The sequence below is a fragment of the Enhydra lutris genome, unplaced genomic scaffold (assembly GCF_002288905.1).
Source record: "Enhydra lutris kenyoni isolate GAN:26980312 unplaced genomic scaffold, ASM228890v2 scaffoldscaffold78, whole genome shotgun sequence".
Classification (NCBI taxonomy): domain Eukaryota; kingdom Metazoa; phylum Chordata; class Mammalia; order Carnivora; family Mustelidae; genus Enhydra; species Enhydra lutris.
In genome coordinates, this window is record NW_019154162.1 from 3,110,817 (window position 1) to 3,182,905 (window position 72,089).

At 45.1% G+C, this 72,089-nt stretch overlaps 1 protein-coding gene and 1 pseudogene across 2 annotated transcripts; one reads left to right on the forward strand and one right to left on the reverse strand.

Annotated features, from left to right (window-relative positions):
- Positions 1 to 9,712: 9,712 nt before the first annotated feature.
- LOC111160847 (glycophorin C (Gerbich blood group)) lies at positions 9,713 to 53,160 on the forward strand. Of its 2 annotated transcripts, XM_022524234.1 has the most exons (4): positions 9,713 to 9,808; positions 47,692 to 47,778; positions 51,476 to 51,532; positions 52,458 to 53,160. In XM_022524234.1, exons 1-4 carry the CDS (start codon positions 9,772 to 9,774, stop codon positions 52,652 to 52,654), a joined length of 378 nt encoding a protein of 125 aa, XP_022379942.1. In that variant the 5' UTR covers positions 9,713 to 9,771; the 3' UTR covers positions 52,655 to 53,160. The 2 variants fall into 2 exon arrangements, with proteins under 2 accessions (XP_022379942.1, XP_022379943.1); XM_022524235.1 differs by lacking the exon at positions 47,692 to 47,778.
- LOC111160851 lies at positions 26,389 to 26,828 on the reverse strand (annotated as a pseudogene).
- Positions 53,161 to 72,089: the final 18,929 nt, after the last annotated feature.

Consider the following 72,089-nt stretch of genomic DNA (forward strand, 5'->3'; position numbering starts at 1 on the left):
CAGATTTCCAGCTTACTAATTTTGTTGCAAGTCTGTCCAATCTGTTGTGAAACTCCTTTACTGAGTTCTTAATTAATATAGGTTATTATTGTATTTTTATTTCTAGAGCATTCACATAAACTTTCTATAGTTTCCTTGTAAAATTTTTCATATCAGTTTCCTGATAAAATTTTGTCAGCTTACTCCTTGAACATATTATTATAGAGTTCATGTCTAATAAATGCAATATCTGAATTTTCTGTAGGTCTGTTTATATTGGTTGATTTCCTATTTTTAAAAGAGTTTCACTCTATTATAACTAACATACAGTAAAGTGCACTAATCTTAAATGTACATTCTACTGATGCTAACATATGTATATCTTCAGCAACCCCCATCAGATGAGATTCAATAGTTATTAACAATATATAAAGAGTTCTAACAAATCAGTAAGATTAAAGAGAATCACCACAAAGAAAAACTGGACAAAAGTTCTAAACAGGCAATTCACAAAGAGAACACAAATAAGCTATACAAGAATAAATCTAATAATGTGCAGATTCACTTTTAATCAAAAAATTAAAATTAAAATAGCAATAAGAGGTATTTTTCACACATTACATTAAAAGTTACAAATTAATACACCATTGATCCATGGTGGTAAAGCTGGGACTTTCATAAGTTAGGGAAGTAGAAATGAAAATACTTAGCTGTCAGGTATCTCTGTGTTTCAAATTTATTTACTCTTTGATTCAGCAATTCAACTGTTAAGGCTCTGTCATTCAGAAATTTCCATAGAAGCACACAAAGATATATTAGCTAATAATAATATTAATAATAATATCAATACATTTTTTGAGAGCTCACAATTTGCTAGATATAGTTCTTAGTGTTTTATGTGTATTAACTCACATAATTGTCAAGATGACATAGAGGCAATAGATATTTCCCAGTCTAAATGGTAGTTGCAATAGAACACTAAAGCTAAAAAGGGAATATAGTGCTTGTTTTTGCCTCAAACACTAAGTAGAAGAGACAAGCATTTTAAAAGGAATGGCTGAATGGAAAATATCAGGCACACATCAGAGTGTTACCCAGGTAGGTATAGGGCAATGACATGGAACCAAGTGGTTTATTATATCCCACAGGGGAGGACGAAGCCACAGGGGTAGACTAGCCAGACCCCTAAAATTTGGTAACTGTGGGAGAAGGTTTTACTACCTTCATACCACGTAACTTCAATCATCTGCCATCTCTGTGTGCTCCACGGTGCCAACTGCTTCAGGACTTATGAAAGAATGACAAGACTTAGTTTCTGAAAGTCTGGACATGATGTGGGAACACTGTGCACTCTGCTCCAGCCTGCCAGAGAAAGAGTCCTACCCAGATATCTAGTAGCATCTATAGCACTCTGTTAAGAGTTTTCTGTCAAGTGTCCCTGTCCAATGCTTGTCTCTGCTTTTCTTAATGGCAGCCCTATGTCTGACTCCTCTCTGTATGCTGTATATCTAGCATAGTGTCTGGCACACAGTGGAAAATTAGCTCAATAAATGAATGATTGGATCCATGGAGGGTAGATGAATAGTTGAGTGGATGGGTGGGTGGGAGGATAAGTGATTCCTCATACCAAGTATCAACCTTTCTCATGACAAATAGATAAGAGGGTCACACTAGATCTAATGTCTAATATCTACTGCTCTGAAAACGATCCTGTTCTGAAAATGGTCCTCTATTCTGATCTTTTTTCCATGCTTCAAGATTCTTTGTGGAATTTATTTCCACCCTGTAACTTTCATTAGCACAGAGAAAACTATAAATAAATTAGTGCCGCTTCCTTTAGATTTTTTTTCCTCTTTTCAAAGCAGGAAGATCCTTGTATTTATTGTTCATGTTTCTGAGAAAACAAGCACTAACAGCTTCAGGGATGAATATTAGAGTATCTGTCCACTGTCATATTAATTCCTGTCTGCAAAGAAAATCTATTTCATGTTTATTATTTTTTATTGTTGCCATATACAATGAAATTGTGATATGATTCAGACTGTCACCATTGTCAGCAATTCTCAACACAATCACTCACAGATGAATCAAGACGTCACAATGGCATAGTAAGAGCCAGTGGGGCTTCCAAAGTGTGACTCATGCTGAAGAAGCAGCAGCTACCAGGCACATACTCTTCCCATGGTAGAGGACCAGAGGACAAGAAGTCAAGCCAAACCATGCAAACACATTCCAAGCCTCCACTGGGATATGGCTTAGGTCATGTCCACTCACATTCCATTGGCCAAAATAAATCTTGTGACCAAACCCAATATCCATAGGGTGGGGCACTATATAGGGCTTTTTCCGGGGAAGTGAAAAGTAAATATTTACTGGATAATAATACAAACTATCACAGGGAGTCATTCAAAAGTTAACTCTTGGTACACCTGGGTGGCTCAGCCGGTTGAGCATCAGACTCTTGGTTTCAGCTCAGGTCAAGATCTCTCAGGGTTGTGGGATCAAGCCCCACATTGAGCTCCATGCTCAGCCCACAGTGTGCTTGTCCCACTCCTTCTGTTCCTCCCCTGTTCATCCTTTCTCTCTCAAATAAATAAATTGAATCTTAAAAAAAAAAAAAAAAAAGTTAAGTCTCAAGGCCCCTGCTGCTTCCTCACAATTTCCTGGAACTCTGTCTGCTTTTTATGCTTTGGTGGCTTTTAACACCCAATGAGAAAGATAATGAGAAAAAGAGTAACTATTTATGGAGTACCACGACACTTCAGTCACTGTATATGTATCATTTGTAATTCTCACCACACATATACAAAGAAAGAGTTGTTATACATATGTTATACATATCACATACAAGAAAGCTACAGATCAAAGAGATCTCGTGCAGTGTTATTAAGTATCTCGTGCAGTGTTACTAAGTGCATGCCAAAGATAGATATCAAGACCATTCTAGAAGCCCACACACTGCCCATGGGCTCTTTCCAATTTCTTGTGGCGTTCAACTTCACTGATCATTTTATTTGATGTATTTATTTGTGCCAGTTAAGACCACAGTGAAATACTCCTACATATCAAACTAAGTAAATTTAAGGCTCAAAATACCAAGTGTTTGACAGCTCCTTACACTGCTGGTGGCAATTGAAAAAAGGAGTACAAAATATGCTAAGTCTATTGTCGTTGAGCTATACAGTTGAAGGAACTTATAATGAGATCAATAGATATACAGTCCCCTGTGTCCCTGTGGCCTTGGCATGACTGTTTCCATCTGTGAGTGAGCATAGTTATATCTATGTCTCTCTGTGTATTACACATGATATTTTGACTTTTTTCTTTAGTGCTGTGAAGTCTCTGTCTTTATCCTCTTGATAAATGTGTGAGCCTCCAAGAAGAACCCTTCAGAGCACATCAGATGTGTCATTAACCCCATTGTGACATGAGAAAATTTGGAGGCAAAGTCACTTAGCAAAGTTGCAAGTGCTGAGAAAAAAATGAGAAGCCATGTCTGCCACATTTCAAATCCTGTTTTTTGGTGTCTTTTTTAAAGATTTTATTTATTTATTTGACAGAGAGAGACACAGCAAGAGAGGGAAAGCAAGCAGGGGCATTAAGAGAGAAGCAGGCTTCCTGTTGAGCAGGGAACCTGATGTGGGGCTTGATCCCAGGACCCTGGGATCATGACCTGAACCAAAGGCAGATGCTTAATGACTGAGCCACCCAGGTGTCCCCAAATCCTGTTCTTTCTTTGCTCATGAAATTGTTCTGGGAATTAAATGAGATGAAATATGTAGCATTCATAGCAAAAGTCTGGCAAATATAATTACCATTCTGGTTCTCCCTTCTTCGTTATAGCAACATACCCCAAATTTCTCCCTTCTCTTAGTCAAAGAGAATAAAAGCCACAACAAAGGGTCTAAGGAAGAAACTGGCTCTTCTCTTAGAGGGCCCCAGGCCTCAGCTGGGAGTAGCTGGAGATGCAAATGTTTTAGTTCAGGTTCACACCAACAACTTACACATGAAGGGAAAGGGCTATGACCCCAACAGGGCTCTCTGAATATTAGTAATTCACTCTCTACTTGCTGGGAGATACTAATTTCCTGATGTTCTGATGGGAATTGTTGGAAACTCATTTAGGAATTCCATGTCTCCTTTCCTTGTGTCTCAGGGCCTCTGGCAAGAGCCACATCAAGCTGAGCAGTAACACCAGACACTGGGGTCTTCTAGGGACACTGGATTACAAAGGGGGGGTGCCAAGGGGACTGAACTAGTAGCATCTCCCTCACAGCAGAGATTGAGGGCCAGACAGTCCTCATTCAACTTCTAGCTGTCCCTGAGTACCTGTGTGAACTTGAGTAGTTACCTCACCTCTCTGGTCCTCAGTTTCCATTTCTGTAAAATGAAGAAGAAGGAAAAGGTGAAAAAAAGACTAAAACAGGGCACCTGGGTGGCTCAGTGTGTTAAGCCTCTGCCTTTGGCTCAGGTCATGATCTCAGGGTCCTGGGATCGAGTCCCGCATCGGGCTCTCTGCTCAGCAGGGAGCCTGTTTCCTCCTCTCTCTCTCTCTCTCTCTCTCTCTGCCTGCCTCTCTGCCTACTTGTGATCTCTCTGTGTCAAATAAATAAATAAATTCTTTAAAAAAAAAAAAAGACTAAAACAAGGTACCATCCACCCTGTAAGGGTGCTGTGACATAGCAATACCCTCATATGGGAGGACCCAACATAGCACCAGTTCTGGCCCATTCTAGGTGCTCAGAGGATTGTTACTGCCTGTACATTCCTATGTCTGCTGGGATGTGTTTCTCTGGGAAGTCATTAAATCTACAAAAGTGTCAGAACCACCCAGGCTAACTTACATGTTGTGTCCTTTTTACTGACTTTTCTCTGCTCAAGATTCAAGCCAACCCCATCCTGACATCTCTGGGTTTTCTTTTTTTTTTTTTTTTTTTTTTTTTTTAAATATTTTATCTATTTATTTGACAGAGATCACAAATAGGCAGAGAGGCAGGCAGAGAGAGAGAAGGAAGCAGGCTCCCCATGGAGCAGAGAGCCCGATGTGGGGCCCGATCCCAGGACCCTGGGATCATGACCTGAGCCGAAGGCAGAGGCTTCAACCCACTGAGCCACCCAGGCGCCCATCTCTGGGTTTTCTATTCATTCTCTCTCTCTCTCTTCTTTCCTTCCTCCCCTGCCCCAACCCTTACTTTGAAGCTTTCTCACTTTCTTAACCATAGTCCATACAGCTGGACTTTCAGACCTGTCACCAACACATGAGATTTTGCTTATGGTCACTTCAAACGATCCCAGACCATCTGGTGTTCCTGCTGGGTTTCTCTGCTGTCCCTCTTCTTTTAAAGATACTGTTAGAAAGCATCCAGAGGCAGGTTATTCTGGATCCTTAAGATCTACCCCCAAGAAGAGGTACCACTTTAAGTTAGGGGCCTAGGCTGCAGTTCTGGGTCTGACCTGAGTCCACAACCTCACTGACCCTGGGTGCTGTTTTCTACCTGGCATGTCGAGAGCCAGCCTTTAGCAAAGTCTAGACAGAAGAGGTCCTAGCACCTCAGTCCTAGCAGAAAGCATTGAGTCTCCTCTCTCTCAGCTTTCAAACCTCCTCATTTATGGATTCTTCTCAAGATCTCTGTGTCCCTCGGAAAGGGGAGAGGCTCCTGGCCATGGCTGCACAGTTTGTTTTCTCTGATCTCTCAGGACCCCACCCTCCCCATTCCTACCCCATGCTCCTCATTACTCACAGCTTGCAGGAGCCTTAACCAACCAAACCCCCACTTCCTCTATCCTCTCCACTTAAAATATGCAGAGCCACAGTTTGGTTTTCTTAAAAGCTTCCAACTTGCCAATCAGTTAAGTTAAGCCATGTTTCTGTGCTAATGAGAAAGAACCAGAAAAAGGCCCAAGGAGAAAATATTTGCAATACACATGAAAAAGTGTTGTTGTCTACTGTGTATAAAGAGTTCAAATAAATCAATAAGAAAAACATTAACCACCCTTCTGAATGAGAAACAGCATGAACAAAATATTCACCCAAAAGAACATGCAATTTCTAAATAAGCGTATGACAGTACATTGAATCCCACTAGTAATCAAGAAAATGCAAAGTCAAATAATTACATATTTCCCATATACAGAATTATCAATATTTAAAATCTAAAGCTTGATTCTGGCAAGAGGCTCTGAGATGAACACTTGGTTGGGGAGAATATAAATTGTTACAGCCATAACTCATGAATGTATCAGAAGCTTGAAACATAGTCTCATAACCTTTGATCCAGTTGTTCCATTACTGGAATACAAACTAAGGTAAAAATATGAACGGCATATATTTATGTTCATATGGTTTATCATAGCAAAGAAAAGGAAGCAACTTAGTAATTAAAACAAATTAAAGAGCTTTTGTACTTTTATATGGAAAAATGGTCATGGTATAATGTTTGGTAGTGAAAACTCGGTGCTTAAAATCACATATTCAGTAACATCTCAGAGTTATAAAGCAAATGTCCGTAAGTGTGTAAGAGACTAGAAAAAAATGTACCTGAATGTGCTAGATATTATGAGCAGTTGATAGAGTTTGGGATTTTTTTTTTTTCACATTTCCATTACTTAAAAAAAAAAAAAGAACATCTATCATTTTGATACAGGGCAAAACTTTTAATTAGAGATTTTATAGGATCCAAGGAAAATCTGCCTGCCTCTATGTGTAAGAGCTCACAGACAGGGATTACAGTAGGGCCCCTTCAAGAAGGAACAAGCACTGAGTATGTGTTTGTTTAGGTGTGGATAAAGTGGGCAGGGATGCCCCTCTCATGGGCAACCCTTGCTGGATGTAGTTCTGGGAAGGAAGTAGAAATTCCCTTCTGGGACTCCATCACACCCTGTCACTCTGTGGGGAGCTCAGTAGCTTACACCAGCCATATCCTGCACACATTACTGAGGCTGCTGGAACTGAGTCCCAGCCCTGGCTGCACTTCCTCAGACAAATTCTTGTCACTGCTCCCAACCTCCATTTTCTGTTTTAAAATGCGCCTTTGGCAATATCCTCTTTGATGGTATTTATGGGAATTAAATGAGATAACAGTTTTATTGTTATAAGATATAGCTGAGTTCTTGCTACTCCATTAATAAGTATCCAGACACACTGCATTTCTGTGACTTAACATCAGACTTTTACCATATAACCTAATTTTTCATATACTTATTTTGCCTTCTCAAAATGTGCCTCATTTCTTTAAAATTAAACACTTCCATGGTTAAATCCTCTAAAATATCAAATGTTTCCCTACAAGCTAAACAACCACTCACCATTAAACCCTATTTATCTTCTTTTCAGAATGGCTTTGGATCCTTACTATAAGCGTGCCCATCAAGGGAAGGGGACCAATCTCTCCAATAACTTAAACTTAATATCTTTAAGCTATTTGCTAAGATGTTGTATTATCACATTATTTTTTTAAAGGTTTTATTTATTTATGACAGAGAGAGATAGCAAGAGAGGGAACACAAGCAAGGGGGGACCAGGAGAGGAAGCAGACTCCTCACTGAGCAGGGAGCCCGATATGGGGCTCGATTCCAGGACCCTGGGATCATGACCTGACCTGAAGGCAGACACTTAACCCACTGAGCCACCCAGGTACCCCTCACATTATTATCTAAAGTATTAGTCACAACAACCTAACTTTGCAGGTTGTTCCAGTTTCACAGATGAAAAAACTGAGGCTCAGAGAAGTTAAATAAAATGCCAACAGTCAGCCCCATGGAAGGCAGTGGAGACTCAAACCGAGATGGAGTCCTAAAGCCCTGGTTCCTTGCCAGTCCATGATCCAGCACATCCTCCATTTATGGCTGAATCCATAATTGGATTAATATCCAATTAATAATATATAATTATTAATGGATAATTAATAATGGATTAATAATATTATACAATATTAATTGTATAATAAATGCTACTTTGTTTTTGTATCTGACCTTATTGTTTATGGAATTTTCTACCTTTCTTTAGTTAGTTCTTTGGCTTCCTCCTTGTAAGGAATTCTTGTTATATTCTGGTGTTTTTAACCCACTCTACCATGAGAAATGACATAAGCAGACATCTTATGATTATGTCTAAAGGCCACTTGCCTATCAGTGAGCCTTGAGAAGTCTTCCCATAACTGAGGTACAATAACCCGCAGACATGTCCTTTGGTTACCTATTGGCTCTTTGGCTTCCTTCCAGTTCCCCAGTTGCATTTCAGATAATTGAAGTTGTTTAATTTATGAATTCTGAAACAGGAGATACTATTAGCCAACACGGATCTATAAGTACTACAAAACAAAATGTTGAACTGTTGCAAGTTTCTAGTAAATGTCTACTCTGTCCCACTGTTATCTTATAGACATTGCTTCTGCAAAACTCTGGAATTCAAGTGTTCTTGTCCCCATTTTCTAAGTGAAGAAATGGAGACTCAAAAGTTTCCACACCTGGTCAAGAGTGTTCTGTGAATAGTTTCCTTCACATCAACATGTATATGTCCATCCTGGAAGTTTCACTAAATATTGACTAGCAGTGTCAATTCTTCATTAACTAACTAAAGAGAATTATGAACACTTGCCCACTGTGTCAAACAGGCAGTCCTGATAATAATGCCTGGAGTTGGTCCAGCTCACATAGAATTGGGAAAGTAGTCTGTGCTGCACACCTCCAGGGGGCAACCTTACATTGCCTTCAACCTGGATGGTACTCCCAAGGGCACCACATTGTACAGACATCTGGAATGCAGCCCTGGGACTGCAGCAGAACAACCTTAATGGGAGAAGCCAGGAAGGTGTCAGCAGTGCACTGCAGGACTGTCAAGTAAACAATGAAAAGCCCCACAGGAAGGAGCAGCCATCAGACATGAGAAGTGCAGGGTGTCTCTTGGGTCTGAGAGTTCAACAGGGGTGCCATGGTCTCAAATTCCCTGCCCTTCTCTCTGGCATGGAGACGGAAGAGATAAAATGCTACATATAACATAGCATTCTTTCTGGGTGATGTAGGTAGACTCCATTTAACTAACCAGAGTGTCAAAATCCGCTTCAAGTTTTTAATTGCCTAAGTGAAGACTTTACAAACTCTACTATGTCTGGAAGCCTCAGACAGAAGTGATCCAAATAAATCACATGGTCTTTGTCCAAGCAATCCCTTTTTCTAAGAATCTTTTCCAAACACTAGCCCACGGACTGGGACAGTGCCCTTGAGGGGCCAGCCATGCAGGGATTTCCCAGGCCACTAAGACCCTCAGCGTCGAGAGGCCATGCTGCTCTGGAGTGGCCAAGCAGCCAGCCAAGATTCAAATAGGTCTGCCCCTATTTGGTCACCGGCCCTGACAGTGCTGGGACAGGCCCTCTTGTCACATCTGGGAGTTTTTCAGTCCACACACAGGGGAATTCACCACAACCTCTGAGTCTGGTAGCTGCAGACGGAAACAGAAACGTGGTTAGAAAAATGTGATTCTTGCGCAGAAAAGTTGGAACAGAGAAGAGTTCGGACGTGGGCGGGATTGTGTGTTTAAAAAAAAAGAAAGAAAGAAAGAAAGAAACTAAGAAAGAAAAGGGTGGAAACCCCACCAGCCAAGTCTGCAGAAAAAAAATAAATGAAGTCTGCCTATCTCGGGCCGGAGCCCCTCCCCTCGGCCCGCGCCAGAGGAGCGTGACACAGGTGCCGCTTCCTCCCCGCCGCTGAGGGTCAGGAGCCGGCCGGCGCGACCCTCGCCACCGCTCCGCTGTCCCTTCGGCCCCTGGTCCCGCCGGCGCCCCGCACCCGTCGGCGATGAACAGCGTCAATGGCACGTCGCGGCCCAGCCTTGGTGAGTACCCGCCGCCCGTGGGGGTCCGTTGCTCCGCGGGGTCCCCGGGACCCCACTCCTGGCCGGGCCCACGGGGGCCAGGAGCTCGGGCTCAGAGGCGGGACTGCAGCCCGGCCCCGGGCATCGCCGGGTCGCGCCCGGAGCCCCCGAGCCCGGCCCGGCTCTGCGCCCCGGGGCCTGGAGAGGCCGCCCGGCCAACGCCGCCCGGCGCGCCGCCGGCTCTCTACGTCTTTGTGCGGTGGCCGCCGAGTCTGTGCCGCAGGAACCGGCCCCTAGACTAGTAAGTGAAGGACCTACTGGGAGGGAGAGGACGTCGTACACTCTTTGCTCGGCGGCCCTGGACGCGGGGGCGGATTCGGAGTAAACTTCAGTAAACTCTGCCGATGCCCTGACTCACTCTCTGGGCGCAGGGAGGGACACACACATGGCGGAGGCATCGGCTCGCCTTGACCTTTTGGGGCGTTGTAATTCCTCTTTCTTTTTAAGACGGCACATGCTTTCCTGCTGACGGGAAATCCTATACCCTGAGCTTCTTTGTGAGGATGTTGGGAAACTTTGCCAGGCCTCCCCTACGCCCTCCTCGGCCAGTGGGCTTCTGCAATAAAAAAAAACTAAAATTTCCTTTTTAAAACAGTGAATGTTTATCCCTTCTATCCCCACCCTGGCTAGATCTGGTCCTTAGAAACTGTCAGAGGGGAGACATTCGGAGGCTATAGTGTAATCACGTTAGGTAATTAATATGATAATAATATGGGTACTAGAGACACTCGTTTACAAGTCTTTTAAATCCAGGTGGTTGTGTGGCCTCACCACCGAACCTTGAGCATAGTGGATTGTGGCTAGATGCCTGTGTTTGCATGCCCATGCTTGTGCTGGTGAGGGTACTCAGCGAGTCTGGGTGCTGCAGGAGGATGACAGTCCTGGAGTGAGGGCCCCACTGCCTGCTGTGGGATCAGATATGCCACCCATTAGCCAGGTGCCTGTGGCAAGCTAGTCTCTCTTAGCTCCAACTTCATCATCTGCAAAATGGGAATAATAGGGTATTCTTCCTTGTGTTGTGAGAATTAAGAGCTTGTAAATGGTTCAGCACAGAGATTGACACATAAATGTCAGGCATTTTTGTTTTCATTTTACACTAGACTGGGTCCGGAAGCTCATGTGCATTGGTGTGTGCATGTGTGTTTCTGTGAGTGTGTGGGAGTCAGACACTAGTGAACTTAGTATGTGTGTGTCTGGGCCAGGTTGAAAGGCAAAGCCACTGTAATCATTCTGGTAGAGGCGCTGAGGAAGTGCAGGCCTGCGGCCATTACCCTGGCTGGAGAAGACAGGCTTATTCACCAGGAACCCTACCCCTGCCCTCTCTCTAGCAGTTCTCTAGGAGTCAAGTTTCAGACCTTGACCAAGGGCTGCAGACACTTCCCTTCCGGAGCTCACAGGGATGCAGCCCTTACTTGCATACCATTCTAGATTACCCTTAGGATTTGATTTACAGCAGGCTCTTTGCTATAAGAGAACCCTGGAGCCCTCTTTCTTGCTGCTAATTCAGGCAGGATGTGTCTATATCCGGTCTCAGTTTACATCACTGCTTCTCAGAAGCAGAGGTTGGAATGGAGAAGACCCTCTGCTCCTGCCCAATCAGTCCTGCCCTACCCCTCTGGTCTCAGCCAACTCCCGTAAGTCTGAATGCCCCAGGTACTGCAAATGAGTCATGTGCAGAAATCCACTGCCTTGCCCTTGGATGGAAGGGGTCAACACTCAGTGAGGAGATAGTCAGGTTTGTCAACTTTATATAGATTTCACTGCTTCTGGCAGAAGCTGAAAGGATTACATTAAGTGCCAAATGAAATTCCATCTCAACTATTGCTCAACCCCTCCAGATATCCACAGCAGTAGGAGTCACATGGCATTGGCACTATCAGCAGCTGGACCTTCCCAAGGGTGCCCATGGTTGGGCAACAGTTTCTGGGGACTTGCAGTGCACCTTGGGAAACAGAGGGGTATAGGATAAGAGGCATTCTGTGTTTGCAGTGGAAGCACATCAGCCCATCTACAATGAGAAGGAAGAGGCAGCAGAGGGAGGTGGCAAGCTATATCAGTTTTCCTCTTTTGGATGGCAGATATAGGTACATATTTCAAATGGCCTTTTGCAGCCACATCCAAAACGCCTTCCAGAGACTGTGTGAGTACAATGGACCCAACAAGTACAAGCTAAAAACAAATCTGAACAATGAATCAAGAGTTAATAATAGGAAAGAAAATGATACCATCCCACTTCGAGAGCAATTTATTGATTTATGAGAAGCCTTCTAGAACTATTGTATGTATGTACAATTACTTTCTGTTTTACAAAATGAAGCTTCTTTTATATATTCTACTTCATCTTGCTTTTTTCATAAGAATATATGCTGAAGATCAGAAGTTTTCATCATATATAGACTAACTCATTCTTCTCAGGGCTGTATGCATATGAATTGCATGAATAAATAAATGAATTATTTTATTTAAGCAGTTCTTTCACCAATGGACATTTAGATTGTGGACAGTCATTTTTTTTTTTTTTAACCAGACACAGTGCTGTCATTACAACCCTTTAAGTAGGGTTTATGTATTTACACATATATGTGTAAATATATGTGTTTTTATATGATTAGGATAAATATACACACACAGATTTAATTTCTGGGACAAAGAGTGTGAACATTTAAAATGTTGGAAGATACTAAAAAATTGCCCTCTAAAAGGTCACATGAATCTCTAACACCCACCAGTAGCCAATGGAAGTCATTCTTTCCTCACACCCTCATTCACACTGTGCAGTTTACATCTTAGCAAATCTGGTAAGTAAAACATGTTGTCACTTCTGAATGTGCCTCTGTAATTATAAGTGAGGTTGTGCATGGTTTTTGCTTGTTTGTTTGTTTTTAAAAGATTTTATTTATCTGTTTGAGAGAGAAAGCACAAGCAGGAGGAGGAGTAGAGGGAGGGAGACAAACAGGCTCCACAATGGGGCCTGCGGTTCCATCTTAGGATCCTGAGATCATGACCTGAGCTGAAATCAAGCTCAGGTCATGAGCCTGACTTGGCTCATGGCTCATGACTGAGCCACCCAAGTGCTTCCCCACCTTTTTTAAGATTTTATTTATTTATCTGAGAGAGGAGGTTGAGCATGTTTTCCTACCTCCACAACATATTTTATTTCTTCTTCTGAGAAGTACCTGTTCTTGGCCTTTCCTCCAAGACCCCGCCACCGCCAGGGAAGAAGTTTATGAGGTGTCCTCTCTCTTATAGTGACCTGGAGGCAGAGCAGGGCTTGAGCCCCACAGTCAGAGCTGTGGAGTCAGACCTGAGTTTGGACTCACCTCCAACACTTACAGGCTTTGAGGAGGCACACAATATGTCAGAGCCTCAGTTTTCTCATCTGAAACTGGGAATAGTAACAGCTACTTCCCAGGAGTCATGTGACGAACAAGAGAATAAGGGCTTGGCATCCTGCCCAGGAATAGTGGTATCTTTGGCTGTTGTTGTTAACAGAATTTATCAAAGCAAACCTGGCCTGTGGGTGTTCCTAATCTCTAGAGTCTCCCTTACAGACAGCTGCTGTTTTTGCTTTTGATAATATAATAAGAATATCAATACCTAGATGCCAAACACTTTACTAAGGCCTTGCGTGGGTCACCTCTCCTCAGCCTGGTCCCATGGGCATTTTCTTAACTATTTTGCATAGGAAACACTGGAGGCTCAGAGGATGGCTTACCCCAGGGTTCCCAGGCACTGAGGGCACAGGGCTGTGGACATAGGCTGTCAGACCCCAGAGCCAGCAGAGGCCAGCGGAGGGGTACTTAGGGTGCATGTGGACAGGACGTTTTGCCACCCAGCACCATGGGGGCTGTGCCTGGGAAACTGCACTGTAGCTTTGCACACAAAGGACCTGTGTGTGGCACAGATCCTCAGAACCTACCAACCATCCCACGGCTCTTCAGCCAGACCTGTGTTCTAACCTCAGTGTACCACTGTCCACGGTTTTGTAGTTGGGCCTGACCCACACCAGGTCAGCGGCTGCCCTTCATCATGCCTTCCACAGCCTGCTAGGGCGGTCCTCTAGAACCCTCTCTTATGGCCTTTCCTGATGCCCAGGATGGCTCTGCTTCTCCAGCTTCACCTCCAGTGCTCTCTGGGTGCTCCTGCACACACATATGCAAGCACAAGTACACACACATGTTCACACCCACACACACTGCCTGCTGCCTCACTCCTGCTCATCCCCTAAAACCTGGGTTATTCCCCCAAAGCTCCCTGGGCCCTCCCTGAACACCAGAAAACCACTCACCATGGCCCTAAGGACACTGCAGTACCAACAAATTCCTGGAGTTGTCCCTTTCCTGGAAATTCTGACCTCCCAAGGGACTCCATCACCCCACATGCCCCCTCCTTGGGGTCTGGCACAGAGAGGTGAATTCTCCCAGGCCTGTGTCCATTCCACACGCTGGAAACCCCTTTTAAAAATCACACACTCAGTAGCTGTGTCCAGAACTTGGCACATACATGGAGGTCAGTGAATAATAAGCTAAAATGGACAGAAAGTCAAAACAAAACAAACTCTGAAATCAGGGCTGCTGGCCCTAGCACTCACTACCTCGCTCTCTCCCACTCCCATACTGATTCTTATTTCATATTCTCCCCTAGAGATCACCATGTAATCTTAACTTGTGAGGGAGTGCTGGCTCCTGCCCTTCATTATTAGGCATTTTCGTTTTTGTACATTCTTCCAGTATAAATAATGTGCAAAATCATAGCATGGCACATGCTGATGAGAGCAGGTTTCCTCTTGTGCCGGCAGGAGCCGAGTCCAAGACATGGGGTTCTATCACAGGCTGGTGGGCTCAGCAGGGCCCTTGCATGACTCCCAATGAACGTGCAGGGTTGTCACACCCCACATCTTGTTGCTCAGGCTACAACAACAGAGTAGGACTTATGACCCCCCTGCCTAGCACTGTGCCCTGCCCTTTCTCCTGACCTGACATCTTCACCACCTCTCATTAGTGACTCTGAGATTGACCGAATTGCTGGAGGCTCAGTGTGGACAACTCTGAGAGTTAGAAATTCCAAGGGGACTGGGTCATAGCAGATCCCCCTGACACTGTGAGATTCATCTCCTAGAGCTCAACCTGGTTCCCACAGTATTTATCAGAGGAAAATCCCCTCAAACTTCCAGCAGGAGAAGGAAAATGGATGCATCTTGAAATAGACCAGAGCACCTGTTCTGAACCAGGCCTGCCTCAGTAGAAGCTACAGTTGACCCTTGGACAACTGTGAACCCTGTGGGTCCACTTATATGTGGCTTTTTTTAAATAAATACAGCACAGTGCTGTAATTGTATTTTCTCTTACTTACGATTTTCTTAATAACATTTTCTTTGCTCCAGCATACTTCATTGTAAGGAAACAGCATATAATATATATAACATACAAAATATGTTGATAGACTATTTATATCGCTGGTAAGTCTTCTGGTCCACAGCAGGCTATTAGTTAAGTTTTGGGAATAGTCACAAGTTACACATGGATTTTCAGCTGTTGGGGAGGAAGGGGGCTAGCACCTCTAACCCCCTACATTGTTCAAAGTCAATTGAGTTAACCAGAGCCTAATCTGTTCGTGTATAATCAGAACCTGTCTCACCTGGAAGAAGGGGTTTACCCAACTCCAGCCCATCCTGTCCCACCTAAGGGGTGAAAAAAAAAAGAATAGAAACCCTCATGAATTCATTGCCCAGAAGCACAGGTTCACAGAAAGACAGACCTGCTCATAGGGTTATGGGATGCCTCCCCTCCCCGCCATCCCTCCCCGCCATCCCACCCCGCCACCCCACCACCACATCACTGCAGTTCCTTTTACCCATTACATCATGTCTAGCTGTCAACAAAATTATGAGGCACACTACAAGTCAAAAAATACAATTTGAAGAGACAGAGCAAGCATCAGAACCAGCCATGGCAGGGAATTCCCAGGCTGGAAATTTTAAACAACTACGATTAATAGCTCTTTAAGATACTATATTATATTCTCTCTTGTTTCTGTTCTCTAGCAAAGTCCTTCTGTAGTTAAATCCACACCTTCTTTTTATTATTGTCAAAACATTGTGGGTGACATACTATTTGGGGCTAAGTGGACATACTCCAGACCCTTTCCATGTCCCTAAGGGGGAAGCCGGCCCTTCAGGGTACTCATGGGGGCAGACCATAGGCAAGGCTACCAAGTCATCTTACTGCACCCTTCATAGATGGAGGCCTTCTACTTCCACTTCGAATGTGAAGCTCTGGCTAGCACAACACTTGTAGAGAGCACAGACAGCCAGAGCCCCTTGCTCCTCCTTCTCCTACGACAGTGCACATTTTTAAGAGGGGTTCAAGTGTGTAGCTGCCACCCAATTCCAGGCCCCAGCACTGTCATTTCTCCCCCTTGGGAAAATTCTCCCCTAGAATGGAGAAACTTCACATCTTAGCTGTGGGCATATATAATCTTACCAGAGTCTTAAGGTGAAGGACATTATGGTTAGCTAAATCAAAACCAGATAATGTAGTCATGTCTGCCTGCCTTTTCTTTTGGGCCCCAAGCTGTGATTTCTGTATTCACCTGGCAGCAAAGTCCACTGGCTATGAAATTGTACTTTTTCTTTAGAGGCTCACCAAATGCTAAAACCATGCCCACCACCTTCAACAACCACAGGCTTCATATTCAGGTTCCCCTTTCTACTTTTTAAAAACCATTAAGCTGGGGGCGCCTGGGTGGCTCAGTGGGTTAAAGCCTCTGCCTTCAGCTCTGGTCATGATCTCAGGGTCCTGGGATCGAGCCCCACATCCAGCCCCACATCGGGCTCTCTGCTCAGCAGGGACCCTGCTTCCTTCTCTCTCTGCCTGCCTCTCTGCCTACTTGTGATCTCTCTCTGTCAAATAAATAAAATCTTTAAAAAAAAAAAAAAAACAAAACATTAATCTGGGGCACCTGGGTGGCTCAGTGGTTTAAAGCCTCTGCCTTCGGCTCAGGTCATGATCTCAGGGTCTTGGGATCGAGCCCCACATCTAGCTCTCTGCTCAGCAGGGAGCCTGCTTCCCCCTCTCTCTCTGCCTGCCTCTCTGCCTACTTGTGATCTCTGTCTGTCAAATAAATAAATAAAACTTTTTAAAAATTAAGCAAAAAAAAAAAAAAAAGCAACCATTTAGCTCAAATTCACTTTGCACCAATTTGCTAGTGATGAAGACATCAGATGAAGAGATTTACAATTCAAAGATTTGGGTGTGAGTCTGAACCCATTCTGACCTGCCTATGGCCTTGAGCATGGTTCCAGGCCTCCTGCATCTCAGCTCATTATCCAGGACAGGGCTGACTTTGTCCCATGCAGTAACGCAGGACCCCACTCTCGGAGGACCCCACATGTGCTCTGTTAATGCTCTGCAATCACTGTCCTGAAATTCTTAATTTTGTAAAGGAGCCCCTGTTTTAATTTTGTACTGGGTCCCATAAATTCTACAGCTAGTCTTGATCCACTAAATGGGGATAATAATCATTTCCACCTCAGGGGTTTGTTCTGAGGATTAAATGTATTATTCTAGATAAAATTCCTAGTATAGTGCCTGGTACATGTTCATCTCTGCCACTTACTGAGTACTAAGTGAACGCTGGCTCACTCCCGCTGCCAAGTCCCTGTCCCTATTTGCTGAGCATAGCACCCAAGGATGGGATGGCACAGTCTGCCCAGATCTGGAGAGCTAGGGCAAGGCAAGCTGCTCCCTTCTGAGCGGTGAGCACCGCCCCTAATACATGGGCTTCTTCATGCTTCTAGGGTACAGTGAGGGGGCAAGGAGGCAGCCCAGAGAACACACAAAGGCCACTGTGACTTCTCACACCAGCTGTGGCTCCAGCAAACTTTTTACCCTCTGCAGTCAGTTTCCTTACATGGTACTTGGGGGAACATCCTTGTTCCCCTAGACTTATCTGAACACCAGCCTCATCTGAACACTGGGGGCTCAGCTGTCTTATTCTCCATGGGGAAGCACAGGCTCTTTAAAAACAATGAATGAGTGAGTGAAGGAATGCATGAAAGAATGAGTGAATGTGGAGGTCCAACTAATGCAAGCCAAGCCTGTCTGCACAGAGTACTATGGGTCTCCATATTCATATCCCCTACCTAACCCCCACCCCACCCAGTGGCCTCAGAGCCCCTCTTGGCTCATCGCACTGGCCTGTCCCCATCCTTCCCTGCACTCCTTGTTCATGCTGACCTGTGTGCACGTGGAGCCCCCTACCTGGTTCACCCAGCACCTTTCAGTGCCTTCCCTCCTGGGTCAGTTCTTTCCTTTCCTCATGTTGCTGTTCATCCAGGTTGACAGCAAGGACTCTGCCAGGTGCTTCTTAAAGCTTGGAGTCCCCTCTCTCCTGGGAGGACTCCCTCCACCCCTCTTTTCCAGCCTACACCCCATGCCTGAACTCCTGCTGGAAACCTGGACTTTGCTTCCTCTGGTCACACCCTGAGATTGACTTGTCATGTGAATTGCTCTCCTTCAGCTTCCACCAAAATTCTCATTTTAGTGAATTAATTTCATCTATGGCTGAAAATCCTGAGTAATCTTCTTTTTTTTTTTTTAATTTCATAATCTCTTTTCTTTTCCTTTTGTACAAATTCTGCAAATTATCCTGACCCACTCTCCCTTGTGGTGACTATCTCCCTGACTCAAAGGGTAGAAAGTAGGCTTCATGTCCCATAAGTTATCTCATTTTACCCTCTAGCTGCCCTATGGGAGGTATTTTTATCTCTGTTTTGCATATGATGATACCAAAACCCTAGAGGCAACCAACGTGACTTGCAGAGAGCCACAGCCGACCCCTCACATGCATGCTCATGGGTACTGGGTTTTTCTAGGAAGGGCTCAGCCAGGGCTAACCTGCATGGTAGGCAAGTAGTTAGGACCCATGGTGCTCTTAGAGATACCAAAAAATGTGTGTGTCTTTTAAAATCAAAAGGAACAACAACAACAACAAAACACAAACTTTTAATACTAAACATTACATTTGTCTTTAGACCAATACCGCTATAAAATAAGACTTTTAATATTTTGGGGGAGAAGGGATCCATGAAGCACCCAGGCCCAGGAAGGTCACCCAGCATCCCTGCCTGGCTCAGTGCACCAGAGGCCAAGGGGCTGGTACCTGCTGGTCCCTGCACGGCCATTCTCCCTACTGGACTCTGTTCTGCTGCCAGCACAGTGACCACTTTTCATGGCTGCCCTACCTGGAATCCTCACACTCCCCCAGCAGTCCTGCATAATCCTGCCGAGCCCCCTGGGGTGGCCAGCTGCCTGGGCTGTTTTTGAGCCTGCCCTTTACCTCTGGCCTCAGGAGATTCCATCAAAGTAAATGCTTGTGGGGAGCCAGGACTCACTCACTCACGCGCGCGCTCTCTCTCTCTCTCCCTCTCTCTCTCTTTCTTTTACTCTCTTGGCTTTTTTTAAGCCATGTAATTAAGTTGATCTTCACTTAAAATTTAAAAAAATAAAGGGGCGCCTGGGTGGCTCAGTGGGTTAAAGCCTCTGCTTTCAGCTCGGGTCATGATCCCGGGGTGCTGGGATCGAGCCCCACATTGGGCTCTGTGCTCGGCGGGGAGCCTGCTTCCCTTCCTCTCTCTCTCTGCCTGCCTCTCTGCCTACTTGTGATCTCTGTCTGTCAAATAGATAAATGAAATCTATAAAAAAAAAAAATTTAAAAAAACTGGTTTTCTTTGTCCTGTTTCATTATTATAGAAACAATTTGTGTTCACTATCAAATTATATGTACAAGACCAAGAGGAAAGGGGTAGGAAGATTCTCTCTAGAGCAGAGGCGACTTTGAGATACTCGTGGGGCATCCAGGTGACAGCTGGAATGCAGTTTGGTAGAGAGAGCTGGGCAAAGAGAAGGACAAGGGAAGGGGGGCTGCCAGGGGCTGAGGGTGGGGCCGTGAAGAGTCTCCTGGGGCTGCATGGATCTCTCCGGATGGTGTGGATCTTCACACAGGCACAAGGGATGGTGGCGAAGAGCAGTTGTGAGTGCCCATTCTGTCCTACTCCATACCCACTGAGGATATACGTGGTACCTGGTTTTCATCCTGAAGACATTGCACCAATGCAGGTACTATTAATTCCAGTTTAGAAATATGGAAAATGAGGTTCAAGAGATGGTGTCCCCAGGCCCTCACTGTATACCACTGGCACGGTCCTGCTTTGAGTTAGGTGTGTTTCCCTCCACCTGTGGGATGTGGCACCCCCCATGCTGGGAGGAGGTTGTCCATGACCCCGTGCCCTTCTGCTCGGCCCTATGCTGCCCTGAGGTTACTCTCCTGCCTCGGAAGAAAAGGCCTTTCTTTATCCACCCACCCCAGGCCACTTGTGCTCAGCTCTACTCTCCTCTGCCAGCCCACAACTGCCGGCCCAGCAGCTGCTAATGAAATGCCCATAGTGGCACATAAGGGCAGGGTTGTGCCTGTGAGAGCCCTGCCTGCCAAGGCTCACCCACACACAGGTCTCACTTTCCCTTGGGGAAGCAGTGGGCAGCTGCCTCTCAGGTTCACTGCAAGGACACTGGAGACAATAAAGACCCCACCAATTCCCAGACAATTGCTGGAATGCCTCCACCACACAACCACCCCTGGGCTAGCAGCTTTGTCTTTTGTTCAGAGATTTCAAGCCACAGGACCATTACTGCATTTCCCATCTTCATTCAAGAGAGACTACTCTTCCTCTTTGAGAGAAAATAAAGTAAAGCTCAGAGAAGCTAAGTGACTTATAAGAATTCGAGCAGCCAGGGGTAGTAGGTAGAGCAAGATTGGGACACAGGTCTCTGATTCTTCTGGAAGTGCACTCTTTGTCCCACAGAAACTCATTCTTCTGGTTCTTAAGTCGGGGACAGGATGAGGGTGATGCTGAGATGCTGATGCTGGGCCTGTAGGGTCACCAAAAGGAAGAAACTGACACTGGCGCTACATTCTCCTGTACCTTCCCATACACGTGCACACATACACACACACACACACACACACACACACGCACGCACGCACATATTCATGCACAGGTGCACACAGCATGCATGCACAAATGCCCTTTACCACTTGCTCTCAGTCCTCAGCAACAGACTGGTGTCACCGCCAGGTTCAAGGCAAGGAGGAGCTCTCTTGGGTCCTAGTTTGGCCTGGGGCAGGGTGAACAGACATTTAGTCTTTGGGCCCTACCGACCTCACAGAGAGAGCTGAAAACAAATGTGAGACGTGCTGCCTACAGCATCTCTGGCCTCGGGCATACTTTTGAAACTTTTTCCTATGCTACCAGTTTTCAGACACAGCTCGCATCTCTTTGCCTTAGTCTGGTATCTCTGCAGAACACCTGACTATCTATCGGCAGCTTTGCTTCTCAAAGCCTCCTCTGTCTGTGATCTCATCTGAAGTCAAGGAAATGTTCCGGCCAGAACCCCTTAACCACCCTCTTCATGGGACACACAGGTCTAAAGAAGTCCACAAAATTGTTTTGGTGATTTGGGGTTTGGGCTCAGCCTTGCCTCTTTCATGCCTTTCCCTGTTGAGCCCACCCAGAGTCTATGAACAAAGACAACAACCTATTAGTCAGTCTATTAATAAAATCCACCTTCCTTCTGGCAGGTTATTGATGCAGCACCTGCATGTACCGGATTCAGGGCTGGTTTCCAGATTTGAGCCCTATACATGCCCCTCTTCACTCCCAGCCTATCACATCATTTGGGGTCCCTTTGTGACACAAGTCATGGGCCCTTGGCCTTCTTTCCACTTCTGGTGAATCCAGTCCAGAGCACCCCTCCAGATTCCATAATTCAATCTGATGTACTTTGATTTTGATCCAATGAGCACCACCTGTGTACAAGGGACCACACAGGAGATACAGGGGACACAGAACCTCTCACAGCCTAGTTGGGAAGCAAGACCCAAGAATAGCAGAGGGCAAAGGAATTCAAAATACCCTTCAGGCCACTGGCCACGCCAGGTTCAGCTGCATGCAGCTCTGCAGGTCCCCTCTGGAATAAAGGTCATGTATCCCTGAAACTCCAAAAGAAGTGGCTTTTCATCTAGGGTCTCCCTCGAAACACACACAAACACACACAAACACACACACACACACACACAGTGGTGTCATAGCTACAAATCTCCATTGCAATTATTTTCAGCAGAAATGACATTTCCACAAAATAAATTCTTAGATGAAGTTTGGAAATATAAAAGTGATAAAAGCCTACCTGATGTAGTCAAGTTGAGGATGAGAGGCAGGTGACCACACTCCAGGGGCTCCTTGTGATGGTTCAATCTTAAGTTATCGCTGGACACCAAGGGCTTCGTGTAACCCAGTCTGCGAACTCCTTCCTGCCTGGTGCTTGGTGCTTAAGACAGAATGGTTCATTGATAACCAGTCACTGTTGGTTATCAATGATACCTGGGAGCCTGGATTTCAGGATCCTTCAATTGTAGACATTTCCATTCCATGAAGCCATAAAATGTTCTCACTGTGGCTAAATGTTTGCCTACAGCCAAACTGTAATGTATGCCCAGGTGTCAATCACTCTACCAGTTAGTTCCCTGAGGATATCTTATCACATGTCAGAACCCAACGCTCAGACTGCATGAAGAAAATCTGAGAAGTAGGAAAGGAAACTAGACAGAAGAGTTGATTATGAAAGCAATTTATACACAAATTTTTACTCAATACCATATACATTCCTGATTCATCAACAGAAATATTCATCTTCCTCATCTGTCCTAGGGTTTAAGGAAGAGACAAAGTATAAGATAAGATCCATGCCCTCAAACCATTGTTGGGCTTCTTGGAGCAGCAAGACATACTACATAACAGGAAAAAAAAAAAAAAAAAAGCAACCAACCCTCCTAGGGAGACATTTCTTATCACACGAATTCAGGTTGCAGATCAAATTGCCTATGTCTTGTGATCATTCACTGAACAAGCTAAATAGATATCTATCTATCTAAAGAATAACTTGAAGTAATATAATTCCCCAAATGTAAATTATGACCTAATATTACCTAATATTGGTAGGTAATATTAAATTATGGTAAATTTCTACTTAGCTAGATATAATTTTATCTTGGATTAAGATTTTATGCTTGAAGAAATAAGCTGTCAGTGATCAATGTTGATTGTTGAGAATGCTCTAACTTTGGGGAATGACTTCAGTAAAGACAAATTGAAAGAGGTAAAAAGGAAAAATACCGTGTAAATGTACAGGGTACCCACGTTATGCAGGGTGATCTGGTCTGTCTGAAGAGCTGAGCCAATGTTTGCTGATCATACTTATCAGTAGCCAGGGTCCCTCATTGTGAGAGGGTTGCTGTGGGTGGCACCTCCATCTTCAGGACACAGGACATTGCTGTGAGTGGCAGGGCTGTGATTTGAGCTGGGGGTGTGCAACCCTGGGCTGTCTTTTAACCCCTGCACACCACCACTATTCATAGGTGCAGAATATAAGGAGTTTCCAAGGAGAACAAAGTTTTCTTTCACAGGAGGAGGGAAAGATGTTGGTTCAAATGGGCTTTTTAAGTACATTTCCTTGTATCAGGCTCTGGTAATTACCCCTAGGACATTTCCTATTTAAGAATTATGTAGCTTCCAGGGCTCCTCAGTGTCTCAGTCATTAACCGTCTGCCTTTGGCTCAGGTCATGGTCCCGGGATCCTGGGAACGTGCCCCAGGCAGGTCCCTGCTCTGCGGGAAGCCTGCTTCTCCCTCTCCAGCTCCCCTCTGTTTGTGTTCCCTCTCTCACTATCTCTTTGTCATAAATAAATGAAATCTTTAAAAAAAAAAAAAAAAAGAATCATGGAGCTTCCAAAAAGACCTTTTGGAACATGCTGCTTTTAAAGGACTTATTTGAGTGAAATGATATTTGTCACTCACTGAGAAAACAAACAATGCTGGAAAAAGTCAAAATCCATTTTGGAGGACAGTCCAAGGAGGACAGAATCCACAGTTTTCCTTCAAAGTTCAGACACCCTGAGGCTGTGTTTCCCATTCAAGAGCACTTCTGGGCCATTTATTTCCTGAGGCTTTGGTCTCCGCCTGCCTATTTTCACTGTTCTTTCTTCCCTCTGTTTCCAGGGTGGTGCTTTGGGGATAAGCCAATGCTGAAGTTGCACCGCCTTGGAGGCACAATTATCTGAGTTCCTGGCCTTATCTTGCCCTCCTTGTCCAGGGGCTGTGGGAACAGAAGTCTGACTGTCTGGGCAGATAAAAGGCTGACCTCTCACTGCCCTGCCTCCTGCCTCCAGGGTCCCCATGCTTCTCCTTTGAGCTCCCGTGAGAGGGCCCTCCCCAAGGGGGAATGAGTGCAGGGTGGCATTCTCCTCCACCTCAAATCGTGGTATCTCCTTCTGAGCCACTAGTGCCTCCCTCGGGGATGCTTAGACTGCAGCAGCATATTTCCCAGACCTCCTCTGGCCTCCCTGCACCAAGCCCTTACAAGGTAGCCAGCTGTGGCCATTTATCCTATTCTGGGACCCAAGGCCCCAAGGGCTCAGGATTCCCCAGGAAGTCCCTCTGTGACAGGGCCTTGGACAATCAGTGTAATTGGCCAGAGAAGGTACACAGAGCCAAGACAGAGAGGCCCAGCCCACTGCCCTCACTGGCACAGATGGATTTGACCCTATGCAAGGTTTAACTCAGAGGCAGGACCCCACCCCTCCTTGCCACCTCACCAGCTACTGTTTGCTCCACTGCTAAGCTGTGAGGACAACCTCAGGATAGTCATCTCACCCTTTTGGGCCTCTGTGCCCCTGATGCTTGTGTACTCACCACCCCACAGTATGTCCAGGATCCAATGAGCCCCACGTGTAACCAGACTCGTAATATGTAGAAAGTGACCAGAGCAGTGGACAGCGTGCCTGCATTCCAACAGTTGTGCATTGCACAGGTAAAATTTCAGGCCTCCAGTGTGACAGACCTGGGTTCAAGGTGTAGCTCGGCCATTCAGTGGCTTCCTCCCTGTGGGAGAAAATGAGAAGATATAGGAAAAGGCCCAGGCTTAGCATGGGGAAAATATTCAGTAAATATTAGTCTGAGCAGGAAGAGAGAGACTCAGTGGTATAGAGACTTAAACCAGGTGTCTGCAAACTAAGGCCCACACCTCAAATCCAGTCTGCCACCTGTTTTTATAAATAAAGTTTTATTGGAACACAGCTGCACTCATTCATTTGTCTATGACTGGTTTTTTGTAACAGAGACCATATGGCCCTCAAAGCCTACACTATTTACCATGTGGCCCTTTATCAAAAAAGTTTCTTGACTCCTGACTTAAACCAACAGGAGAATCTCTAATGGCTCAACTTATAGGCCTAGAGCCCATGTGGGGCCCATAGCCTCTCTCTGGGGATACCACCACCCCTGATGAATAAGAAGCCATGGAGGAAAGACCTGCAGTCAAGATTAAGAACCAGACATCAACCAGGGAGGCCCACGTGGGCCAGACTATGGATACACAAAGTGCCTTTGTTTCCATCACTAGATCTGCTAGTGTCCAGGCCACCAAGGAGAGGGCTCCTCTTGTAGTCTTCACTGTCTCTTATCTTCTAGTCACTCTCTGTCAGTACAGGCCCTAGGGGCTCTGCTACTACCCTGCAGAAAATCCTCATCTCAACGTGACAGGGGTGGGAGGAAAGGCAACACACAGGCTCCCCCTGGGATTACAGCTACGGGGCCTGCCAGCTTACCTCCCAAGTTCAGAAAACAGTGCTTCTCACCCACTGCCCAGGTAAGGAAGAGAGGTAACTTTCCACATGACAGGTGTTGGGCCAGGTGCATTGCCCAGACCTTACTGAAACCTCTTACCCCTCAGGAGGTTATCACCTCTCTTTTCAGATTTGGAGCTGGATACTCAGAAGTATGTCTGCATTTGACCAGTTATAAAATGGTGGATCCGAATTCAGCCTTAGGGTCCCTGAGTATACACCCATGTTCTTTGCCTATGTCACCACCACCAGTTGGCTGGTAGGCCATGAATCACATTCCATGGCCATAAATTGAGGACCAACTGTGTGAGGTTTTGGGGCTATGACAATGAACAAACTAGCAGTGATCACAAAAAGGAACTTATATTCTATGGGGTTTGGACAGATAGATACTAGACGTATGGGGATAATGCTCAATACATCAGATAGTGCCAAGTGCTAGAGAAGACAATCAAGTCAAGAAAGGAGATAAGGAAGGCCAGGGATGAGGGAGGTACCGTTTTATTTAATTTTGTTTTGTTTTGTTACATAAACTAACTCCTTTATTATAGGCCAGCAGTGTTTCAAATGGTGGAACTTCTACTGGTCTTTCAACTCCTTCATCTTCTTTTTTTGTTTTGTTTTGTTTTTAAGATATTATTTATTTATTTGAGAGAGAGTGAGAAGGGGAGAGCACAAGCAGGCAAGAGAGAGAGAGAGAAACAGGCTCCCCACTGAGCAGGGAACTTGATGTGGGGCTTGATCCCAGGACCCCAGGATCACAACCCAAACTGAAGACTTAACCAACTGAGCTACCCAGGCACCCTACTTCTTCAGTCTTCTGATGGCAGACTTTACTGTGACAGCAGAAGTGGGATAGTAGGTCCAGGCACCACCAGCTGTGGATTCCATGCAGGAGCCACAATGCCAGATCCCACAGCTTGCCTTTTCATCAAGGTGACACCTTGCCACAGAAAGAGCAAGTGTACATGGCATACCAGCTCATTTCAGTCTTCTTTTTCCTGAGGGAAGCTCCATAAAGGGTCCTATGTTTACCCACGATTCTGACATTCTTGGAAGGTTTAGCCATGTTGCAGCAAACTAGATCTGAGCCCAGAGAGGTGAGGGAGAATCGGGAGATATCATTTTAGAGAGCATGGCCAAAGAAGTCTTCATTGGGAGAGATAATGTTTGAGAAAGACCTAAAGGAAGCCAGGGAGTCAAAAAGGAATATCTGAGAGAGTACAAAATAAGCAGAGAGCATAGCAGGTACGAAGGCCCTGAGGTAGGAGGAGACCTGACCTGATCAAGGAACACTGAGGAGGCAGTATGACTAGAAGAGAATGGTGGAAAGAAGTAAGAAAGAGACAAAGACCAACAGGGGAGGTAGCAGAAAGACAATGGGACTATCCCAGCGCCTGTTGTAGCAGCTGGAATTCCACAATCATCCTAAGTTTTGGGACCTCCAAACCTCCTGGTAGAACGCTCCTGCCCCTGAGAGAGGAACCCTTAAGCATTCAGCTAATGCTTCAGCAAAAGACTAAGAGTGAAGACCTGGAGCCATGGCATGCAGTGAGAAGGAATGGGAGGGGAGAAGAAGCTAGGGAATTCCGGAGGAGTGCCTGAAATGCAGGGGAATGGGAGACAGGGGGTACTGTAATACCAAGACCCCCCATTTGTCCTCAGCTGTCCTGAGAGATGCTTTAGTTGAGTGCACAGGTGTGTGTACACACAGAGGCCAGCTTCCAGAAGCCTTTCTGATATTGCTAGTTGCATCTTCTGGGTCTGAAGGTTTTCTGCAAGGACTGTGTGAGTGCAGGGCCCAGAGCCCCATGTACCTGCAGTTCACAGGGAAGCTGGGAGCAAAAGGATGTGGATCAGCCCCTCACCTGCAGCTCTGGGTACATGGAAGCTCTGTGGGTACTGGCCCGGCAGAGAGCACAGAGCAGCAACCTTCTCCCCTGCAGTGGAGGGTCTGGCCTAGAAGGGAGTGAAGAGAGAACCATAAAAGAGTGTGGACAAAGGAGGTCCATCCTGCTGTTCCCAATGTTCAAGCTGCCACCTTGCTGGGGAAGGAGGTCCTCATACCATATTCAGCCTCACCTAGTTTTCGCTGGCAGAATGAAAGCACAGACCGGAAATGCAGGCTCCTTCTCCTGGAAATCAGAGAACTGGAGAGACCAGCTCAGGCTCAGACAGCTTAGGTTAGAGCCCAGGATTCCATCACCTCAGGCTCTCCCCCCACCACCCCACCACCCATATGCAAGATAGAAATTGATGCAATTCTCCCCGCAGGCCAGCCACACTAATAGTCAGGGTCATAAGCATGGGAAAGATGTTAAGAGGTTATTTGCACCTGCTTTATATTTGCACACTTTTCTGCTTAGTCTGATAAGCAGTCCAAACAGCAATTCAGTTAAGTGACCAAAGCCACTTAAACACATACACACAAATTCATCCTGTGTGCCTCCTCCCCTCAGAGAATATGATCCCAGCACGAGAATCCAGCTTCTACGGGAGTGACTGGCTTCTCATCTCCACCTGAGGACCCTGTTGGAAATCAGGCCCCCTGAGCAACTGTTTGTGCTTGGAATCACTGGCACATAGCAAAGCCATTCACACTTCCTATCTCACTCTGTCCTCACCCAGCCTGGTACAGCGGAGGAGGGAGGGGTGGACAGGACATTAGCATTTATTGAACTCTCTCTGTGCCTGGGTGCCAGGGCAGGCTGTTCATGGGCCCACCGGGAAGGACGGCACTGTTACACACCTGCCTAGTTGAGGAACTTAGGGTTCTCACACAGCTCAGTATCCTGAGTGTTCCTGGGGTAGATGTAAAGTCTGTCTCAAGGGCACACCCATAGCACATGGTGGAGCCTGCACTAGGATTCAGGTGTAACTTGATCACACAACCTCTGCAACTCGCCAGGCTCATGTAGGCAGGCAGTGCACCCCTGTCTATGACACTATGTGCTTTATGTGCCACAGTTCTAAGGGGGAAAATGCTTCAAGCTTAAATACTTCCTGCTCCCCTCAATACACATGCACATACACACAGACACCCAAGTCAGGAGAGCTGCAAGGCAGCACGTACCCTCACTGGGCTCAGGTCTTTGTAAGCTTCAGACCCAGTGGGCATAAGGTTCCCACTCACTCTTGCATAGGGAAGCCTGGGGTTTGTTGTCCTGAGCCCCTCTCCATTTGTACCAGTAGGGCCCAGATTCACAGGCAGGTAGCCGGCTTGACTGTGTCTGAGTGTGAGGACATTATATTTCTTCCCGGGCCTTTTTCCCTCCCCTTTATTCACACTGAAGGAAATGGAACCTTCACCCAGGCCTGCCTCTGATAAGACTCTAGGCACTGAGCTGAGCCTCTTATCAAGGAGTTGCAGGGAGATCTGGTGCCTGCCTGGTGGGCCTGGGGCTGATAAAGTGGGTCTGGGCCCAGCCACTCACCACCTGTTTTCTCAGACCCATCCGCAGGGCCCAACCCCTCAGAAACAGGAACAGTGAGACCCAGGAAGCTTCTCTCCATTCTTAAGCACCAGATAGACTCTTGGTGGCCACAGGCAGCAGGACCAACGAGGAGCAACTGGGGGTAAATGTTTGGCAAGGAGGGTTGATGGAGAAGGGGATGGTAGAGAGTTTTGGGGGACGTGGACATGGCAATGGACCTGGTGCCTCCCATGGAGATATCAGGACTACATCTATGGTCTGAGTCAACTCCGAGTCCTCTGGGAGGCCTGAGGCCTGAGCCTTCAGACGACCTGCCAGGATGGCTCCATCAAAGCAGACTCATGGGCAAGTTGCAGCTCCTAACAGATACCCAAACTGGGACTGTGCTGGTGGTGTGCCCTGACCTGGAGACTGAGCTCAAGGAGATTATCACTAGAATATCAAGATATGAGCAACTCTCAGACACCAAGGCTGACAAAGTCTGAAGAGCTAGAGATCAAGGGTAAGGGCAGTAGGGTAGCCAGGGTTGGGGGGACACAAAGGAGGCCTCCTCCGATCTCTTCCCTGGAACCAACCAAACCATCACTGTAATCATTCTCTAATGATTAGCCAAAGGATTAGTGTATATAAAATTTCTGTGCAATGTGGAGAGATAAATGCAAAAGATGGTTTTACACCTGCACCTAGTAGGTGCTTGGCAATTGTTTTAGCAATCACTGTACACCCCTGCTTTCAGAAGCTCTCTTTTGGATGATTTTTTCCTGCTACATTTCAATCCGGTCTGCTGAGAAGACCTCTCACTCAGTAAGCTTTTGATGACCACTGACTTACTATGTGTAAGCCACCTTGCAAAATGCCAGGATACCGAGACAAAGATGCCGTGGCCCTCCCTACACCCCCAGGGTAGTTTTCACATACTTGGTGAATCTGTCCATAGTAACAGGAGGTCACTTCCACTGGGAGGTCAGGACAGACATCCTCCTTGATGTGTAGACATTCATTCACAAGGTAGGCCCCGGGTGGACTGAACTGCAGGCAGAGGGAACAGCATGAGCCCAAAGCCAGGAGGTATGAAGTAGAATTAGAATCCATGTGACATACAGTGGGCCCACATACAGTGGGCTCTGCTACTACCCTGCATGAAATGAACTATCCTGCATGAAATGAACACATGAAATAATAATGTGAAAATTCAGGCTGGCTTGTGTCTGTGGCTCTGAGCTCTGAGCTCTCCCTCGGGTGCATTCCCCTGCCAGTCTATCGTGAGCTGACAAAGAACCAAATAGTCTCTGGAGCCGTCTTGCAATATGTAGGACATACTTGTACCAAGAAATTTGTTGTTGTTTATCTAACATTCAAATTTAACTGGTGTTCTGCATTTTATCTGGCAACCCTAGGAGGATGGGACCTGGGCATGGGTGTTTTTTAAAGAGTCCCATGTGATTCTGATGTGCAGCCAGAGTTGAGAACCACAAACAAGAAGCTCTTGCTTTGAGGGAAGAACCCACATACTCAGTGCCTCAACTCCCAGGCCAGGTGCCTGGGTGCAAAGCCCTCTGGGTAAATGGAGCACTCCTAGTCTTAAAAACCATCCTTATTTCAAACATTTTCAAGATCCCCTTCTTACTCATTCATCCCAGCCACACATGGATGCTTCCCACAATGGTCAAACACCTATTTTTTTATGTAAATTTGAAGATCTGAAACACATCCTGATATTTAATACTTTAAGAGATTTATGTATTTTGTAATCATTTATTTTACATAATTATAATATTATTATATAATTATGGAAGCTATTCATTAACTGTATATATTTTAATACAAAATAATAAATCACTGTTCATAATCCTCCTACCTCTTCTATCACACCATCTTCTTCACTTAACTTCTAATCACACTCCTGTCAGAACCTCAAATTCTTTAACCCTCAAGATGCCTAGCCTTGTCAAATGTTACTTGCTGGACCTCCCCCACACACACGCACCTCACACCTCTCTGCTCATGTCCACTACTCTCAGCCTTGCTAGCCTCTCATTGTGTCATGCTGATCCTTTCTTGGTGGCTTCTAAGTGCTCTTCTAAACTTGGAAGAGAAAAGGCTCTTCTCTCCCTCCACGTACTACTTCAGAATTTCTAGAGAATCTCCTTTTTCATAATATCTCACTTCCTCATGGCCTACAATAGAAGGTGTAGTTTCTTTAACCTGACCTTTAAGATTATCTACTTCCTGGGGCCCCAGAGTGGCTCAGACTGTTAAACATCCAACTCTTGATATCAGCTCAGGTTATGATCTCAGGGTCCTGAGATCGAGCCCAGCATCAGGCTCCATCATTGTCTCTCTTTCCCTCTCCCTCTACCCCTCCACCCCCACTCATGCTCTCTGCTCTCTATCTCAAAAAGGGGGAAAAAAAAGGACTCTTTTCTTCCTATAATGAGATGAATAATGAAGTTTATTAATGATATTGAATCCGGTAGTGATTGTGGAAGAAGTAATAAGACACGGAAAAGGAAGAGAGGAAAATAAACCCAAGATATGTACCGGATTTAGCCATTCATCTCTCCTTCCTTCTCCTAAAAACATAGCTTCTATATTTCCCCCCAAAATAGGTATTTGAAAGGTGTAGAATTAAAAATTGCATTTTTAAAAGTATGAAACCATCTCTTCTAAAAAAGACAAAATTATTTGAAATCTGCTCTTAGACTATCTGACATATCTGGGAGCCCTAATCCTAACTAGTTAAACAGATCCAACTCTATAACAGGCTGATGTCTCTTTTGGTAACTCTGTTTTCATTCTGTCACTTGGTCTGATAGAATAATATATTTTGTCCGTATTTACCCTTTTCCCCTAAGATTATGTGTTAGATTTCAACCCTGCAATTAATAAGCTAAGATCCCTAATGAGGAAAGATGCACAATGTCTCCTGTCCATACAGCTGTATTAAAACATCCAATTCACCACTCCTGTTGGTTATGAGATATAACCAGTTATTGGACTTTAGCCATACTACCTGCAAAATTCCAAAGTGAAACAAAATCTAAGTTTGTTGGCTTTCTTGATTGGTCTCCAGGGCATTTATCACTTTCTATGAAAGAAACATTTAATTTAGATGGCAGTTGATTTGTGTCATGGGATTTCAACTGACAGGAGGAAGAATTATGTATGTGTTTATAGCTTCTTTGCTTTTAAAAGATTAATGTTGGGGAAATATAAATCACAAGACCTGAACAGGGGGCTGGAAAGACAGAACAGGAGAGTGCCAGGGTGATGGATTGAGACGTATTATAGAGTGTCTTCATCAGCCAGAAATACAGTGGGAGGATGGGGTGGAGGGGTGGTGGGTCACGTGTGGTGAAGAGAAATTGCTTTTCCTCCCCGAGTACAAACACAGCACAGGGGCTTGACTGGGGGCAGCCAGCTTCCTAGCTGTAGTGCTGGGTACAAAATCAGGTGAACTGGTGACTTCCTGAAGCCCCTTTTCCGCTCTAATACCCAGAGGACAAAGGAGGGCTAACAGCAGAGTGGGAAGCATCTGGAAGCCCAGCTATCCCAGGAGATAAATAAGGACTCCTTACTCCTCAAGTCACAAGCACTGTACCCCTCTGCTTACCCCACAGGGGCTCTGCATCCAGGGGCCATATGTGTAAACACACACATGTGCAGGAGCTATACTCAAATAAATGGGAATGATAAGAAGAGCTTGCTTGTGTTGGGCAGTGCCTCTCTTGGTATCATGAAGGTACATCCTTCTGTATTGTTGAGTTAGCTGAGCATTAGATTATGAGACTGACGCGCTGCCTACTGCCCTAAGGAGGCACCTTCACTGAGCATTAGAGACAGTCATATTGCACCTGGGACTCAGGAGCCAGGATCTATAGCCGTACCTTTCTGGTGCCACAATCCACACTCCCTGTGCTGTGCATCACAACGCCCCCTTCAATCACTTTAAGATAACTTCTGTAGAGCAGTGTGTTGATATACGTTTGCCCTTCTTTTCATCACTGCCCCCAAGCAATATACTCCCAATATCTAGGTCAAAATGTACCCTCCCTTTCAAACTCTAGTCCAGCTTAAAAAAACGAACCACCACAGTATCATTCACAATACTAGCTAACAGGTATTGCATATTAAATCATACTGTGCCATCTATGTGCATCATCTCATGTCATTCTCACAACTTTCCTCTGGGGTAAGTTCTCTCATGATCCATTGCATATAGAACAGTGAGCCTCAGCACACCTCAGCCCAGGATGGGGAGAAAGCTGCATCCTTTGGTGTAGATGCCCTCACTGACTTAAGAGGAGGAGAACTATTCCAGGGAATGGAAGAGGAGCCATGCATGCCTCCTACTCCTGTGGCTTTCCTTCCTTCTAGAATCCCCACCACAGCTCTACCCTTCTGGTCTGGAATCTGGAGGTTCCACTGTCTCAGGGCCACTTTGGCCTCCCATGGCAGTTCTTGGGGGCAAGTGGTCTTGTCTGTCTTTTGAATGTGGGCACTCATGCCCTCATCCGACAGAATTTCCCTGAGGCTTTGAACCAAGATCCCCAAGCAGTAGGAGTCCCCTCCACCTCCTATTCTCCTCGCCACCCAGCTCCTCTCCTAATAGGAAAGAGCTCTGCAGCTCCTGTCGGTCAAACCCGGTGAAGGAAGGAGAAAAACATTTTCTCCATCCTGTTCGCCAACTGATGAGCCTTCTGGAAAGCCAATAACAAAGCATGGCTAACTAAATCATCATTATTTACACATGCAGCCTGATCGAGGACATTTAGTCATGTAATTAGGTACCTAATTATGCTGAAAATGCAATTATATGATTTTTTTAAGTGAATTAAGTCCTCCAGAGAAGTGGTAAGGATTAGTGCACGTGATCCAGCTAGAGAGCAGGGACAGTAGAGGGCACGTCAGTGTGACCCTGGGCTGTGCAGAGACTGAGTGACCCGTACCTGAGTCACTTGTGTGAGCACACACACACTCACACACACACAGTCTGTTGGCTTCACTTCTGTGTTCCAGGACTCTACACTGGCCTGCTGCATACCAGCTTAATAAATGACATCCATTAATATCATTGAAAGCTTAGTGTGCATCTGTGGAGGGATTGTTTAATGACTGACTTGGAGACTCTTAAGGAGGTTATTTATTTAACATGTGAGAGGCAGGTGTGCAGAAAAATGATAAAAGAGTCAGCTGGGACATGTCAGAGGTTATTTTATGCAACATCACTTACTCGTTCACGTAGCACTGTGTCAGACGTTGAGGTATATAAAATACAGTCCTTGCCCTCTAGTAGTTAAAAATCAGTGTGGAGACAGACAACTGCAAAGCAGGTTAATGGTGATTTGAACAAGTTGTTCAGCAAACTGCAGCCTTCAGGCTAAACCCAGCCTCTGGCCTGTTTTGATAGAGTCATGGTTTTTACATTTTTAAAATATTGTAAAAAAGCAGACAAACAAACCAATGAATAGAACAAAGAAGAATATATGTGGTCTATGTATAACCTAAAATATTTATGAGAAAGTTTGCTACCTTCTGCAGGGATAGAGGAAGGAGCACATGGCCCTTTGCAGAAGTCAGAGAAGGCTTCCCAGAGGAGGTGACATGATCTAAACCTGTTTGCAGAACAGAAGTTTGGAAAGGCCCTGAGACTCGGCGTAGCACTCAGGCCTCCCAGGAGCTTCCTTCCAGCCTGGCCGCTGGAATATGAAAAACAAAAATTAAGGACAAATTGATAGGATTTCTACCTGGAAATAAGGGCTGTAGGCATCCAGAAGTTCTGAAATGTCAGGCAGTGGAACTTGGACTGGATCTTCAGCAGAAGAACCAACAGGCATTTGCCCAGACACACTAACATGCCCCAACATCAGTCAGAGGGAAGGGACAGATGACTCAGCTTCTCAGGCCCCTTCTAGAGGCCATAGACTTAGCTCTGAATCATCACAGGGTCCCTCTGGGGACTGAATGACCGGGGAAAGAAGAGCAGCTGGATGGAAGAGAGAGGCACACACAGACACAAAGACAGCTCTACGAGGGCCCCTGACCTCCCACACACAGATGCCAAGGACACGAAGTTCCCTAGCCCTCTGCTCTGTGGCTCAGGGCTTTCCCCCTGACCAGGCCCTCAGCACTGCCTGGCATCTCTGTCCCTAAGCCTCCAGACTGCATCACCAAGCCCCCTTCCCTCAGCTTCTTCTCCCTTGGGGGAAGATCAGCCTGGCTCCTGGAGGACACTGTGTTTCTCTCCTATGTTCTTGTGCCACTGGGCACAGTGCAGAAACAGAGGCTACTTCCAAGGCTCTGTTACTTCCTTGCTTCTAAAAAGCACACATCCTGTTCTCTGAAGCTGTTGCCTCTGCTGCCTCTCTCACACACATGGCCACTGTCATTCTTAATGCCGTTCACCCTCAAAGGTGACTTACCTCAACTGCAACTGGCATCAGCCACTAGCTCCTACAGTCACTCACTGACAGGGGATACTAAGAATGACCCCAGTATCCATTTCAGTCACCCTGCCCTCCAAAGGCCCCGGCACTCCTAGCTCCTGCCCATGTCCATTCCATATCTCCACTCAGGTAATTCCTCAGTCCAGAGGCTCCCCGGGCCCTGCAGCCTGGCTACCTCTCTTCCTTTCTCACCTCCCTTCCGCAGCTCAGATTCTGTGGCCCATTTCTGTGGCCTTTGTTGTATGTCCTCAACTCCAGCCAGTAATTGCTAGGAAGTATGTTCAAGCCCACTACTTCTCACCTCTTCCACTAGAGTCCGAGCCACCATTCTCTCCACTCTGGGTTTTACCACAGCCTGCCATGGTCCCCTTCCCCTGCACAGTGTAATCCTGTCAACGTCTCAGTTAATGTCACTCCTTTTCTCAGAATCCTCCCATGGCTCCCATCTACCTCAGGGTGAGACCTGGTGGCCATCCAGGGATCTCAAGGCCCTACGTGGCCCCAATTTATGCTTCAACCCTGTCTTCTACAGCTCATTTCACCACGGCCACACTGGCCATCTGGGTGTTCCTGAAATATGCAGAGCTGCTCCCTCTGTGTACAGCACTGTTCCCCAGATACCCTCATCCTCCCCTCATTGCCTGGGTCAGACCTCAGCCACACGCCACCTGTTTCCTGATGCCCTCCCAGCTGCACTGTTTAAATTTGCCTCCCACCCCTCCCCCAGAGCCCCACCCTTTCTTCTGCTTCATCGTTTCTCTTAGCACCTTCTAGCACACTATAGAGCTTATTAATTTCTCCTTTGCATCATCTGCATTTCTTCCCTAGAATGTGAACTCCAGGAGGACCAGATCTCTGAGTTGTTTGTCCACTGCTGTCACCCAGCTGGTTCGGGCTGAATGCTCTCCTCATCTTTTTCATTCTCTCCTGTTGGCTCAGTCTAGATGATCCAACTCCTTCATGCTGCATGCCTGCACCCAAACATGCCCATGGCTGCAAGCACACCCCACTAACTCACACACAAACACATGCTTACACACTTTCACACTCACACACACTCACACTGACCAGCCCCACCTCAGCGCTTCAACCAGAGCCCCAGCGTGCTGCCCAGCAAACCATCCCCTTTCCCTGCCTCCCCACTCTCTCCAAGCTTCTCACATTCTGTAGAAGGTTCTGTTTCAGTTTACCTCACTGGGAAAAAAAAAAAAGAAAAAAACACTTCAAATACCAAAAGCATGTATAGGAATGTTTTAGCAGAGCTTTGCCATGAAGGGCACAGAGAAAGGGGCCAGGAGCAAGAGGGAGACAGGGTATCAGGGGAGGTTTTCCTTTTCTTAAATTTGGGATGGTCATGCTGCCAGAAGTGATCTGGTGGAGAGACTGATTCAGTGATTCAGGGGAGAAGGGAGGATCTCAGCAGAGTCCAGTAAGAGACAGGTCTAGTACACACACAAAGGTGCAGTGGTAGGGAGCCCAGACAGCCCTGGACAGCATCAGAGGGAAAGCTGAGATGTTCCTGATATGGTGCTCCCTGCTTTCCTCCTAGTCCTCTCCTGCTCCCTCCCAGGATGCCCTGTAGAAATCCCCTGGCTCAGCTCTTCTCCTCTTCTTCCTGCCCTTGGCTGTTAATGCCATTGAGGCCCTGGAAGCCCCAGCTGGGGCTCCAGCCCTTACCTTTCCCGTGAACCCCAGGCCTTGTGCACAGTGGCCTACCTTGTGCCTATGCTGCAACCTGAAGGTTCTCTGGGCATAGCAACACCCCCCAACCCCAGTGATCCCCCACTCACCCCCCCCCCATAGTGAATGCAGCCCAGCCTTCCTGCTGAGGCCAAACCCTTGACTCTTCCTCCTCTCTGTTTGATTCTTTCCTCTTTCTTTCTTTCTTTTTCTTTCTTTCTTTCTTTCTCTCTCTCTCCTTCCTTCCTTCCTTCCTTCCTTCTTTAATTTGTTCACCTTATATCTAATCCAGCAGCAGCTCCTATTAACTCCAATTCCAGACGTGTCCAAAATACCTCCGTTCTTTCTCACCAGCACCACCACTGTGCAGTCCTAAGCACTTCCCTGGACCACAACTGTAGCAGTCCCATCCTCACCCCAACATTTCTCCTCAGCACGGCAGCCATGGTGACACTGCTCAGATAGAAACTTCCCAAATAGTCCTGCGGGAGACCCTCCCTGGCCTCCCACCCCTCTCAGATGGAAGCCATACTTCTTTCTACAGTAGTGTGCCACACCTTCTAGGCCCACAGTCTCTGGCTCACCCCAGAGCTCACCAAGCCAGCCTGCCCCCAGCCTTCACACTGGCCAATGTCCAGCTGGAACACTCCTCTTTCAGACTCAGAATGAGCAAGGCTCATTCTCTCCCTGCTTCACACTGTATTAATGGGATCGAGCTGCTACCACAGAGCACTGTGCTGTGGCCTGGAAGACTTCAACAGCAGACATTTACTCAGGGTTCTGGAGACTGGGAACCCAAGATCAAGTCACTGACAGATCCTGTATCTGGTGAGAGCCTGCCTGCTTCCCAGTTCATAGATGACCATCTTCTCTCTGGGTCGTCACATGGCAGGAGGGGTGAGGGAGCTTTCAGAGTCTTTTTATTAAGGCACTAACCCCATTTATGTTGGCTCCACCTCCCAAAGGCCCGACCTCCTAATGCCATCCAAGTGAGGGCTTTCAACATATGAATTTGGTGAGGATGCAAACATTCAGTCTCTAGCACAGCCCAAAAGCACTTCCTCTGAAAGGCCTCCCAGATCACTCTCTCTCTCTTCTCCCTTCTTTATGTCTCATAGCATCTATCACCACCAGGCCTTGTAGCATGGATCCACATCTTTCATGAGCTATTGGTTGCTCCCTCCTCTAGAATGGAAGACGCTGAGGACAGGGTTTGTGCTGTGTACTGTGAAATCCTCAGGCTCTAGAACAGGAATACAGTAGCCATTCAGAGAATTTCGTTGGATGAATTATTCTGGAATGAGCTTTGGAATTAGACCTGGATTCCAATCCCAGAACTTACCCATTGTGTAAACTCGGGCAAGTTACCCAACCACTGTGAGCCTCAGTTTCCTCAACTGTAAAGTGATAGGCATTATAACATCCGTCTCAGTGATTCTTCTGAGAAAAAGGAACAACACATGCAATTATAAAATGAGCCCCCAAATGGTGGCAATGGCATCATTATCCACATCAGGAAAGGAGAGTTTCAAATAGGAAAAGAGAGCCTTGGGCAATCAGGATCCCCGGGGAAGTAGGGGATGTGGAGGCAAGACGGGAAACCCAGGCCTCAGGGTGTGAAGGAGAGAGCACACAAAGGCCATGCAGACCCATGAAGGTTTGGGGAAGTCTGGGAAGGTGACCTTGTCTTCAGAAAAGCTTCAGAGGCAGCCAGATGCCCAGGGTGACTGTAGAGAAAGGCTTTATAATACCAGCCTCTGTTCTTTCCTAAGCTGAAAAGATCAGGTCCTCCCTAGGTCCCTGTGCCTGAAATCAGGATTGGGAAGACTTATCACTGGCTCACGTCCTGGGTGCACTGTCATTCTGAGCCTCATGCCTCACTGAGAGCTCCTTACAGAATTATTTTCCCCATTATGGATCTTGCTTACCATCCATGTGCTTGACCTTGGGCTAGAACAGACATAGCTGGGAAGCTCACAACCCACCATCAGTGGTAGGGCCCATGCCTTAGAGAAGCAGCTGCATCAGCTCGAAGAGGGGCCCTACAGGACTGCACGTCCTGAAGGGCTGTGTGTGTGTCTGTGCACTTGTGTGTAATATAATACAGGAATTTTGGGTGCCTGGGTGGCTCAGTCGATTAAGTGTCTGTCCTCAGCTCAGATCAAGATCCCAGGGCCCTGGGATCGAGCCCCATGTTGGGCTTCCTGCTCAGCAGGGAATCTGCTTCTCCCTCTCCCTGCTCATCTGTGTGCTCTCTCTCTCTCTCTCTCCCCCTCTCAAATAAATAAATAAAATATTTAATAAAAATAATACAGGAATTTCCATAAAGAGTCAAAGCTGAGGAAAGGGAACAGTAGAACACTTACCTTCTAAACAGACACTAGACATATCCTAAGTGGAGTCCACACTGGGACAAGCATAGTCACCCATAAGTTGTGGTCTCAGAGAAGCTAGATAGCCACCCAGAGCATCCCTGAGGGCAGTTGTGGGAGAATACAACATTGCATTGTCCTTGACTCTCTAAGTGGCCTTCAGCATCTCTCTACCTCTGGCCAAGTGAAGAGAACCTGAGAGAGTCCCCAGAGTATGCAGGGCTGATGCCACAGAGAAGCTGGCTCTGCGTCCATCTGTGCAATAGGGGCAGTGGCAGCACATCCTAAATCTCCCCTGCTCTGCAGGATGAGGCCCAGAGGAGGTGGGTGTGAACCATCCTCAAAGCAGCCCACTCACAAGAGCTCCATCCAGTCTGGACAGGGGCCTGCTGAAGGGTCCATCAGCTCAAGGCTCACCAGGGTCAGGGGTGGACACACCTGCCTCAGTTCTTCCCAGAGGCCATCACTCTACCCTCAGAAAGAGCATTCCCAGTCCAGGGCTCCCCCGCCAACACCAAACAACCCATGTCGCCTGTTAGGTAGAAAGATGGTTCCTCCTGGCCTCACATCTCCTTCCCGCTGCAGCTCTGGAGGGGCTGAACTCAGAACTGGTAGGGAGAGAGGAATTAAGGAGAGAAGACCAGGCCCTCTTTCCCCTGCTGGGCAAGCTGAGCACAGAGAGAGCTTTTTAAAAAAACATTTTATCTTATTATGGTATGAACACTTACCATGAGACCTACCCACTTAACCAATGTTCCAGGGTACCAAGCAGTTGACTGTGGACACAGTGTCATATGACACAGCTCTAGAGCTTTCCACCTTCCTTTCTTGAAACTATGTTCATTGATTAGCAAGTCCCCATTTACCCTCAACCCCTAGCAACCACCATTCCATGCTTGGATTCTATAAATTTGACTATTTTAGTTTCCTCATGTAAGTGGAATCATGCAGTATCTGTGTTTCTAGGACTAGCTTATTTCACTTAGGAGCTTTAAAATGGATATGAGACCAAAGCTTTTGCTGTGGACTGGACTCCCCCGGGAGGGACTGGAAAGTTAAAGAATCGACCCACGATGCAGTCCCCAGCCAAGAGCAGCTACACAGAGCATGTTCTGACAGCTTAGAGGGGGGACAGAAGCTGTGTCTCCATTGTACAGCCCGATCCTTCCCCCACCTGCCTCTCCTACACCACAGTGCCCTCCTCCCTGAGTTGAACACCTGTTCAACTCAGAGCCTGCCCGCAGCAGGCATTACCTATAGGAGACCAGAAAGAAATTTACATTGTGACTGAGTACTTGCATTGAATATCCATGGGCTTAACTGGATGAGAGAATGGATAAACTTGCTGACAAAGCATTGCCATTGTCCATGTGTATCTTATTTCCCCCACAAAACAACATGAAGTAGTGATGGCAACCCCATGCCAGCTCACGGAGCTTTTCTGAACAGATCAAGTAACAAGACAAGCCCAGGTGGAAAGCTTGTCTTGGATCTAGCTGGCCACTTAGCTCAGGTGGAAAGAGGTAGAATCCAGGGCTGGGTTGATAACCCCAGGAAACAGTGTAGGTGTTGTGGTCAAAAAGGCTTTAGACCAATGAAGAACCAGACAATGGTGGCCAGGATGAGCATTCAAGGTTATTTTCACCCAAGAGCTGACCAGGAGGAGCATTCAAGGTCATTTCTAACCCAAAGCTGACCAGAATGAGCATTCAGGGTCATTTCCAACCCAAAGCTGCTGGGAACCAAGCAACTGATAAGTACATGCTCACTACAATGTCTACAGTAGATGACATGAACTCCTCCAACACCCTTCCCACAGACATTTTGAAAGATGAGACATTCTGTGACCTTGAGGTATAATACCAGCTCTCCTGAGGTTACAATGGTTAGCTTTCAGGGACTACAAGGATCTTCCCCAATTAAGCTCTCTGACACCCACACAACTAAGGGTGCCTTTCTGCAAGGCAAACTAGAAGTCATCGCCTCCAGGCGCTAAACCCCACTACTTCTATAAATAGGATAGATACAGACTCCAAAAGTGAAGAGGTAAAATCATTGATGGAAGATTCACTGTACTTGGGGAAAAAAAATAAAAGAAGCAAGAAATATGGATGAGCATGAAGTGACTGAAGATGGCCACAGGGATAAGGAAAAAAGGAAGAGGTGGAGGGAGATGAAGCCAAGAGGCGAAACTGAGTCTGTGCATTCCATTATAATAAGGTCGCTTCCCCTGAGACTGAGATTAGAAGGATAACTGAGGCCTCCCTTCAAAGAATCCTGCCCAGAGGGCTCTCAACCAGTCTAGGAAGTGAGAGGGACCCCTCTAGTGTCTTTAGGAAGATACTCAAATCCAGGAATCCTTGAGAGCCCAGCTGAGTAGAACACCAACATGACTCAAGAAAAGTTATGCAGCTTCTCTGAGGAAGCCAAGCAGAAGCTATGCACCTGTGCCATCACATTTCACATGTGAGGAAGCTGAGGTTTAAAAGGCCACAGCACTCCCCAGGACAGTTCAGGTGTGGTCTAGGCAGGAGCTCAGTTGTGCTGCGGGACTGCTCCTTGCTCTGGATCGCACTCCTTTAGACACAAGCAAAACCTGTAGTCTAGAAGCTGCAGAATTTCCCATATGCAGGCTCTTACTCATTCCCAGAGAGGGCCAGAGCTTAACTTTGTTTCCACCTGCAGAAACAAGGGTGTCTGTGAGGACTTTTGGACTCAAGCCACACCTGGAACTCCTCCATCCACATCTGCAGCCCATGGAAAAGGCAAGATGAGCTGGGGGCATTGAATACACTTGCAGTTTTCCCCAGCGTGCACCTCTTTATTGGAAGGGAAAATGTCTACCAGGTCAAGCAAAGGATATGTGGACACAAGACTTAGATCATTGAGAAAGCGCAGCCATAGTCCCACTGTCCAGTGATGGCCCACAGTGGCTTTTGTGGGGAACACTGCGAAAGGATGCAGATATCCCATGGGGTTTAGGGTGGGGCGGGCAGATGGGGAGAGTTGGAGGGAACTTTGTGGACGTTATAGTCTGAGGCTTTGAAGATTCTGTGATGATTGCCGGTTCTGTAGATCCACTTCCAATTCCTGACCTTAAAAGTAACATGTTTATCATAGATGATTTGGAAAATGTAGAAAACTGTATATTAGGAGAAAATAATACCATCCCTAAACCCCACCGATCACCCAAAAGCCACTACCCCAACATGCTATTTCCTTCCATTCCTTTTTCATAGTTTTTTTTAAATATTTAATGTAATTTATATTTACAGGGTCCTTTTCCCCCCTTAAATCATACTGTAAGCATTTCCTCCTGTCACTGAGGATTTCCATGCATCACTTCAATAACTGCATAATATTCTATCATATAAGCATATCTGAATTTACACAACCAATTCCCTAATGTAGAACATTTAGATTGTTCTCTTTTATTTTTTATTTTAAACCAAATTGCAGTATACTTCCTAAGCATGAATTTTTGTTCCCTTTTCAGATTATTTCACTAGGATCATACTAGAAATGGAATTTTTGATTGTCAGGGTGACACATTTGCCGAACAGTATACAAGAGATTTAAAGGTGACCATTTTTTAAAATCTCACTTGGAGGCTCTTTTGACATTGTTGACAATGGTGATCCTGGTGACAATGGTGATAATCCAACAGCCAGCCTGTGCTGGCCACTGCCCCAGGTGCTCACCAACACACTAACTGACAAGGAGCCTACATAGCTGTGCCATCACATTTCACGTGTGAGGAAGGTGAGGTTAGAAAGGCCACAGCACTCCCCAGGATGGTCCAGGTGTGGTCTAGGCAGGAGCTCAGTCATGCTGCGGGACCGTCCCTTGCTCTGGACCTCACTCCTTCACCTGTTCACTCCCAAGCCTGGCTGACACAGCCAATGTGCACACCTCACAGGTATGCAGGTAAGCAGGCACCCAGCCACGAGCCTGGCGGGCGGAGGCTTCCTGTGCCCTCACTCTCCCCCATTCTGGATGGAGCTGGGGCTGGAATAAGTGTATCCAGGGCCTTCAGTGCTCCAGTCACTTCTGCCCAAGCTCAGAGCTAGGAAGTCAAGCAAATGCTGATTGGGATACACTGTCCCCTCTTGGCTTCTCAAAATACCTGCAAGCATCTATTCCCTTTGCCACTTTGGTGCCCCAAACACCTTTCTTTGGAGAACCACTTCCTTGCTGCATCATCAGAGCCCAGGGATACTGAGAAATATCAGCAGAGGTTGTTTGTCCTTCCATAGGTCTCACTGCAGGTACTCAGTACACAAATGGACATCCGGCGGGCAGTTGAGACTTTCAAAGTTTCCAAAGAACAAGGCACAGGAGACTAGTCTTCTGATCTGGCATTGATCAGAGGCCAAGTGCACCTACCAGATGCTGGCATGGGGCCCTCTGTCCTCTCACCCAGCTCCAGTCATGGGGGCAGGCAAGGAAGCCAGCACAGGTGACAAATTCTCACAGTAACCACTATGCCAGGTCTGAAACTACATCAGCTGGCTCCTGGAAGAAAGGACACTAAGCTCAGAGTCGCTCAGAGGCCAGGCAGCTGAGAGTGTGACTTCTTATTTTTATTGCTAAGAGAGGACCGTCCCCCCACAATTTCCATTTACTGAAGCCTTTATCACCTCCTTGCAAAGAGGAGGTGTGTGAAAGCATTGGAACTGAGCACGTGATCTGTGAGCCACTCTCACTGTCATGAGCTCAGTGGTTCTCAAAGACAGGATCCTTGGACCAGCAGCATCAGCAGCACCTGGGAACACAATTAACAATGCAAATTCTCAGGCCCACTCTTGGTGTGCTGAGTCAAAATCCGAGGTGGGTGCAGTGATCTGTGGTGTCACAAATCCCCCAGGAAATACTGACGCACACTCAGACTGAGAACCCACGTCTTAGCTATCAGCCCCCTCTAGCCCTACCAGGAAGAGGTTTTACTCTCTAAAGAAAGTAGAAGGAAGCTCCAAGCTCCAACTTGCCAGAGAAGTTCTGCCCTCCAGCCTAGGTGTAGTCCTATGTCTTGGGGCTTTGTATCTGACATACAATGACCAGACACCACAGTAGTTAGGCCCACACAGAGGTCCTCCTGCCCCACCTAGAAGTCATGACCACTCTGCTATGGACTTGCACCCCTCGTCCTCTCACCACTGCACCCAGCTCCCCCTGCTGGCATTGCCTAGTACACCGTCTCAGTAGGTCAGTCTTGGGAACCCCCTCTTCCTCCAGGAACCCATTCCTGAAAACATCAGAGAGCCAATCTTTCTAAACTTACATGCATGCCTTTATCTCTATTACACAGTAAGTTCCTTCCAGGTAAGGGCCCTGGCTTAAGTAGAGAGCACATTGCTGCAAAACAGTAGGTGCTAAAGAAATGTGGCTGAGGACAGAGAAATAAACAAACAGAATCATGACCACCCGCATTGTCAGAGAGCCTGGGAATCCTGGGGCTGAGTCTGATGGTTGAGTCCCCTCTCCCACACCCCCAGGCATATCTTTATTGCTCGTTTTGACACTTTACCATACAGACAGTGTTGGCAGTCTCTTTTCACATAAACATATTAAATCTCCTCAGCCAAGTCATAAGCTCCCTGGGGGCACACCCCATCTTCTTCACATCCCCGGGCTAGGTAAATGCTACCTGTTCAGCCAACATTGATGGCTTGCAAGAGAGATGGATAGACAGTGAATAATAAGCTATCCATTTATTATTTTGTAGCACTACTATTCTGAGACCAATTCTTCCCCAGTTGTAGCTAAATGCTATATCCTTTCAGAGTCTGATAACAACAAACCATCAAGAAAAGGAAACGTGGTTGACTTTTTTTCTACCCAAAAAGAAAAGTCAGTTAATAAACTTCAGTTGTCAGCTGCTTTCTGCTTGACCGGCATAAGAACTTGGAGGCAAGAATCTAGCACAGGAAGAAGAAACTCCAGTGGGAACCAAGGAGAAATTTCTATGACCACGTAGTTTCCTCTCCCTCCCCCAATAGCTGTCCTCCTCCTGAACCCAAATCAGACTCACGCAAAGTCATGGCCACTGGAGAGTGACTTTTCTAACCAGATCTGTAGTTTCTTTGAAATGGAATGCTCTGGGTAAGCAGCCTGGAGCTTGGCAAATCATCAGGAAATGGTGTGGACCCCTTTGTGTTGCTGTCATCCACACGGTTGTCATGGTGGGATCTCTCCAAGGACTACACGACAAACCTCTGTTCCCCTTCATGGTTTTAAAACTGAAATAATATTCCTCTTCCCACAACACTTAGGCATCCTGGTTCAAAGGCATTCTCCCTCTTGATTCTAAGTAACTGAGTTCCCCAGAGGGCTCTGCTCTGGCTAGAATTCTTGCGATTTTGTTGGCCCAGGTGTACATGGGAAGCTGGGAGCAAGCTCTTCCTCCATTACTCCTGAGGCACAAGGAAAAACCATTAGAGGTGGGCAAGAGATGTAAAGACAAAACCTTGCACAAAAGAAGAGAACTCCTGGCACAGCTTCATCAGAAAACACAGAAGAAGGGAAATTCTTGGTGGTCCCAGAGGGTCAACCTGTGTCTCTGGAGCCAGCACCTGACCACTGCTCTCTGTCAACATCTGAGAACCCCCAGGGTCCAGCTGCTGCTAATGTCCTACACCTTGTTGACTGTGCCCAACTGCCAGCTGGAACTGGGAATGTCACCTTTAATGAGGGGCAGTACCTGTGTGCCCTGCTGCCCTCGACCGGAGGACAGCAGCTGGCCACCCTGTGGACCACATGTAGAATCAGCAGGGGTGTGGCCACAGCCAGGCTGTAGATGGCACAGGAGAAAAGCCAGTGCCAGTACTTTGAAGGGCACACATTCTGGTACTACGGAATCCTGGGTTTGAACACAGGTTCTGCTCTTTGTTGGCAGTGAGATTTTGACATGTTATTTGACTTCTTTAGGCATGCGTTGCATTATCTGTGAGTTAAAAGAGGGAGGAAACTCCCCTTCTGCAGGCTTGCTGCAGGATTAAATGAGGGAGCTTCCACAGAAACTTTGCCCAGAGTTTCTATGCACAGAGAACCTGCAAAGTGTTTCTCTTCCTCCAGAGGCTTACAAGGCTGAACCCCAGGCTATGTGGTCTCATCTCCATAATCAGGGAGCATTCCTCCCACTCACCATCTTACCCCTTCCCCCGTGGGAGGGCAGTTTCCCTGAACAGGAGTTTGGGGCTGCAATGGCCCTTCCCTTTCCTCTCCCTCTGAAGATTCACCAGCTCAGCTCACAGGAAGCATCTGTTATCCCTGCACTTGGCACATGACCCAGGCCCTAGCCTTGCGGTGAGGACTGTGGCTGGCCATATCAGGGGTTCAGAAGCCCAGAGCTGTCACGCAACATGGCCACCTTACTGCCGTAGCCATACCAGATTTTGTCAGGGTGAAGCCCTGCTTTCTTGGCTATCTGCCTGCTTGTAGTTGGGCTTACTTGAACCAGCACTGCAGGACTAGGGATTTGTTTTATTCCCTCTTATAGTGCCGTGGTTTAAGCCATGGCCTCCAAACAGTATGGTGGATGTTTTTGTTGTATGCGCACAAATGAAATCAAAGCTCCACCAAACAGTATTTCCCCTGGCTGCCTCTGATAGGACCTGATGGTTTCTGAACATCTCTCTCTCTCTCTCTCTCTCTCTATCCCCCCCACCCATTCCTTCTTTCTCTCTCTCTCTCTTCCTCTACTCCTCTCTCTCTCCCCACCCTACTCCCTCTATTTGGGACTACCAGCGGGTTGGGATTTACTGTTTGACAACACTAACTTAAATAAGTTGTATGTCACAGTCATATCTCCCAGGGAGACCATAAGCCCCCTGAGGTTCGAGACTCATTCTGTTTCCTGGAACCTCCTCCGTCCCTATGGTATTGCTGGGAACACAGAGACACTCAGCACCCAGATGGTGATTGACTGTCAGCCAAGACTGCGCTGGGAATCGATGACCAGCATCCATCCTCTGCCTGGACTCACAACATCTGTTAGCAGGTCGCTTAGTTGACTGGCCCTGAATTATGTGCAAAGCAGAGTAATGATAAGAATGAGATCAAACTAGTGGTGACAGGATGTGAGGGCGATCTCGCTGCAACATCTGTCACCCTGCTGATTGCCAGGGTTGATTCAGTGGATCTGGCTATCTAGGCGGTGTCCCCTTCCTTCCTCAGGTCTCCCTGTACTTCCCTCCCAAAGCCACGCCCTTGGTAGAAGAGGACGACCTTCCCTGATAGAAGAGGACGGTTCTTCAGTTGAAGGTATATGAGTAGCTGAGTTCCCCTGCTAGAACTTTTAGTCAAGCTCTCGAGGACTATTTTTAGGGGAATGTAGGGTCGTCAAGCTTCCAAGACTCCAGACACGTCCAAATGAGGTGCCACATGTGGCAGTTTGCCTTTCTTTAAAAAAAAAAAGTGACTACAACTCAGTAAACATATATAAAATATTTATCATGTGTGGGCATGTCATTTCTAATCCCTACCACAGGGGCGGGTATTGCTAATCTTGTTTTACATACAAAGAAGCTAAAGCCAGTCAATATCAAGTACTTTGCTGAATACACTGCTGTGAAACTCACACCAAGACTTGAACCAAAAGCTGTCTTCACAATAAGGTGGACAATGCAAAGTGCAGTTTGACTCTCAGTTCCCCCAAAGGGACCAGACTTTCAAATACCATTCAACAACTGTTCTTGGGTCCCAGGAGCATAGCCCAATGTGGAGCATAGAGCTGTAGCCAGTGTGTTTCTGGGGCTTGTGCACACTGGGGTCAGTGTGCTTCTGGGGCTTTTAGAGTGTTCTCTCTGGTGGGGAGCGTTACAACCTTGAGGGGAGACAAGGAGGAAAATCACAGCATACCCTGGATCTCTACAGAAGGGTGGAGGGCTCCCATGCCTGTCCAATCTGAGGGCTACACAGTGGCTTACTTCTGATCTCAGTCCCATGCCTAGTCATAAGTAACACCTTGCTCTGCCATAAATGCACCCACTAAGGCTGCCCATTAATCCCCTTACCCCAGTTCCTGGGCTCAGAATGATGCTAACTCCAATCACATACTCACCCTTCAACCCCAGCTAGAGGTGGGCTTTCATTCCAGGGTTGCAATCTGCTTGCACACTAACCCGTCACCTTCCTGGGCAGAATGGAGCTCACTCCAGCTAGCCTTTCCAAATGTCCCTTATCATTGCTGCTGGCTAAAAGGAAGCAGGACAAGGGAGCAGAGCCAATGACGGTCCTCACCATCTCCAGAGGTGAGAGATCAAAGCACAGGCTTCCAGAGCCTCAGCACCATGGATGGTGAGCGGACATTCAGGGAGAAAGTGAGGGCTCGGGAGAGGTGAGCACTGTTCTGGGTGCTGTGATCTCTGCTCGGAATGCTTACACTCCTGTCTGTGCAGAAACTCTCATTCATCCTTCAAGGGCCAATCGTAAGGACTTCCCTCTGGGAGCTTTCTCACCACCAGCAGTTCTCAACACAGAACAATCATCAAACCACCTAGAGGCCTGTGACCACAGATTGCGGGGCACCCTCCTCTGATTCCACAGGTCTGAGATGGGGCCCAAGAATTTGCCTTTCTAGCAGACTCCTAGGAAATGCTGCTAGTCCCAGGACCACACTTTGAGAACCACTTCTTGTACCATCCCCATCTTCCCAGACAGGCCTGAGCTGCCTCCTCTGTGTCGATTCTGACCTCTGTGGCCGTTCCTGTCATGCTGAAGTGTCTGGGGGCGTTCACAGTGTGCAAATTCAGCTCCACACAGCTGGAGGACTGGGGCATGGAGATCAGGCATCCCTGCCCACTGTGCTCCTGAGTGCGCGTGAGTTCAGAGGGAGCCCTGCTAGGGGCTCAACTAATGACCCCTCAGAGGCCAGAGGTCCCTTGAGCCCCCAGCCCACTGGCCTGCTGGGAAGGCTTCCGTGTTCCAGTATATGGGTTTGGGTACAGGGTTCCAAACATAAGCTAAGAAGTTCACCCCAAGGGATTCAAGCCAAATACCTCATCTGTTCCTTAAGCTGCCAGCCCAGACCCCCTCCCTGGGCAGTGCCTGCAGGGGTAAGCACACTGACTCCGGGCAGCCTCGGCCTGAGTTGGTGGACTCCTGACTCTCTTAGCTGTATGATCCAGGAAAAACAGTAACACTTTTCTGGGGCTCAACTTCCAGATCTGTACAATGGGAAAAATAGTCACTGCTTCTGAATGGGACTGCCATGGGGACTAAATGAGTTAAAACCTGGTAAATGCTGAGGACAGTACCTGGCACGTGGTCATCAACTGTGAATTGCTTTTAAAAGAAAATGGAACGGGAGTCCCTTCTATCCCTGACTGGGTTGGACAAACTGGCATAAGAAATGCTGGTCTTGGCCTGGAACAAACATTCCAAGTGGCAATTCTGGATGTTTGAACTTCTGTGACCATCCACACAGACTTAAGGAAGGGGCCACTCTTTCTTCTTACTGAAGCATGAGGTGCTTCGTGATTGAGGAAGGTCTACAAGGCTAGCATCTGAATCTGCTCACTTGTGTGGGTGTACACACACGTACAGGCATTTCTTTCTGCGGTATCATTCAGTGCATGTCCATGGAGCACCTTCTGTGGACTTCATACTAAATTCTAGCTTGCTCCTGTCCATCCTAGATCTCAGAGTCCGATGCTGCTTGAACTTCCTGCCCCTCCAACCCGAGTTCTCACTGTGGTGAAGCACTTAGAAGCTGACCTGACTGCTCCTCCTGCCTTCCCCTCCCTGTGCTGCCCTGACTCCTGCTTATGCCTGCTCTCCTTGCTGACCTGAGGACCTCTTTTAACCTCTTTCTGCCCCCCAGGCTGTTTTTCTCCTCCTCTGTCTCCAGCCTGGAGCCTTTGCTTGGCTCTCCGCACTGTCCTTCCTGGCACCACAGCTGGTTTCTTATCAGAAAAAGGCATCTGGAAGCTGCGCTGGGGAGAATGACCTCATCCGACTATAATTAAAGTGATTATCTAAGCGGAAAGGACTATTATGAAGTAGCCTTCTCTCTTTTAATATGCATAGCCGTTGTAATGGGAACATGGGATTTCCATGTTAACATTGATATTTCTGTGGTCTAATAAATCCTTCCTCTCACTCATCTCCCAGAGAAGAGAGGAGACACTGTGAAGCCACTGGAGGTGATGTGCAGGTACCTGCTGTCCTTGAGATGCTAGCCCTGCGGCCAGACCAGAGCCCTATGGAAAAACACACTCAATAATTTGGTAGCACCCCAGGCGGCCCTTCCCACAGAAGAGCCGATCAGAGACCACAGAGGGGACTCTGGGAGGAGCCTCCAGACAGGAGCCCTCCTGGGAGGGGCATCTTCAAGAGAGAAAAAGAAAGTACACCCCAGAGGTGAAAGTGTGAGCTAAGTCCAGGCCCACCACTTGGCGAGCTGTGTGACTCTGGGCATGTCGTTCTCTGATGCTCAGGGTCACATCTGTGAAATGGCTAGTAATACCACACACCTTATGGGACGGCTGCGAAGACCACATGATGGGATGGGTAAAAGGCAACTAAACCAACACCTGGCATTTACAGACCCTCCACATGTGGGGACACTTCACAAATGGTCTGTTTTTGCCATTATGGTGGGAAAAGCTGAGGCCCAAAGTCCAGTGGTGCTGGCACCAGACATATTACTGCCCACCTTCATGCCCACCACCAGGCATGTCTACCCATTCTGCCCAGTGCAGGAGCCCATCCCTCATCCCACTCGCATGGTTGCAGAGATGCCAGAACTGGGTCCTTTCCACTGCGGTTCACACGTTCTCTCCAGACCTGCCAGGGACCAGGCAGAGACAGAAGCCTGGCCAGGCACACACTGCCTCCTGCCCACTCGGCCTGCTCAAGAGCTGTGCGCCTGTGAGCAGGGGGTGCAGGCAAGGCTGGGGTGCTGCCAAGTATGGGAAGATTTTCTCTCCCCACTAAAGCTTTTCTCTTCTGTTCGCAGAACTCGACCCTGGCCCATTTTTCCCCTCTCTGCGGGCGAACATCGCCATCATTGCAGGTGAGCTGTTCTGGGCCTCCAAGCCAGGAGGGTTAGAGGGAACTCCCCAGGGAGAACCTGCCTGAGACTTCAGAGCAAATGCCTAAATGAGGGTGAGGCTGCATGAGGGACCTAAGCCCCTCTAAAACTTGCCAGCGTCCTCCTCCCCCAAGCACTCCCAGGCTCTGAATGACCTGGGCCCTACTGCCCAGATTTCAAGTCTCTTCTCCCAACTGCTCATGAGCCCAAACAGAAATGAAGGGCTGACTTCTACCCACACCCCATGCCTTTACATGGCATCCTCCAGAATCCTCTCCCTCTTTAGTCCTTTGCTTGGCTGGTCACTGCTCCCCAGCCAGGCTCATGCAGCCCTCACCTCTGGAGAATGTTCTGGAGCTCAGATAGGGTGATAAGCAGTGAACCCCACGCCATCCAACCTGCCTCAAGGGTTTCCCATGGCCCTGTTCTGTACCCCCAGTAGTGCACAGGGGGCAGCCACCAGGGCCCAGCCTTCTGGCCACTCTCAGCACCAAGTCTCGTCCCCCAGGGCACTTCTCAGTTGGGATTGTTCTGGTTTTAAAACTGAAAGTCCTGAGGTTCTTGAACCCCTCAGTTTTAGATAAACTCACATAGTTCATTCTGCAAGTTATGCACAGAGGTCTGTCTTCCTCAGTAGACTGAGCGTCCCTGAGTGAGGGTCAGTTCTGGAATCCTCTTCCAGCCTCAGTCTGCACCACAGTGAGTGGAGGGTGGGGGAGCAGGAGGGGAGAGAGGGGTAACTCAATGGGCACAGATAAGGGTGAGTGCACACTGGGCAGGAATGAGCCAGTGTCTGGGGTTGGTGTTTACTGCAGCAGAGTGTCTGTTCTGCCACAAGCCCTGTGTGTCCTGACCCCCTCCCACAAGCCTGTCTCAGACAGAGCGATGCACTGCTTCCCTCCTGCAGGCGTGATCGCTGCTGTAGCCATCGTCCTGATCTGCCTCCTCATCGTCATGCTACGCTACATGTACAGACACAAGGGGACCTACCACACCAATGAGGCCAAGGGCACAGAGTTTGCTGAGAGTGCAGATGCAGCCCTGCAGGACGACCCCTCCCTCCAGGACACAGGTGACAACAGCAGAAAGGAGTACTTCATCTGAGGAGCACCAGGCCTCGCCTCCCCCAGTGCCTCCTTCAACTCCACGAGAGAAGATGCACCCCACAACCCCACCTGCTATCTGTACCACCAGTCGGATCGTGAGAGTGCCCACCTCATCCCAAGATATGCACCTGGCCTGGGAACACTAGGTGCTAGCCTGGGGAGAGAGAGGGAAGAAGGAACTGAGCCACAGAGGCCTCTCCCAGGCACCCAGGGATACAGTGGCCACCCAGGAGGCCTGCCTTTGCTCTGCCAGAGGGAGAAAGTCTGGGTTCTCCTGGACAGTGCAGTTTGTTATCAGCATGGTGTGAAAGTCCTTGCTGGGCGGGTGGGCCTGAGGGCTGGGGAAGCAAGGAAGTGAGTCATCTGTAAGCTGACTGGGGATAATGGCATCAAATGTCAGTCCTTGACATTTGGGGGGAACAGCAGGTGCCAGAGCTAAAAGGCACCTTTGTCTCCCATTGATCCAGCTCTAAATGATTGGAAATAAATTTGAAATGTAACCAAGCATTCAGAGTCAAACAGCATTACTGTAATTGTCTAGGGAAAGATAACCACCACCCAGGCCTTGCATTTCACAGGTGCGACTTTGTGTTCTCCGCTAAGTCTGCATGCGTGGGGCTGGAACCATCCACTTCCAGCCCCATTGTCCTGTCCTCAGCATAGACAGTGGAGAGGGTTCCTGAGGCCCTGAGGGAAGGAGGGCCCAGTGACAAGATTTCTTTTTCTCCCTGTGCAGGCACCAGCTTCATGAAACAAATGAAAGAGTGGAATGTTCCCCTAGAATAATGGCCTTACCAGCTGCCAGGACACTGGCTAAAGCATTGATTTTTTAATGTGCGATATTAGAAAAACTACACCTGTTAAGTAACTATGAGTGAACCAATCCTTCCCTTAATAACAGTGGCTAGGGCATAGACTGCAGAGTGCCATCCCTCTGGGTTTGGGCCCTGGATCCCCTTTCCTGGTCCTGGGAACTTGGGCAACTCACTTGACCTTTCTGGCTTCAGTGTTCTCATCCCTCAAATGGACATGACTCCATGGTAGTGTTGAGAAGGAAAAATTTTATTCTGCTCTTCAAGATCCTTCTGGCTGGTCTAAGAATCAAGTTGACATAAAACAGACTGGAAAAATCAAATTTAATTTCATAATTCCTGAGAATCCACATAAACATGGGATTCCAAAAACAGTCAGGCAAAATGAGGTATATTTGCCATCCTGACTAAGGGGAAGAGGGTAGGTGGATGGGATTTTGAAGGGAAGGAAGGTCCATTCATAGGAATGTGGAAAAGAGTAAATGCTCGGTAAAGAAATGTTGGCTGGGCCCCTCAGGAATAATGGGACACAGAGAGAAATTTTAACACAGACTTTGCTAAACTCCTCCCTGTCCACCTCCTCTGGTTATATCATAATGTAGTTATCTATGGTGATAGTTCCCTTCCTGGAGCAGGTCCTCTGTCTCAATTCTTTTGGGCAGTTAAGGGGAAGGTAAGAGATTCTTCCGAGTCTTTTGGGCCTTGATTCTTTCCAGCTCAAAGTAATCTGCGTGCCAAAGTGGCCCATGCTGAGGGACTCATTCTGAACCCCTGCAGTACCAAGTCTCAGGGTTGGTGGCAAGAACAAGCATATCAGGCGCTCAGTGCTGCCATCCAGAGTCAATAATTGGTGCTAGATACGCAGTACATAAGTATTGATAATGGAAGTTCCTTACTGCACCACTTCTAAACATTTCCAGAAGAAGAGGAACTGTCATTTAAAATGAGTAACAGGGAGAGAAGATGAACTTACTAACCATCGTCCTTTTTAAGGGTCTTTTTAAGGGTCTTTTAAAGGTCCTTTTAAGGGTCTTTCTAAGACTCCCAGCAACTCAGCAGTCACTCAGAGATCAGCAAGTCCAGGTTTAAGACTAAAGCCCGGGCTGCCAGGAGCCCTCTGTGACTCAGATATCTTGAGGCTGCACCTTCTACAACCGGGAGTCAGCAAAAAAGTCCTCCATCATTCCCCCTAGGAGAACAGGATCCAAGTTCTGCCCCAAATGGCCACCAAGCAAAATAGCTGGATGTTCTAGGGTTGTCATGGGTGTCGGGGGAGAAATAGAAGAAAAGAAGTTAATGATAGCCAAAGGGTGAGACCTTCCACTGAGTAACCTGAGTTCACTGGCCCACCACACTTCATCTATAAAATCAAGCGTTTAGCTACAACCATCCGTATGTCCCAAACTCTAATCAATAAAATAACAGCCTGGAAAAATAGTGATAAACAGCCCAAACAAAAAGGATGTTCCTTGTGCAAATAAATGTGTAAATGATGTGTTAAGCAAAGTTAAAGCTGTGTGAAGTTTCAGGCATCCCTAGTATTCCAGTGTGTGCAGTGACTCTTGGAGTATGGGAGGGTAGGAGGATGAATGCAGCATTCCTCAAATGTATTTTTCCAGAGACCCCATTTCTTCCCAAAACACCTTTTACACACTTGTGGGCCAAGAGTCCCCAGAACATATTCGGGAAACACTGAACTAACCAACTACCAACATCCCTTCCTGTTGTGACATCACTTCAGGGTTTTAAGAAAATGTGGGCATATGGCCTCATCTTGAAGGATTGTGAGCACAGATCACAGCCCAGTGGGCAGAGAGGAGGATCCCAGAACCCATACACAGGCATGTCTTGCTTTAAAAAAGTCTCCAGGAAAAGGATGAACCCAGAGTACCTGGGCCCCCTGATGCCACCACAGATGTCTGTCCTGGAAAAAGATGCTGGTGGCTCCTCCCCACATCCTCCGCAAAAGCCCCAGAGCCACCTGTGTTGACTACTCTCTGAGAACTGGCACCTCCTTCCCCTGGTCCTTGCCCTCCGTGCCCATCCAATGTCCTAGAAGACTGTATTGAAGCACAGCTTAGTCTCAGCCCTCAGGCCTAGCCAGAACCAGGCACAGGGGTGACATGGATGCTGCCAGGCCGATTCATCCAAGGTGGCCTATCCAGATGCCCCCAGGAGGAGGAAGCTGTCACAGGCTAACTGCAGAGGCAAAAGCACCAGGCCAGTGAGCACATGCATGCACACATTCCCTCAGGCATCTAGAACACACTGGTATGCAAATAAATGGTGCATCATCTGGGAAGGGAGCACACTTTCTTTATCTTTATCTCCCCCAAAGGATGATGCATAGAGTCACAAGGTAGCACGTCTGCCACAAATGTGGATGGGGGCAAATGTGCACAAATGCATGCACCAGTTCTCCAAAAACTCTTGAGGACAGAGGGAAGTGGAGAGGAAAGGCAGAAAGGGGAGAGAAAAGGGAGAGAAGTAAAGAGGAGGGCTAGAAGAAGAGGGAGGGGGACCTAGCACACTCTGTATGAAATGCCAGCTGCTTTGCATGTGCTCTTCTTGTCCTCACCACAGTCCTTGCAGGCCAGTGGCCTTATCCACCTTTCAGCCCTGTAGAAACTGAGGCTCAGAAAGCTTGGAGTGATCTCTGGAGGTCACACAGCTTCTAATGGCCACCGGAACATTTGAACCCAGGCCTGTCTGACTAGCAGGCTAGAGAGAGGAGGCTCCTTCCTTCTGCAGGTTGAGGAGCATCAGCAAGAGCTCTTCATGGGAGTGGAGCAGGTGGCACCAGGACTCAAAGACCCCGAAATGACCCAGTGCTGGGGTCAGAGTGCTCCAGGCCTGGCCCCTGCCAACAATGACCAGGGCTCTTATGCCAACATCCCCATCCCTGGCAAGAGCTGGCCTGGGACAGAGGCAGCTCTCAATGGTGGGAGTCAGTGACCAAGTGGAGTCCTGAACTGTTGGCCCCCTGCAGGATGATTAGCAAGATAAAGACAGTAAGTACTTTCAGGTTGATCACATCTCATTCATGTACTAACGCCCATGAATCTTGCCACCCAGGTCACTCTTATCAAGGAAGAAAATGATCAGATAAGTCACATCATGTCAAAACATGTGCAAAACATCTGTACTACTTACTCCTGGGATGATTTGTGGCTTTAAAAAGTGTTTAAGCCCCAAATAAGAGTATTTAATGATGAAATTTCAAACCTAGAGATAGATTCTGTGTGACATGGGTGGTTTATCTAGATATAGCCAGCCTTGCCTCAAGGGCCCATGGTTTGATGGAGAAGATGAACATGTCAGTGTATTCAGCCCACAGTTACAGATGCTGTGAGTGAAGGGATACAGATAACTATGAGCACCATGGAAGGAGAAGCCAGTTCCACTGAAGGTATGGAATGGATTAGGAAGGCTTCAGATGGGAAAGGAAACTTTGTTTGGCCATAGAGTAGACTAGGGCTGGACCACAAAGAATCTTGGGCCCTTAGTCTAAGAAATGGGGCTTTGTGCCACAGACCATATGGAGCCACCAGAGAAGCAGGTCACTATCATAAGGATAAGGCAAAGGTCAAATTAAACGGCACAGATGAAAATGCACTGTGGAAATGTACAAGGGAGCTGCTATAGGCTTATCAAGGTTTGGACCCTGCGAAGGGGCTGGAGACATCTGTCATCCTGGAGCATGCCCATTACTCCAGTTACACATCATTTTGTATGAAATTCACATGACTCAGCCCATCCTGCTTGTGGGGAAATGGATCTCATCTGTGCATCAGAAGAAGGGCAATAAGTAGAGCTTCGAGCCAACTGTTATGTAAATATTGGAGAACTTCTTTCATGGAAGACACTCCTGATGATACCTTGTTTATGTTCCTTTGGAGAAGATGCTGCTCAATTGGTTTCCACTCCCTGCTTGAGCTTTTTTATCATTATAGCAACAGAGCTCATTTAGTGGCCAAGGGGTTAGGGAATAGGGGGGACAGTACCACACATAGAACTATAGGCACCTTCACATCTGCAATTGAACCGACATGTTATGGAAAGCCATGGTTCTGGAACTGGACAGACTTGAGCAAAAATCTCCTCTCTACCACTAACTAGCTCTGTGACCTAGGAAGAGTTGACTTCTCTGCTTCAGTTCTAATCCACGAAATGAAGTAAAGATATTTTAATTTTAGGGTATTTTGAATATGAAATTCAATAAGGATATAAGCTGGTCAGGAAATATGAAGGTGCTGAGATTTTGCTTGCTTGTGAGGTAAGCCAAACCTGTAATAGTTCCATAGATGTTGACAGAAGACACAGGACAGAGGGCTTTACTGCTCACAGCTAGGGCATGAACATCAATACACTTGTGTTAGCACTTCTTGTCCCCTAGCCCCACGTGGGCAATGTGGATGGTCCCTGCTGGATGCTTGCCCACAAGGTAGTTGAGTTCTAGAAGAAGAGACCTGAGCTAAGAGAACCAGAGTCCTTTCTGATGGACAGTAAACATGCTTGCCTCTCTGCTCTGGAGAAAGTCATTATCTCCACTCTCCAAAGCTGCTTGCTATAAAAACATCCTTGCAAAGATAGCCCAGGAAAAACCAGTTCACTCCTCACAAGATGTGACAAATTTGAGAGACCCATGGAGCATTGTCCCCCAACAAGGTAGACACTGCCTAACAGTGCCTGCTGCCCATGAGTGCTCAATATTTGTTGAGTAAGTATGTACATACATTAAACCCAAGCAATGTGCCAAGTAGCTGGGCTTGGAGAACATTAAAGTATCTCTACCTTGTCACCAGCCAACCAAAAAGCATATTCTGCTTCTTAAGGCACATGAGGGAGTTTAAAGGAGAAAACTTTTCTCCATCTTTTTGCTAATCCCAGAGAGATATGGCTTCAGGTTTTCTGGATTTTATTGGTTTACTGTCACAGGAACAAATAGAGGTATACACTATGGGAATGTCTTAGTTCATTGGTGAACTCATAAATCCAGAGCCCTGACAATAAGGCTAGATGGAATTCTCCAGCTTCTATTTCTCAGGTCATCCAGTGATCAAGAGGTCTCTCTTGCCAACATTACAGATCTCCAAGGATGCTTAAGAGAGGTGGACTCCCCCACCCAGTCTTTAACTTTAAACCAAACACTTTGGCCACCTTTTATTTTTCAAATAGCTGAAATTCTTCTTTTTCTCTCCACGTCAAAAAGTAAGAAAAAGTTTTACATTCAGCTCTCTGACGATAGAGCCCTCTGTGGTCCCCCTTAGATGCTCCAGGGGCAGACCACTCCTTCCTCCAGGGGAGGACCATTTAGTTCACAGCTGCTGTTTATCAAATATTGTCCTCTAAGGGTGACAAGTGGAGACGTTAGGACAAAATGATGGTGAGCATATAGACCTCAGCATCTAGGCAGTGACACACCTTTGTTCAGTCCACAAATGTTCTCTGAGTTTATCCCAAGTGGTAAGTACAATGCCAGAGACAAGGTGAGCAAGGCCCTGCCACTGCTCTGGAGGACACTCATCACAGTAGGAAATGCATTAAAACAGCTCAAGTTGCACAGAGCCCACAGTAGAAGAATACTGAAGCACATTAAAGTAGGGAGGCCAAGGAAGCATTCTTGGAGAAGGAACTCTGAGCCTGGTTTGAAAGGAGTCAACCAGTCATAGGGGTGAGAAATGCAGAGAAATAAAGATGAGCCCAGAAACTTTCAGTGTGCTGCTGCTTCTGGGGCATGTAGTCTTTGCAGAAGTCATGAAGGGTGAGGCTAGACCCACAGACTGCAAAGAACCAGGTAATGAGGAGCCTGGCTGTTATGCTTGGAGTCTGGATGTTGCCTTGTAGGTGGTGGAAAGCCCTTGAAGGGAATGGGACACAGATGTCTGGTTTGCAAATCATATTGGTAGCCAGTGTTGAAGATGAATTAGAGGTGTACTCTGGGGAGAAAGATGGCCTAGGGATTGTTGAAGCCTGAATAGGGAAAAGCACCTTATAACAGATCCCTTGGGATGGAAGCCAAATCCTCTTTTGACACAATTGTGAATTCACCTGACTCCCACACTGGTTCTGGGATGTCATGCATATAGAACGCTACAGCTCCTGGATTTATAGATGTTGGGTTTATAGATGTAGACTGTTCATCAATCTTTGTCACTAAATTCTGCATGGAATGAACCAAAGCCTTCAGCGTCCTATAGTCATACCTGTATCTCCTCTGAGACAAAAAATAACTGACTACAAGCCCAGAGGGAAAAGCAATGGATTCAGAAGGGCTACCTCTTAAAGCCTGCCCATATGGCATTTGAGATACCATGGGAAGGCATTCTACCTAAACTTTTAACCCTGAGTAATTCCAAAATTCCATTGTTCAAATTTTATTCTTCAGGATGAAGCATTGCAAAGCCCTCTGCTACACACATCCTTCTAGGCACAGGGGGAAACAAACGGAATCCTAATCCTCTGTGCATCCTATCTCTGGCCAGAGATGCAAGGCATGAGAGCCTGGAGATGGGATAGCAGAATGGAATGCTGAGGAATGTTTATGTAGTGCAGGGTGGGACAGAGACAGGAAGGTAGATAAGGAAGACATTTCTGACTTCATTACTTTACAAAGGCTCAGCTCTGAAATCTTTCTCAGGTCAGAACCCCATTCTGGCCCATATAGGACTGTGATACAGAAAAGAGGCTATGCTCGAAGTCAGGCAGAATAAGTAGACATGTACCAGACAAGGTCACAGAAACCAATCTGTGTACTTACGTTTAACCTTCCATTTTCCTGAGAGAGGAAAATGGGATCTTGGAGACTCCAAGGGAGGTGGGGTCCACATATTTGGTAAATACCAGCACCCATGCCATACTAGCAACTATGCAATTCTAGCATCCGGGTAATACTGATACCTGGGCAATACTGGACACCCGGGCAGTAGTGGGCACTTGTGAAATCCTCCCACTCCCTGTGTCCCTGGCAGGTACTGCTAACTGATTAAATTGCTCTCTCACTGGAGCCAATCTGGCTTCACCATCACCTCCACACCTCACTCCAGCAACCTGAGCCAAACCCAGATGTGGTCTGACAACTGAAGTGAATTGCTGGCACCTTGCAGTTGTTTTTCACTAGCTGAGAAAGATGAGTTCATTCTTGGGAATTGACATGGAACAGAATCAGGAGTCTTGTCTCTTTGACCCTATATTTCCTCATTAGTAAAAAGGGGAGAAAAGTTGTAGCCTCCTTCTTCATGGAGCTGTCAGAATCAGCTGGTCCTGAGACCGGGGTGTTAATGTGTGATGTTTGGAAAACCTCCACCATGAGTTTTTCCCATCCTTTTCAATACCCTGTTGAAATGTACCATGCCAAAAATGTGTTTGGGTTGCTTATATGGAGAGTTCCCTCCCAACACACACAGACATGTTCACTTTTCAAAATAAAAAAGCTAGAGAGTTCCAACAGCCAGGCTGAATTGGAATTCTCGGCAGCCAACAGCAGCTTCCCCCCAGGGAGGTAGAAGGAAGTTCTCTAACTTGTTTATCCAACTTATTATTAATCACCTGCCATTGAAAAATGATTCTAAGAGGAAAAAATGTGCTGCTGAATTACTAATCAAAGAAATATGTATATCCATTTTATTTTATTAATTAAGGCAGAGATTATTTAAAAGAAGCTTTTAATAGGGTGCAATGGGCATACGCTGGCAGGAGCAGACTTGGCAGTCCCTTTGGCAGTGTGCCAAGAATCTCATAAATGTTCATATTCTTTGACCCTGAAATTCTACCTCTAGAAGTCTATTCTGAGAAAATATCCTGAAATGCACACCAGGATTTCAGTTAAAAAGTGCCCATAATAGCTCTATTTACAGTAAGGAAAATATAAAACTGCTTAGGTGTTTATCATTAGGGGAATGTTAAGAAAATTATGATGTGGACTTGCAATTAGATATTCTGAAGCAATAAAATGATGTTACAGAGAATTGTTAATAAGTTCAGGAAATGCTTGTGATATAATGTTAAGTGAAAAACACTAAATTACACAATATACCCAGTGCAAACTCAGTCAGGCTAAAAAGGCACAGACAAGATTGGAAAGCCCACCTGCATGTGAACAGTAACCACTCAGGGTACTAAGACCATTGAGAGAAGTTTCCACAGGAATCAAGCAAGCTTCTCTGAGACTCCTCAGCCTAGGGAGGCTGAGACCAGAGCTTCACTGTGGCCTGTTCCCTCTTCACCCTCAGGATATGGCACCTTCATAGGCTCCCTTATCCCACTGTGTATCTCCTGTCAAGGGGTCCACACTGTGGCATGTGAGTTCACACTGAGACACTGCAAACCAGATGTCTCCTTCTCTATCCCAGCAACTGCAGAGGAGCTCAGCTCCTCCAGAGAAGCAGAGGTTCTGCAGCAAACAGTAATAGGTATGAGTCATCATTTTCTGCTATTTCCTTCCTATCAAGTGCTTTTCCAAGTCCTCTACAAAAAATATACAATCAGAGGGGGGAAAAAAGCAGTATAAATTAAATGAACCTCAACCATGAATTGGCTCTGCTGTAAAATTCAGAGTATTCTACAGAACACCCTCCTCCCTGAGCCCTCAGGCTACAAATCCCTGTATGAATTCCCTGGTGAAGGTTATCACCCCAGAAAGGGTAATCTTTAGAGCCAAACAGAGACACAGTGCAAGAGTATTGTCCAAACCAGAAACAAGGCCATATGAAAAGTGATTTAGATCAATGCCTAGCCATACTAGTCTATGAGCATACCATCCATGTTTGGAAGCACTGGGCATGGAGCTAGCAAATGGAAGACAACTGGGGGCTCCTGTTGCTAGAAGGCACAGATGAGGTTTTACAGTCCAGCTGTCTCACTGAACAGATGAGAACACTAAGGAGAGATGAGGTAAGGTCTTGTTGGATAAAACACAATACACTGATACTGAGCTATGACTAATCTTTCTAAGTTTTCTAATCACTGAATATGTACTAGGTATGATCCATTAACTCACTTAATCCTCACAACAGTCCTTTGAGGTAGGACTCCATTTTATAGGTAAGGAAACTGAGATACAGGGACATTAAGGAGGCCATCCAGATTGCATACCATGACATGACAGAGAGCCAGGATTTGAACCCAGGCCTCAGCCCATTCACTTAATCACCACACAGTTTTTCAGAAAGCATTGATTCTGAAATGATGGAGCTGCACTGAGTTTCTGGGAACATGGGACTTGTGAGCCTGCAGGAGATTTGCTCTAGCCTAGATACCCTCTCTGTCTGGCATGAGGTGAGTGGGCTCATCTGCAACCCTGACCCAGTCAAGTCAGCATCTCTATCTACAGAACTAGTAATTATTCCAACTGAGGTAAGTATTTTCCCAATCAAATTCTTAGAGGCCAGGCAAATAGATTCTCAGAAATATCCCACAAGGCATCTGTTCCTTCAGGACATCCCTGCTTTCCCCGGGATGTTTGCAGGGGTTGGGGCACTGGAGGAGGGAAGGGTACTGCCTTCCAGAAACATTCTACCTGGATGCAATGCTCAATTTTCAGAATAATGGAAAACGCTGAAAATGATGTTGCCCAGGAGCCAAGTCAGGGAACTTTTTCATGGGTCATGACAAAATAAAACCCTGGAGCCCTACGAAGGCAGAGCACCACTTGTATACCATGGTAGGAGAACGTGCCTTCATTCTGAGTCACAAAGCACATACAGAGAACCTACTATGTGCCTGCTTCTATGTGTACACTTGGTCTACAGGGACAAATGAGGGAGGTCACAAAGGTAGGCAGTAATATAAAGGAAATTGAAAATGTCAACACAGCTTACTGAATACAGAGACAGAGGGGACCCCAGGATGTTTCCACACATGACACAATAGAGTGTGATGGGAGAGAGAAGCAAGGGGAAGGCAAAGAAAGGGGTAGAAAAGAAGAGAGAAATTGGTCAGGAAAGGTTCCTGGAGGAAGAACTCTACTTGTTAGTCTGAAAGAATAAGTAGGAATTACTGAGTTATCAGCATTTGAATTAACAAAAGAGAATCTCCGAAAGAGAAGGGTGATGAGCGGAAATGGATCTGGTGTGCCCAGAGTCCTAAAAGAATGCTCATTAATAGCTTTGAGGATCAAGCTCTGAAGTGTGCATTTTGCTCAATAACCAGTGGGACCCTCTGGAGGACTCTGAGCAGGGAGAGGCCTAATCAGATTTGAAATTTAGAAATATCACTTTTAGTGTCACAACAGATGGGCAAGATGGACTCTTCCCCTTCCACAATCCAAATCCATGGAAATTCCCACCACTTTTTAAAAATCCTGAATTGAGAAGAATACTTTATCAGCAGAGAAGTTAATAGCATGCAAATATGTTCCCCGGGTGTTTCACCATATCTTCCTGGGTAATTTCTTAACATTCACCTCCTAACACATTAGCATCCACCAACACAAAAACACCTATAGCATATAAGCCTGGACCCCTTTTTCAGATTAAGTGACAAAGGAAATCAAGGCCCCAAGATCATGCAGCATAGAAAATTCATTTAATTTATTTTTAATATTATTTTTATGTACTTTTAGAAGTCATGGTCCAATCAAGATGGTACAAGTTAATTCCTTCCTTAGATCCATCATATAGTAATATGAAGTAAAGCCCAAAAGAGAGAAAGCAGCCTCAGAAGCAAGGAAGATGTTTCTGCGGCATCAGAAAAGGAATAGAGGTAGAGAGAGGCACCAGCTTGTTGGCTCAGAGATGAATCTGGCCAAGTAATAGAAAATAAAAGTATTCACCTAGAAAGGGAGACACAGAGTTTAGAAAGCCTTTCAGAGACAACTGGTCCTCAGAACCAAGAAGGATAAGCAAAAGTAAGTTCACACCCTGACATATCCTAATAAAATCACAGAGAATGGGAAAAAGAGATTGTCTCCAACAGAATAACAATTGGGCTAGCAGATGACATCTTAACAACAGCTGAGAAAATCAGAAAGCAATGGATTGCCTACAATGTACTGCGTGAAAATTATCTAGGAAATGAAAAATAGATACCCCCCCCAAAAAAATAGAGAAAGAGGTTAAGAGATGAAAGATATATAAAGGATTCAGTAAGGAGATCTAATATACATCTAATCAGATTTCTATAAAGAGCAGAGAGAAACAGAGAGAGGCAATTTTTCAGAATTATTAAAAGACACCAATCTTCAGAATATAGGAATCCCAAGGATTCTCAAGAAGGAAAATGGAAGGAATCCACAACTAGGCACATCATAGTGAAACTGCTAAACAGTGAAGATAACAAGAATATATTAGAAATAATGATTAAAAAATGGATTAAATTCAAAAGGATCCCAACAATTATTTTGACAGACACTTTTTCAACAGAAAAAAAGGCAGCCGTAAAAGCTAAAATAATACTTTCAAAGAAAAAGTAGATAAAACTGTCAAAATTGTATATTTATCAGAACTACCTTCAAGATATAATGAGAGAAAGACCTTTTCAGATGAACAAGAAACTCTCACTAAAAGATATTCTAAAATAATTCAGCAGACTCTGGATAGCTCAGTTGATTAAATGTCCAACACTTGATTTTAGCTAATGTCATGATCTCGGGGTGGTGAGATTCAGTCACCATCCCAGAGTGAAGCCTGCTTTGGATTCTTTCTTGCCTCTCTCTACCCTTCCCCCCACTAAAAAAATTCAGGCAGAGGACAGAATCTCAGATGGAAAGTATAAGATGCAAAATAAAATAATAAGAAAAATATGTGAAAAATGTATAAGTAAACCTAAGTAAATGCATACTTTATAAAACAATAATAATGTCTTATGAAGTTAAAAATATGGTTTGACTAAAATACTGGGTATCAACACCATATTTAGAAAGGGAAGTTAAAATGTTCTTGGGTCTTGCATTGCTTGGGAAAATGACAATGATATTAATTAAACTTTGACTTTGATAAATTAAATATACATATTAAATAACATTACATAAAAATGTATAAATTCTAAGCTGAAAATAAAAATAGAATGAGAAAAAATATGCAATCAATTCAAAAGAAAGCAAGAAAAACACAGAAAAGATTAGAAAACACAAAGGAAGTTATTGGAAATCAATCTAATTCTATCAGAAATACAATAAATGTAAATTTACTAAATTCTCCACTAAAAAAAAGAGATTGTCAAAAGAGAAAAGGAAAACCGCTATAAACAACACACAAGATAAAAGTAAAACAGTAAAAAAAAAAAAGGCATATAAATATCTGGTTCTCACAAAAGGTAATATAACACTTAAAAATTTGTATGCATGTAAAAATATAGTCTCTAAATATATAAGGCAAAAGTTGATGGAACTACAAGAAGACAGACAAATTCAGCATTATTTTAGCAGATATTGACACAACCGTCTTAGGAATAGCTTAATCAAGCAAAATATAAAAACAAAAAAGCAAAGACATAAAAGATTTGAAAAACACATAAATCTTGATATAACAGAGCTAGACAGATAACAGATAGATGATAGATAGATAGACAATTAATATTCATAGCATTCAACAGTTAAGAAATAGACATTCTATTCAAGTGTATGTAGAATATTTATAAAGTTATCCACATATTAAGACCAAAACAAATAATAAATGTCTTAAATACTTGTAAAGGGCTGGTATCATGGTACCTTCAAACTAGATTCTATGACTACCATGTAATTAAGTTAGAAATGAATAACAAATGAATCATTGAACACTACATAAAAAACTAATGGTGTATTTCATCTCGGCTAACTGAACATAATAAAAAAATTTAAAAAGAAATTAAAAACAAAGATATTACTGTATGTAAATTCAATGACATATTTCTGAATAGCACAAGTCAAAGAAGAAATCACAATGGATATTAGAAAACATTTCAAACTGGAAGATAATAAAAGACTGCACATCAAAATGTAATGGAATACTAATTTGATATATAGATAGAAATCTATAGTCTTAAAGATTCATACTAAGAACAAGAAAGATATTAATTTAATTAAATAAACATATGACTTAAAAAGAACAATGAAACATACCTAAAGAAAATGCAAAAAAAAAAGAGTATACTAAAGATAAACACAGAAATTAATGAAAAATAAGAAAGTATAGTACTGGCACAAAAAAAGACACATAGATCAAAGGAAAAGAATAGAAATGAAATGAACCCACAACTATATGGTCAATTAATATTTGACAAAGCAGGAAAGAGTATCCAATGAGAAAAAGACAGTCTTTTCAACAAATTGCATTGGGGAAACTGGACAGCAACATGGAAAAGAATGAAATTGAAACACTTTCTTACACTATACACAAAAATAAATTGAAAATGGATTGAAAAACAGACCTAAAGGTAAGACCTGAATCCATAAAAATTCTAGAAGAGAGCACAAGCAGTAACTTCTTTGATATCAACTGCATCTTCTTTCTAGATATGTCTCCTAAGGCAAGAGAAACACAAGCAAAAATAAACTGTTAGGACTTCATTGAAATAAAAAGCTTCCACACACTGAAGGAAACAACAAAACTAAAAGACAACCTACAGAATGGGAGAAGATATTTGCAAATGACATATCTGATAAAGGGTTAGTTATCCAAAATATAAAAAGTTAGTATCCAAAATATAATATTATAAAATATAATACTGTATTATATACTATATAATACTATATATACTATATAATAATATATTGCATATATATACTATATATAATATATATAGTATATATACAAAATATAATACTATAAAATATAATACTATATCATATACTATATAATACTATATATACTATATAATAATATATAGTATCCAAAATATATAAAGAACTTATCAAACTCAACACCCAAAAAACAAATAGTCCACTTAAAAAATGAGCAGAAGATACAAATAGACATTTTTTTCAAAGAAGACATACAGATGGCCAGTACATATATGAAAAGATGCTCAATATCACTAATCATCAGGGAAATGCAAATCAAATCTATAATGAGATATCACCTCACACCTATCAGAATGGCTAAAATCAAAAACACAAGAAATAACACACATTGGTGACGACGCAATGTGGAGAAAGAAGAACTCTCTTGCACTGTTGGTGGGAATGCAAAATGATGCAGCCATTCCAGAAAACAGTATGTAGTTTCCTCAAAAAGTTAAAAATGGAACTACCCTATGATCCAGGAATTGCACTACTAGGTATTTACTCAAAAGATACAAATATACTAATCCATAGGGATACATGCACCTGTATATTTATAGCAACATTATCTACAATAGCCAGATTGCAGAAACACCCTAGTGTCCATCAATATATGAATGGATAAAGAAGTGTTATATATATACAATGGAATATTATTCAGTCATAAAAAAGAATGGAATCTTGCCATTTGCAATAATGGAGCTACAGAATATTACGCTAAGTGAAATAGGTCAGTCAGAGAAAGGCAAATACCATATGATTTCACTCATATGTAGAATTTAAGAAACAAAACAAATGAGCATAGGGGAAAAAAGGAGAATGACAAGCCAAGAAACAAACTGTTAATTACAAAAAACAATCTGATGATTACCAGAGGGGAGGTGGGTGGGGGATAGGTGAAATAGGTGCTGGGGATTGGGGAGCACACTTGTCATGATGAGCACCAGGTGTTGTACATAAGTGATGAATCACTGTATTACACACCTGAGACTAATGTTACAGTGTATGTTAACTAACTGGAGTAATAAAATAAAAGCTTAAAAAGAATGAATAAATAAAAACACTTTCTGCTTATTGAAAAAAATTAATAAAAAAAAAATAAGCACATACAATAGAGAGAAAAAGAATGCCAAAGATTGATTCTTTGAAAGACCAATTTTAAAACTTTAGGCACAAGTAATCAAGAAAAACATGAGAGAAGGCATAAATAAATAATTTAGGAATAAAACAGAAAGCATAACTCTAAATCCTCCAGATATTAAAAAGGCAGTACAAGGACATTATGAGAAACATTATACCAGCAAAATTGAAAACTTAGATAAAATGTGCAAGTCATGAAAAATAAAACTAACTAATTCAGGAAAATTAAAAAACAGAAATTCTGAGTAGTCCTGTGATCATTAAAAAAATCTGACCAATAGTTAAAACTGCCCCACAGAGAGACCACCTGATACAGGGAGTTTCAACAAGTGCTATCCCAAATATCTAAAAGATACACAATTCTAATTTTACTCAGACTTTTCCAGAGAAAATACAATGGACTTATTTTGAGGCCAGCATAAACTGAACACCAAAATCCAACAACAACAGTATAAAAAAATAAAATCATAAGTCATTTGTTTTTTATGAATATAGGTGTGAGAAATTCTTAAAAATGTATTAACAACCTGAGTCTAGCAATATATAAGAAAACTTATATGTCATGATAACATTGGATTTATTATAGGAATGTGTGGTTACTTTAACTTAAAAAAATCAATGAATAGAAATAATCCATTAATATATCAAAAGGAAAACATCATGGACTTATCCGTTAGACACACAAAAAAGCATTTGATAATGTTTAGCATATATTCATTATAAAAACCTTCAGCAAGCTATAAATAGAAGGAAATTCCTCAACCTGATATGTAAACATCATACATAACAGTGACAAGCTGGAATTTAAGAAACAAAACAGATGAACATAGGGGAAAGGAAGTAAAAATAAAATAAGAGGAAAACAGAGAGAGGCAAACCATAAGAGACTCTTAATTATAGGGAACACACTGAGGGTTGCTGGAGGGGAGGTGGGCGAAGGAACGGAGTAACTGGGTGATGGGCATTGAGGAGGGCACTTGATGTAATGAGCACTGAGTGTTGTATGCATCTGATGAATCACTGAACTCTATTCACTCTGAAACTAATAGTACAGTATATGTTAATTAAATTGGATTTAAATAATTTTTAAAGTGTTTTCTTAAGATTAGAAATAGGTAAATGTCCCACTAGCATCACTTACATTGAACACCACACTGGAGCTCCCAGGTGGCACAGAAAGGTAAGGAAATAAATGTTATAAAGATTAGCCAAGAAGAACCAAATCAGTCGTTACTTGGAGATAATTTTACTGTACATATACAAAACCCAAGTTATTGCACTAATAAGAGAGTTATGCAAGATTACTAAATACTCAGTTTTTTTTATTGCATTTCTATGCACTACCAACAAATGTTTTTAAATATCACTTTTGTAAATATCATTCAAAATCATCTCAAGAGTATAAAGTTCAGAGGAATAAATTAGAAACTTCATTAAAAAACATTAAAGAATCACAGTTATATATATTGTGTTCATGGACTGAAAGAACTAATGTCGTCAAAATGTCCTTACTACTTAAAGCAATTTATAGATTCAGTGCAATCTCTACCAAAATAACAATGGCACTTTTCACATAACTAGAACAAATAATCTAAAATTTGTTTGGAACCCCAAAAGATCTCAAATAGCCAAAGCAATATTGAGAAAGAACGAAGTTGGAGGTATCACACTCCCGGATTTCAAAAGATACTAGAGGAAACCTATAGTAATCAAAACAATATGCTGCTGGTACAAAATAGATCCACAGATCAATAGAACAGAATAGAGAGCCCAGAAACAAACCCACACTTATATGGTCAATTAATCTATGATATAAGAGGTAAGAATACACAATGGGGGAAAGACAGTATCTTCAATAAATGATGCTGGGAAAACTGGTCAGCTACATGCAAAAGAATGAAACTGGACCACTTACTTAGTCCATTTACAAAAATAAACTCAAATCAAATTAAAAACTAAAATATAAAACCAAAATGATAAAACTTCTTGAAGAAAACATAAGCAGTAAGCTCTTTGACATTGCTCTTTATGTTATGTTTCAGTTCTGTCTCTTCTGGCAAGGATGACAAATATAAACAAATGGGACTATACCAAACTAAAAGTCTTTTGCACAGTGAAGGAAACCACCAATAAAACAAAAAGGCAACCTACTGAATGGGAAAAGATATTTGTAAATGATATATTCAATAAGGGGTTAACATCCAAAGTATATAAATAATTTATAAAACAATATTAAAAAAACAAAGAATCCTATTAAAAAATAGGCCAGGTGGTGGGTATTAGAGAGGGCACGGATTGCATGGAGCACTGGGTGTGGTACAAAAATAATGAATACGGTTATGCTGAAAATAAATGAAAAAAATAAAGAAAAAAAATAGGCAGAGAACCTGAATAGACATTTTTTCACAGAAAACATCCAGATGGTCAACAGACACAGGAAAAGACGCTCAGCATCACTCACCATCAGGGAAATGCAAATCAAAACCATGGTAAGGTATCACCTCACACCTGTCAGAATGACTAGTATCAAAAAGGCAAAAATAACAAGTGTTGGTGAGAATGCGGAGAATAAGAACCCTGCGCACTGTTGTTGGGAATGTAAATTGGTGCAGCCAGTGTAGAAAACAGTATGGAAGTTCTTTTAAAAGTTAAAAATCGAGCTACTATATGGTCCAGCAACTCCACTTCTAGGAATTTATCCAAAGGAAATGAAAACACTAATTTGAAAAGAGATATGTACCCCTATGTTCATCACAGCCTTATTTACAATAACCAAGATATGGAAGCAACATAAGTGCCCATAGATAGATGAATTAATAAAGAAGATGTGGCATACACACACACACACACACACACACACACACAATGGAATATTATTAATCCTGCCATTTGTGACAACCATGCATGGACCTAGGGGGCACTTTGCCAAGTGAAATAATTCAGACTAAGAAAAACATCATATATAACAGTGACAAGCTGAAAGTGTTTCCTTACGATTTGGAATAGGTAAAAGTCCACTAGTATCACTTACATTGAACACCACATGAGTTCACTTAAAAGTGGAATCTAAAAAACAAAACAACAAACAAAACAGAAACAGACTCATAGATGCAGAGAACAAACTGGTGGTTGCCAGAGAAGACAGGAGTGGGTTATGAATGAAACAGATGAAAGAGGTTAAGAGGTATAATCTTCCAGTTATAAAATACATAAAATGCAGGGATATAATATACACAATAGGGAATAGTCAATAATCTATATAACATGTATGAGGTTGTGCACCTGAAATTAATACAATATTGTCTGTCAATTATTCTTCAATCAAAAAAATCCAAGTTTTCTATCTTCAATGCATTCCAATCAAAATACACAGAAGTGGTGAGGATTTGTGTTTGTTGTGTTGTGTTGTGTTGTGTTTGTGTGTCTTGAACTGCTATTTCTAATGTTTAGAAAGAAGAGCAAGGAGTATGAATAACAAAGATATTCCTGAAGAAGAAAAATTGAGAAGATCTACCTTATCAGATCCTAAGAATCATTATAAATTTCAAATAATTAGACAATGAGGGAGGAGGGGGAAGAGACAAATGGAAATGGAGAACCAAGAAGCAGGCCCACTCATACATAAAACGTAATTCATGACAGAACAAACACTGCATTCTGAGGAACTAAAGAACACAGAGTTTCCATGCATCTCCATCTTTACCTGAACTTTCTAATTTCTACCATTGGTGCTGATGTCTAAGCCTGCAGGACAGTCCTGGGGACCTGGGGCCCAGATCTAA

What these genes read in the sequence shown, in the direction of transcription:
- LOC111160847 (XM_022524234.1), top strand. Translation starts at nt 9,772, where the DNA reads ATGAACAGCGTCAATGGCACGTCGCGGCCCAGCCTTG. An exon ending in CACGTCGCGGCCCAGCCTTG is followed by an intron (nt 9,809 to 47,691) that starts GTGAGTACCCGC and finishes TTCCTTCCTCAG; the next exon opens with GTCTCCCTGTACTTCCCTCC. An exon ending in GGACGGTTCTTCAGTTGAAG is followed by an intron (nt 47,779 to 51,475) that starts GTATATGAGTAG and finishes TTCTGTTCGCAG; the next exon opens with AACTCGACCCTGGCCCATTT.